The sequence below is a fragment of the Arabidopsis lyrata genome (assembly GCF_000004255.2).
Source record: "Arabidopsis lyrata subsp. lyrata unplaced genomic scaffold ARALYscaffold_8, whole genome shotgun sequence".
NCBI classification, from domain to species: Eukaryota; Viridiplantae; Streptophyta; class Magnoliopsida; order Brassicales; family Brassicaceae; genus Arabidopsis; species Arabidopsis lyrata.
In genome coordinates this window covers 4858314-4930402 of record NW_003302548.1, presented here as the reverse complement: position 1 = coordinate 4930402, position 72089 = coordinate 4858314, and the positions used below count along the sequence as shown (strand labels likewise).

General features: G+C 34.5%; 5 protein-coding genes, 1 long non-coding RNA gene and 1 pseudogene across 9 annotated transcripts; 5 read left to right on the top strand and 2 right to left on the bottom strand.

Annotated features, from left to right (window-relative positions):
• The first annotated feature begins 12679 nt into the window (after positions 1-12679).
• LOC9301536 lies at positions 12680-13318 on the top strand. The gene has a single exon (XM_002865416.2). The coding sequence runs from the start codon at positions 12863-12865 to the stop codon at positions 13079-13081; it is 219 nt and encodes a 72-aa protein (XP_002865462.1). The 5' UTR covers positions 12680-12862; the 3' UTR covers positions 13082-13318.
• A 2345-nt stretch (positions 13319-15663) lies between these two features.
• LOC9301535 lies at positions 15664-16164 on the top strand. Its single transcript, XM_002865415.2, has one exon. It carries the CDS (start codon positions 15862-15864, stop codon positions 16084-16086), a length of 225 nt encoding a protein of 74 aa, XP_002865461.1. The 5' UTR covers positions 15664-15861; the 3' UTR covers positions 16087-16164.
• An 86-nt stretch (positions 16165-16250) lies between these two features.
• On the top strand, positions 16251-17202 carry LOC9301534. The gene has a single exon (XM_021015569.1). The coding sequence runs from the start codon at positions 16645-16647 to the stop codon at positions 16879-16881; it is 237 nt and encodes a 78-aa protein (XP_020871228.1). The 5' UTR covers positions 16251-16644; the 3' UTR covers positions 16882-17202.
• Positions 17203-18152, top strand: LOC9299773 (annotated as a pseudogene).
• Positions 18153-23228: 5076 nt separating this feature from the next.
• Positions 23229-24021, bottom strand: LOC9299772 (WPP domain-containing protein 1). Its single transcript, XM_021021843.1, has one exon. It carries the CDS (start codon positions 23900-23902, stop codon positions 23405-23407), a length of 498 nt encoding a protein of 165 aa, XP_020877502.1. The 5' UTR covers positions 23903-24021; the 3' UTR covers positions 23229-23404.
• Positions 24022-27910: 3889 nt separating this feature from the next.
• Positions 27911-30262, bottom strand: LOC9299771. Of its 4 annotated transcripts, none has more exons than XR_002330073.1 (3): positions 30106-30262; positions 28477-30005; positions 27911-28265 (listed from the first exon to the last, which is right to left on the bottom strand). It is a non-coding gene; the product is annotated as an uncharacterized LOC9299771 (long non-coding RNA). The 4 variants fall into 4 exon arrangements; XR_002330075.1 differs by lacking the exon at positions 30106-30262 and having other exon boundaries at positions 28477-28716; positions 28782-30099; XR_002330074.1 differs by lacking the exon at positions 30106-30262 and having other exon boundaries at positions 28477-29363; positions 29481-30099.
• A 32503-nt stretch (positions 30263-62765) lies between these two features.
• LOC9299768 (mediator of RNA polymerase II transcription subunit 29) lies at positions 62766-63485 on the top strand. The gene has a single exon (XM_002865410.2). It carries the CDS (start codon positions 62766-62768, stop codon positions 63483-63485), a length of 720 nt encoding a protein of 239 aa, XP_002865456.1.
• Positions 63486-72089: the final 8604 nt, after the last annotated feature.

Genomic DNA, 72089 nt, shown 5'->3' with positions numbered 1-72089 from the left:
CTTGGTTTAATTTAGTTAAACCATGATTTAATTAAACCAGATACTAACTAAATCATTCTTTGGTTTAATTAATCACTCCACCAGTTTAGTAAACCATTTGGAATTGAACCGATTCCACTCCAGTTTTCTATTTCATTCTCTTTAGAACACGGGTGTTACACACTTCATATGAGAAACCATGGTGTAAAGAATTTCAATAGGAACTCCTTTTTCATTTTTCCTAAGATGTGATTAGATTTGATGGGATGCACTTCTACCATTGCAAAGCTTTGTTTCCCAAATAGAACGAGAAAAAATTCAGTTTGATGACGTCTTCAAGAACTCAATTCATCCAATGAATTCTTCATGGGCATAGCAAATAACTTGGAGTTTTACACCATGTTAATCAAGCTTCAATTTATTTCAAAATATAATTGTTGTACGGGATTGGAGGTGGTTGATTTTTTGCTCTTGTTACATGGTTATGAGCTTATCAAACACCCCTACCACGCTTGGCTTTGGTGCATATGAACTGGTACATTCGCCCATTGCACACTAACTCCATGTTGGTTTCCTTGATTATTCATATCCAACATTCCTATATGTTCTCGTTTCTCGCTTTTCCTTCTTTCTTTAATTTGTTTTTCTCCCTCTCAATTCTTCGAATATTCGGGATGTGTTCAAGAAGTTTTTTTGTTTTACTTCTTCTGGTCATAGACTTAAGGAGCCGCAAAGAAAACAAAACAACACTAAACAAGTTAGTAACTAAAACAAAAGAAAACCCTAGCTAGTCTTACATAGCTTAACAAATTAATGGTTTTTTGTATTTTTCCAATTAACAACGTCAAAAACTTCACGTGGCCAAGTTTTTAACTCACTCACAACCACAAAACCTATTGGTATGTCATGTATTACTAGGCTATTATGAGAAAATCAGAAAATATAAGGTAAGAAGCTAATAAAGGTTTTGGACACAAAATACATACAACTAAAAGCATAAACTATACAAAGCAAAGAAAATAAAACACAAGCAAACAAGTGAAGTAAATAATGTAACGTCCCGACCGCCATCTCTTTTAATGGACCCCACGTCCTCTCTCAGGCCCGCGGACCCACCACTTTCGACGGCCGGTCCGCTACGTCCGGGAGACTATAAAGACTTGTTTACCAACCCTACAAATCACCACATGATATTTCTCTGTGTTTTGTCCTCACTCTCACAGTTCTGACAATCACTTCCCGGAAGGTCACCCATCCTGAAATTGCTCCATCTCAAAAATCCTTAACTGTGGAGTTCTCTCAGGACAGTTGACCGAAAAGATAAGTACACTTTGGTGACATAGGCGGCCAAATCAATTCTTTTAAACCTCTCCGCATGCACCACCATATTCCTGAAACCGGGGTATTACAAATAAAGGCTAAAAAAAACCGACAAAGGATAGCAAATACAAGACATCAATATAGAAAGAGGTATGTATATCATCGGTTTTATTTTTTGATAAACCCTATCGCCTGATCCGGTAGAAACGCACCGAAGTGCTTCAGAGTGGACTTCTTCCCAAAAGGCCACCACACTGTCTAACCCGAATTTGGAATGATTTCCGACTAATGACAGGGGTAGCCATATCGCTTGTTACTGGACTACCAGGTCAACTGCTTGGACCTTTGGCCCAAACCCAGACTCCCATACAGATGTGTTTTTTGTTTGCAGCGTGAATCGAACATGGGTTAGTTCCTTCAGACCTTTCTCCAATTCTCAACTACCACTAGATCACAGATGTGTGGGCTGTATATCATAGTTAAGCATTTCAATTAGGGAGTATTACCAATTGGTTCAAGAAGCTAGAACAAACAATAAATTAAACAAAATCTCTCATATTCTACTAATCCCTTTCTTGATTCCTAATTAGATTTGTTCATGCATTCCGTTTAGAAATCAACAACAATAAGATCAAACCCAATAGAGTAACCACCCTAATTACATCAACGCTACTTGGCTACCATGTGAAAAGCTCATTTAAAGTTTGTCTAGATATTTCATCGAATACGTTATGGATATGAAATCTTCGTGATCTATAGATGTAATATAAGCAAGCCTAATCTAAAATTAAGATAACCTCTAGATAACCAAGGTGTTCCTACACGGTGTAGGCTACACCTAACATGGGTACAAAAGAGACAAAAAGAGCACAAGAATTACCTAGGACACCTAAAATGCATATTGTGTGGTCTAGGATGATAGATCTTAAATGCAGGGTACAACTTACTAAATGTTTGTCCCTCTACCTTGGCAGGTATGGCATTATTTTTCAAAGCAACACTCTTCTAAGCTCGAACCTGAGGTAGCCTGAACCTTCATGTTTTTTTTTCCCGGATAGTCAAGTTCTTATTTCGCATCTCCAATATGGCGACAATCACAATGACTTAGTGGCTTTTCTCTATGACGTATAAATTTTATGTGTACAGTTTTCTTTTTTTTTTTTTTTTTTTTTTTTGAATGTAATGTTAAATTATATTCAAAAGAAAAATAAACGTTTGTACAGCAAGTGCAACAGTTTTTGAAAAATTGAAACTGAAAACATATGCATAAACGTTTGTACATGTGCAACAGTGTACAGTTTTCTTTGATTTCCTTTAATTACCTTCCTCGTTTACCCAATTTTCTGGTGAACTCTTTGGCAAAATCTGCCTTATTGTTTTAAATCATTTCATAGTATTAAATCATTTTTTCCAATGCGTCAAATCGTTCTTTTAGGCACTTGATATTTGAGGATTTGGTAGATTTTTATTCAAGGAAAAAGGTTTGAGAAATTTTAGTTTCGACGATACATATAGAGTAGAGCATGTTCGTGTGACGTATAGACGTGGTTGCGTAAATCATTATTCCTAACTTGTAGAAGACAAATATAGAACCGTTTTTAATTTTCTCTATTTTTTTTTGTTTAAAGGACAATATAGAACCAGTTTACGTAATTTAGTCTTCTCATATGCTTTCATCATCCAAGGAACTAATCAACGAAAGTCATAAGTTAAAAAATTGATCAATAGAGTATAGAGATAAAGAGGGAATATTTATATATAATTGAATAGAAAATCATGTACATCCGTCATCCCCCTTTCCACCTCAAGTACCATAATATAATAACAAAATAAAAAATAAAAATAAAATAAAGAAACGTTATAGAATTGTGTAGTTGTTTTGGTCACAAACAATATGTATTATATTTTATCATAAAGTCCACTTGGAATATATAGTTGTTAATTTGATCAGCAAAAGAATAGTTTCATATAATAGTAATCTTAGCTAAACTATTTGTTTGATAATGATAATGCTTCAATCCTCACAGTTCTCTGAATTTCCAATATATTGCATATATATAAGGATATATAATTGGGAGCGTCCAAGTGGTAACATGATCATCTTTTCTTTTGTGTTGAAATTGTTGGATCACGTTGATGCCCATATCTTATTATTTTTATTCATATGATCCAACAAATTGAAGATATGCCCATTAGCAGAGTTGCCGTGTTATATAGATCACAAACCATGTGCCACGAGTTGCTTTCAAGTTGCCATGATGTGGAGAAATAACATCTCATAAGGGTAAAATTAAGACCTAAGACTACTTTCTCAAATAAGAGATCGTGTGTAGCATTTTAGGGTCAAATTCCACAAATCTCTCGTGTTCACACAATAGAATAACAGGTTTTGAATTAAGCTAAACAGAAAATATTGTAAATTAAATAAAAGCACGCAAGTAAAATTGGGTTTTAATTCAGATGAGAAAAACGTCAGGCATAGGGATTTCTCAGGAAATAAACTAATAGTAAATCTAGCAAATTAATTAGGATTATTTAATGAACCATTCTAGAACTCAAAACACTAATGAATAGCTAACCACCTCTCGATGCGCTAACTAACTAATCTAATATCAGTAATTCCACCTCTCGATGCGAATTCCTAGATCTAGACTAGCATTAAACTCAAGTTTGATATGTTCACCTTAGTATATAGGCCGATTCTTATTACACACCTATTAACCAGGCTCATCTAAAGTAGTTCCAGTAACAGGTGCCCTCTCGGATCAAATACCTATTATCCTATGATCAAATTCTAGGTGATCAAGCTATAATTAGCATTAAAAACAACCTAGATGAAGAACTCTATAGATTAACCCTAACAGGTAATCGATTTACTAGTTCATCTAAATCCCTAATGAGAATCCCTAAACCTAACAAGCAAACTACTCAGACATGGAGATTGAAACAAACAACATGATTGAATAGAACTGCATTAAGAAAACAAAGAAGAGAATAGAGTTAAGAAAGATCTTCTTTGGAGGAGCTCTCTCCAATTATCTCCCAAAGGGTTCAAGCTCCCAAGAACAAAGTAAAAAATAAAGGTTTTTTCTAAACAATGACCTTAAAAATCTATATATATGTTCTTAAAACGTGTAGGGACTTCTTTGTAAATAGGAAAAACTTCTGGGACGATTATTGAAATCTTCATAACTTTAAAAACTCACGAAATTAAATTGCCGTCAGATCTTGGTGTCGACCAACACCAGGGGTGGTGTCGATCGACACTTGCACGTATTTTCGTCTCCGGATTGCTCGCGCAGCATAACTTTTCAGTTTTGCTCCAGAATGATCCATAATCTCCAAATTGGTCCCGAACGTGTAAAAACCTAAAAAGACTCAAAAAGACTCTAGAAATAACAAAAAGACTCTAAAACAATACATATACCACGGTTAAAACCGGTAAAATCGGTGATATATCAACATCTATAATATGAATCCAAAATGAAATTTCTGAAGAGATTATGGACAGAATCCCTTAATTTAATTGCAAAAGCGATTATAAATGTAAAGCATAAAGATACGCCACAAGATTTAACGTATGTGTCGTCAAGTTGTTTTATTTAAAATAGGGTGAGCAAAAAACCTAAACAAAAAGTTCATTTCAAATTTGAACCGAACTTTTTTCTTTAATTCGAATGGTATATAAAAATTTAATACCGATCGAATTACTCTTACTTTACTTTCTCTATTCGATATTGCTTTTGAAACATATTGCATGGAGTTAACTCAGTTATTACACTTCCGATGAGTGGTATGTTTTTGCGTCGGAGTTAGAAGATTTCAGCTCATTAAAATCTTCTTTTTCTTCTTTTATTTTATGTTGTAATAATACGCTGACTGTCTTGCAGAAAAGACATGATCAAGTGTGTGACAACCCAACCTATCTTTTTTATAATTAATTTACTAATATTCCCATAAATATTAATTAATTTTCTCAATTAAAAATAATGCCAAAACCAACACAACTCATATCAAAAATCAAATTCAATTTATTAAAATTAACCAACATAAACCAACAAATTATCTAACAATTATAACAACTTCTAATCCAATATTCCATCATACTAAAAATAATAAAATAACACCAACAAGACCCTAGATCATCATCTCTTCCTTGCCATGATTCCACGTCACATTTTATCTTTACTTGCACAAAGAAAAGAGATGCATAAGTATTTCAATAATACTTAGTGAGACGATCTTCCCATCTACGAGCTATACACACAAACAACCAAGATCACAACCAAAAATCATAAAAAACAAACCAAACCAATGACAATCACCCATTGACACAACCATCTCAGGGATTCAATCCTGGATCCATCGAAAATCCAGCCTACACATCACAAGAAACAAATCAAACAATCTTAATCACTTAGATAAGTTCATGGTCACACACTCACCGTGAAACAAAAATGATTTTTGAATTTTTGAACCAAAAGCAACACTTCCACAACTAGCAGTGACTTCCCAGTCACCAATAGTAGCTCAACTCACCCTATAGCCAAGCACAAGAACCAAAAACAACATTTAACCTAAACTGTAAAATTTTGGAAAAATCACAGAATGCTCAGCCTGAAAGATGGGATCACAAAACGAAATCTAACCGTCTACTTTCAAATCATACCGTTTAAAACCTTCTCCTAGATGTCTGGAAGCTACCCACAAAATTTTGTGACGATTCGTCAGAAAGTTCACTCGTGATCTTCCTTTGAATACACTTTGGTCCAAATCGCGTCTGCAAAGTGTCACATCTAGTTATACGTCCTAGATATAATCCCAGAAAATGTCGTTACCATTGCCAAAGATTTGCTATGTCGAATCTCTTCTCTACCACAACGTGTTTGGTCTGTCTCTCTCTCCTTCCACCAAACTTCAACCTCTCCCTCTTCCTCACACTAACTCAGCTCTCTTTCTCTCTTTTTCTTCGCAGGTCACGACTATTGAAAAGAAGAGGAAGGTGGCGTCAAGGTTAAAGCCTAAAGGAGGAAGGGCGGCTTCTTGATTTAATTTGGTTAAACCATGTTTAATTAAACTAGAAAATAATAAACCACTCCTTGGTTTATTTAAAACATCAGCCTAGTAAACCAATTGGAATTGAACCGATTCTACTCCAGTTTCCGACATAAATTCAATTCTTTCATTCTTTTTGGAACACATGCGTTACAATGTGATTCTACCTTTTTCATATAAGCTCCTTAACACCAGATTGGTTTTGTTCTAAAAAAACCGCTCGTTTCTGTGGATGAATTTTTTTTTGTAAAAAAATGGATTTGGTTAATTCTGTTCAGCTGGAGCTTAGGGTTTTGTCTTGAGTATATTTGGACGGCTGCCGTGACAAAGAGAAGTTGCGCATCTATGGTATAGTTGAGAAAGAGGTACACATGCATGTATGGTGTTGCCCCACCAAATCAGATGAAGATCTACTAGTGGTATTCCTTTGGAGACTGCAGTCGTCAGAGAAGACGGTGATGCACCGGTGCTGCCGGGTGGTAGTCTAGAATGCTTGCTTGATACTGTTTCCAAAGTCCATCTAGAAATGAATGGTAGACATAGTTATGTTGTATATCATACGAAATTGTATTTGCAATCTTGTTCTACTGGAATTGATTTGTGGACTTGGTCATGGGGATGTAGGTTGTTAACCGAGCCCCGTTAACAAATATATGTGTCATCTTTACTTTATGCTCTTTACACTCGCTATACTCTCCCATCGTATAAACACATAGATCTAGCACACAGTTAGTAACTTCAATAAGATCTTGGAGCTTATTAACCTTCCAACCTTGCGACACATGATCAATAAGCTCATTAACAAATAAGTTGGGATCCATGTTAGCAAACTTACTCTTTGTTGGGTGAGCCGATACGGTCTGTATCTATGGAACGGACCATACTTGCTTGTCGAAATCTGAGCCAAAATTTTTCCTTCAAACCGACATAAAGAGTGGTCTAGCCGCGAGCATACTCTGCCATCCATAAGAGGGGAGGTAAGATGGCTTGACATATAGATGACTAAAATACCTGTAATATCGGCCCCTAAGTACACGATCCAACAAAGAGTTTGAAAAGTGTACTAATCTCCAAAGTTGCCTGGCGAGAATAGCTAAATTAAAGTCTTCGAAAGTTCTGAAACCCAATCCACCTTCCGAGAGCGGCTTACAAAGTTAATCCCAAGCAATCCAGTGAAGGCCCTTGCTCTCTTATTTGGTACTCCACCATAAATTAGAAATAACACTACTCAGCTTAAAGCGAATGTTCTTGGATAACAAGAAACACGACATTACATACGTTGGAAGGGCCTGAGCCACTGATTTTATAAGGATTTCCTTGCCTCCCTTTGAGAAAAACTTGGCCGACCAAGTATTTGTTCTACTCTTTACACGGTCTTGAACGAAGGAAAGGACCTAGGCTTTAGAACCATGGATCTTTTCTAGGAAACCTAAGTAAGTTCCCATTCCCCCTTCGGGTCGGACCTTGCTCTCAAACATGATAGAAAATTAGAAAATTTTATTTGTTGCCGTGACGCCTCGCCATATTGGCGGAAAATGGATATGATCTGAACTCTGTTGGCAATCTGCTTTTGCATAAAAAAGGCTACTACCTCCAATTAATAGGTGGGATACTGGGGGCGGGAGGGGAGGGGAGAGGGGGGGGGGGGGATGGGCGGCCCGGGAGAGGTGTAGACCTTGGATCTTACATGACCACTATGCCTGCTTTATCCTAGCAATAAAGGCCTCCGTACATAAGATGATAAGATAAGGGGATAAAGGATCCCCTTGTCTAATATCTCGAGGAGGGACAATGTTTCCTTTCGCCTCACCGTTTCTTAAACCATGGTAGGAGACTGTCTCAATGCAAGACATACACCACTGAATCCATCGTGGGGAAAAACCAAGCTTAACCAATAAAGCTCTAAGGAAAGACCATTCAACTCGTTCATAGATCTTGCTCATATCTGTTTTGATGGCCATAAACTTCTTTTGGCATGTAGGATTAGAGCGGAGGGCATGAAAAATTTCATGGGCTATGACTATGAGAAAGTTATTTGTGCTTAATTTTCTCGCCACAAAGGCGATTGAGTCTCCAAAATCAATTTCGGGAGTAGCCTCTTGAGTCGGTTTGAGAGCACTTTAGAAATTATCTTATAACCCACTTTGCACAAACTTATATGTCGGAAACCTAGCATATCATGTGACCTACCTTCTTTTGGCACTAGACAAATGTTGGTCTTCTTTAATCTTGGATCCAGTAATCATGTAGCAAAGAAGGTGTGAATCGTGGCAACTAAGTTCGAACTAATTATATGCCAGAATTTCTGGTATAAGATAGTTGTCATCCCGTCTGGTCTGGAGCCTTCGTAGGGTTCATCTCAAAAACTGCTTTCTTGACCTCTTCTAGTGAGACTTCTCTTGTTAAACAAGAGTTCATATCATTCGTGACAAGCTCGGGAATATCAAACCAAATTCATTAAAATTTAATAGTTTAACTATATCTTAATATACATATAATTGGTTTTTAAAGTTAGTGATTTGCATGATCAAACACGTGTCATTTCTATCAATCAGATTTTGACACGTGTAAAAAGAAAAAATTATATGATAAATTACAAATTTCTAAAAAAAAGAATTACATTACTTTTTTGAAAATGTATCAAAAAATTTTTTTTAATTAAATTAAATCCTAAAACTAAATAAAATTACAATTACTTTCGTTTTGAGAAGGTAAATAAAAATAAGATAGTAAATTATCGTAAAATGAAAAAGAATTATCAAAATTACTAGAAATATTGGTTTATTTATTTGAGTTTATTTATTCATTTAGGACTATGTGATATCCATATATATTTTTTTTCTTTCTGAAATACTTTTTTACTTCATTTTCTATTTTTTTGGTTGTCAATTATAATTGTAGTATTTTTAGGTTATTTATTTTAATTTCTATTTTCATCGTTGAATTATCGAAGATTTATATCTCATCATGTTTATAATTTTCTTTATTATGTTTTGTACTTTAGAGTATTTATTTTGATTTATACGTTCAGTTTTGAATTATATAAAATTTATCATTTATCACCGTGTTAATAATTTTAGATTGCAGCATATGTCATGATTTAATTTTATAAAAAAGTGATATAAAATAAAGTTTTATATAGTTTTTATATATATTTTTATTATCTTTTTCGTAGATTAAAATTAAAAAACAGCTTCCCCTACTCAAGAAATGAGTTTAAATATAAACTCAATCGTTTTTGTATATTTGTTTATTGAAATAGCCTTTTTTTCTCGATCCTTATTACAATTGTGCATCATTTGCTTTTCATTTTCTTTCATCTTAGTATCCTCTCTACCAAAAAGCCTATCTTAGTATCCTCTCTACCAAAAAGTACCTAAGATTATGAATAATTGTTTTTGATTTGAAATTCGTTCTTATTTTTGCGTGTTTATTGTTTTCAAAATGGTGTTTTTACCTAAAGGCTCATTCTATGTGTGTGAGTTCATTTGTTGTTCTTGGAGAAAATCGAAGCATGCTTGAAGTTTTATCCGACCCAAAAAAAATCAGAGATTTTTGTTTCCGCTTGAAGTTTGTGCCATTTAAGGTGCATTGTGTAAAATCTTTGGTATTAAAAAAGGTTGCATTCATGGAATTGCAAAAATTAAATGTGGAACAAATCTACTTTTACTTATTTGACTAGGAAGGAGAGATTTTTGCTCTCACAAGTTCTTGATTGATCTGTTTGTTTTAATTTGGTATCCATAGAATTTTTGTTTTATGTTCTTGACCCTTACAATAATAAGTTTCAGAAGCGAGAACAGTTGTTATTCCAAAACTATATATTATTGACAAACATTAATAATTTATTATACTATGACGAAAATCATATATTTACTTATATTTTTATTATTTTTAATATCATATAATTTTGACATTAATAATTTAGCATACTATGTATACCATGTTTACAAGTAAATATAAAACATAAGAGGTTTAGAAAAAAAACAAGTAAATGGTTAAACTGCATGTGATAAAAAATATTTAGAATATATAGTGTAGTTCAATGCTTGTAGGTGTGGTTACTTTTCTATTATGTTATTTATTAATATATTTTAACTTAAAATAACTATTTAAAAAAAGATTATCCATATTTTTTTTTGTGGTCAGAGGACTGTGTCGTTTGCTAAAAAATACTCTTCATTTCCAAATTGGATTTAAAGGCCGATTTTTAAAGATTTTTCAAAGTTCAAATTTCGTACTTTTGCAACAATCACTCAACCGGAGAACTGGAGTCTACATTAAGGACCGCTACAGATCTGTGACCAAAAAAACCCAGACTTCCCAAGCGACATGTTCTACTTCTAAGATCTGCCAAGTAACTTTCTTCCATCTTAAAACTAATGATATTTACCTACCTATCCTAGCAAATATTTTATAGACAAAGCACTCCTGCATTTTAGATCTCCTATTTAACTATGAAAATAGCGAAACATAATTTAACTTAAAAATATACAACTAACAGCTATGATTAATCTTGGGAGTACTAACAAAACTTTGGTTCAATCCGGTTAGTTAGATTTTGTTTTTATTTTCAAAACAAAACTGATTGGCTAAATCTAAGAGTACCGACTCATCGAATGAATTAATACATATATAAACTAAAACATGAAAGCTACTCTATGTCCAGTCATGTTGCCTTTTTTAACAAGAGCGTTAGAGATTTCTTGAGAATATCCTTATGATAGGTTATGGATTTCCATAACCTTTATGAAGAAGGAAGAATCCAAAAGTGGCTAAGTATCGAGAGAGAGACAAAGGCAGGGAGAGACTCTGTTTATAAGAGAAGATTTCTCATTTTATTAAGTATCAAAGTTATGTCGTTTAAAGCTTATGTTACCCTAAGTTAAGTTGTATTTAATCTTGGATCCCATCATATGGGTTCCTTATATTATAAAAGATCAATTAATCACATTTCTATATTTCTCTCATCTTCCTCTCCGCCATTAACGGCTCATAATCTCTCTTTCTCTCTTCTTTTTAGTTACGATTAATACTCGATAGGCTTCAAAGTTTATCACCTTATCTTGTCTTCCCAAGGTTATTTACCATTTTAATGATGATTTTCCATCCAATGACATATGTCGAATATGATATAACATATAGAAGATCCAGGAGCAAAGATTAGTTTCTAATTGATGAGTATTTCTCCCAATATTATATCGACGAATAAATTTAACCATCCAAAATTTCATCTAAATAGAATTATACAAGTATTAAATTATGTTCAAAATAAAAAATAAAAAGATAAAAAAATGTATTCAAAAATAGTTTCTTTTGTAATAGTTGTTTTTTTTTAAAACTCAAAATTTTAATAAAATTCTTTAATGAATTGTAATATAGCCGAATACTCAAAACATGACATATATATTTTTACCGCTATCGTAACATATATTCAGATACAACAAATATCCAGCTAACTCAGTGAATGAATACGAATCAAAGATATTACCGTCTTCTAAACAAATTAACAAATCATGGATATCTAAAACAACTATAGAATACCGCTCCACGCTTAGCTCTAATCAAAATCCATTTCATTGAAAAGACTTTTCAATAAAAACAAAAGCAAAAGTTGAAACATATATATTTGGTTAAGAAGAGTGTGAGTTGGTAGATGCTGTCGCGTCATCACTCGTCAGCAACTAAGGAGGTGAATCGGTCTGATGATGACTTCACAGCGTGTTAATGCAAACCGACTACGAAGAAAAATAAAAGTCAAAAGTTGACATTGTCACACTTAAGAAATATTGTTGTTTCTTCAATAAGTTACTACCCATTGGTCTCCTATACTAACCAATTAAATTAAATTCCACTTTTTACTACGTGTTTGCTAACCATTTTTCAACTCCTACTTCTTTAATTTCTCACAAGACTTTTTATGAAAGTCATAGAGACAGAGTTCAACAACATCCTTATGGAGATGAAGGTAGTTAGAGAAAGAGAAACTCATTCGATATTCACTTGTAATATGAATACATATCATTCGTTTTGTCTGGCTTATACTACTTCATCCGTTATTTTTTATTTACTGTTTTAGGAAAATATTGCACATAGATTAAAAAATTATATAATTTTTATTGATTTCTAAATTAAAACAGTATTCATTATCTATCCAAACTAATTCAACAAAATAATATACATAATATAAATCGTCAAAACCAATAAAAATACAAAAATTTGTATGAAAAACTAAAAACATCATCTAATTTATAACAAAATTTTCCTCCTAAAACATTAAATAAAAAAGAACATAAAGCGTATTTAATTAAAGGACTAAAGCATGAAGAATTTAATTAAATATGTAAAAACGCGATAAACATGATTAAAGGTCAAACATTTTCGGTAAAGAATTAATGCCCTTTGCTTATACACTCACACAAAAAACCATAAATATACAAGAAACTCACGAAGCCATATATTCCTTTTAATCACGAAGAGAAGGAGAACCGATAAAAAAGTTATTAAAATGGAGAACAAGAATGTGTTTGTGCTGTGTATGATCTTATTATTGGTGAGCTCATCGTTGATGTTTGAGAGAGGTCATTGCAGAGCTCTACGATCCAAACCGTTCAGAGATACCAACGACCATGATCAATCGTCGGCGACTATGAAGGTGAAGAACAGCTCGACAAGTTTTGCTTTCCCGTTAGCGTCTGGTTCGAGCAGGAGAGGACGTGGTCACTGATCAACAATCACTACTACTATTTTGATCTCGCCTAAGTGTTTTTTTTTTTTATATATATACAATTAGTTTTGTTAGATTATATAGCTTTTTAAAGGTGTAAATCTAAAGTTTTGTTTCAGCCAAAAAGTAAAAGGAAAGAATTATTCATTCAAGAAGATGTGACACGTCATATGAAGTTTTAATGCCTTTATCCATCCATTGCATGTAAATGTTTGATTGGAATCTATACTAATAAAAGTGGGAGTTTGAGGCTTCTCCTTTGTGTATACATTGGTAAATAAAAGAGGTGAAAAGGAAATGACAAAAGATCGAGAGAGAATGATACCTCAATGCAAATAATTGGACTAACTTCTTTTTGGTGTAATTTATTCATGCTAAAGTTTCAATATCCTCAACTATTAAATATTGAAAGATTTGAAAGTAAAAAAAAAAAGAACAGTTATGGGGATGGTCAAAAAGAGCAACAAGATCTACTGAAAGAGATAGAGTGGCATTCTAACAAAAAAGAAGAAGAAGAAGTTAAGGTGCAAGAAGCCAATGCAATTTTTGGTTTTGCCCGATTTTTCTGTTGTGCTTACATGTAACATTATAAAACAGTTATGTAGGTACTTCGAATATTTATGTATGTAATCACAATTAATATACTTTTAATGCCATTGGATCTACGGTTTTTTTTTGTCTTTTTGATTAGCTAAAGAAGAATGATATTACCAATCAAAGCCTGTGTTTAGAAAACAATAGCAAAAGTTGAAACATATTTGGTTAAGAGAGTGGTGATGCTGTCGCGTTCACGTCCACCAGTCGTCAGCGGCTATAATTTCACCGTTTTGATTTTTTCTCTTTTTGCGATCCTAACGTAGATGAATCGGCTCTGATGACTTCACAGTTCAGACCGTGTTAATTCGAACCGACTACGAAGGAAACAAAAGTCAAAAGAAGACAGCTCTCTAAGAAACCCATTGGTCTCCTACTGACCAATAAAACTCCACTTTTAACTACGTGTTTGCTAACTATTTTTAATTCTTCTTTTTATTTTTACTTTTCGTCCAACGATTTCATTTATATTTGAAACCTCAAATGAAGAGAATCCATCCAATACAACAATACACGAAAGATAAAGATAAAATATTGAAATTTTGTTTGATAGAAGGATCGGAAACTCCAAGAAATTTTCACTTAAGGGAATAAGATTTAGCATTGAAATCAAACTTCAAACAATCCAAAACCAACTCGTCATCATAAATAGCTTGCACGGTTAGCAAATTTACATCGAGGCAAAGCTATAACCACTCCAACATACTCTCCATTAAGGGCTTGACTGGTTTAAACGCAGCGGTTACAGTTGCGATTGTGGGAATTTGAGGAAGCGGACGGATGAAGTTTCAAGCGTTATTTAACGTTTTGACCGACTGGTTTAGCGGTTGAAAACGGGTGCGTTTGCGGGAGATTCACGACTGGTTGATCAGCAGATACTATAGCGGTTAAACCAAAATTTACCAAAAGAAATTTAATATATGATTATAAAAAAGTATAAACACCAAAAACTATAATTATGAAAAAGTATAAAAATTTTAAACACGATTAATGATTAAAAACCATAAATAGTTATTCAAATAAATTTTATATTGAAAACAAAAATAATTATTAATATTAGAAAATTAAAGTTAGATAATTATTATTTTTTTACAATTAACGTGAATATATATAAGACTTGATAATATATATTTTAATTTATTTATTTTTCTTTTTTTAAACCAACCGCAATCGCCCGCAACCGCAAACGCTTGCGGGAAGAAGCTTTTAAAATCCAGCGATTTCGAACGGTTTGAAGCGGTATGGAGCGGTTTATATGATTGGTACCAACCGCTAATAACCGTAACCGACCGCTAACAACCGCTAGGCGGATGCTAGCGGGAGAATCAAGCCCTAAGAAGATAATATTTAGACTCGGTCTCTACAAACCTACAAAAGGGAGATAAATTGTGAAAGGATATTGCCATAGAGGAAGAATAAAGGAAATTGATATGACTTGGTTAAATAAAATTTTGTTTTAAGGACAAAATTCTTAATAAAATATTCTTACAAAATGAAGTCTTTTTTTTTTGTTAATTACGAAATGGATGTTATTTTCAACCTTTTATGAAAGTCATAGAGACATGGTTCAACAACATCTCTTATGGAGAAGCAGGGAGTTGGAGAAACTCATCTGATATTCACTTGTAATATGAAATATTCATCAATTGTTTTGTCTGGCTTATATAAATAGTAAACGATTAAAAGCCTGACGAGTTTAACTAAACATGTAAAAATGCAATGTAGGAATGTGAGAGTCTCTTGTATTGCATAATAGATGTACAAAGGTATACAAATGCGGAAAATATAGGTACACACAAATCGTAGTATACTCTACAAAAACACAATGAAATAGTCTAACATACTTGGTCAAGAATTAATGCCCTTTGTTTAAACACACACACTATCTCCTAGATAAAAAAAAAAAAAATTCACGAAGCATTTTTTTTTTTTTTTTTTGATAAATTTGTAAATATCATTGAAAATGAAATGTTGAGGCTTTACACTATAGCTGGACCTAAAACTATACTATCTTGAAAAAATAAAATAAAAAACAAGATAGCATAAATAAATGAAAAAAAAGAAAATATCTCATTAGAGCCAAAGTTGCATCAGACTTGCAAACTTCTTCAGGGATCTTCTTCAGGGATCTCGAAGCATTCTTCTTAATCCCAAAGAGAAAGAAACCCAAAAAACAAGTTACAAAAATGGAGAAAAAGAATATGTTCGTGCTGTGTATGATCTTGTTATTGGTGGGCTCGTCGTTGATGTTTGAGAGAGTTGATTGCAGAGTAGTACGATCGGAGCCGTTCAGAGTTATCAACGGCCATGATCAATCGACGGCGACCAAGGTGAAGAGAAGCTCGTGCAGTCGACGTCCTTTGATGAGGATCTTAGCGTCAGGACCGGGCAGAAGAGGACGTGGTCACTGATCAACAACTACCACTTCTCCCGACGTGTGTGTTTTGTCTTTTGTTTTTTTTGGATTATTTAAATATGTGAATCGAATGTTTTTGTTTAAAAAAAAAATATCGAAGAAGAAGAAGATATTATTTTTTCAAGGAGTTTCTTAGTTTATCCATTGACTGTAAATGTTTATTGTTTTTTCTTCCAGTGGAATGGTAAAAATAGTAAAAATCTGTAAATGCATTTCGTATTTGTTTGGTAACTATTTGATTATTTTCAATTCCTACTTTTGATTTCTTACAAAACAAATGTTTTTTCAACCTTTTTAAGAAAGTCATAGAGACCGAGTTCACTAGTAATATGAAGAACACACATCAACTGTTTGATCTAGCTTATACTATATATTAAAACATTAAATATGAATAATTTAATTAAATACTACGTAAAAACGCGATAAGAAAGATGAATAGTCAAACATTCTCGGTCAAAAATTAATGCGCTTTGCTTTACACACGCAGACACAATCACATAAATATTCTTCTTAATCTCAAAGAGAAAGAGAATTAAAAACAAAAGTTATAACAATGGAGAACAAGAATGTCTTTGTGCTGTGTATGATCTTATTATTTGTGGGTTCGTCGTTAATGTTTGAAAGAGTTGATTGCAGAGTTCTACGATCAAAGCCATTTAGATATATCAACGTTAACGACCATGATCAATCCTCAGCGACCATGAAGGTGAAGAGCTCGAGCACTCCTTTGCCGAAGATTTATGCTTACCGGTTAGCGTCTGGTCCGAGTAAAAGAGGAAGTGGTCACTGATCAACAATTGCTACTTCTTCTTTTTTTTTTCCGATGTTTTCTTTTTCCTTTTTGTTAGATTATTTATAATGTGTAAATCGAAAGTTTTCTTGTTTTAGCCAAAGAAGTAAAAGAAGAGATTGATTATATCTCATTCTTTCAAGGAGATTTAACGTGTAACATTAAGTTCCTAGCTTTATCGGTCCAGTACATGTAAATGTGTGATATTTTCTTTCCAAATGAAATAGTAATGGTAAAATAATGTTAGTTTTAGAATTCAAAACTAGGCCGTTTTCTTAATCTTTAGACTTTGACGGCTCACGACTTAACGGTAGCTAAAATGCAAACCAAAAAATCAAAGGTGACACAACTAGTCGTGTTGTGAATGTCAATCATTCCTTTTTTTCTTTTACTTTTAAATTTTACTTTTGTGAGATTTTTTTCTTTTCACCACATATTTCTCAATATTTCAGCTATACATTTACCCTTTTTTTTTTGGTCAAGTTTACAAACACTATTGAAATTATCAATCTCATCACCGCAACATCGACGACTATCTCTCACAATTGTAACATAAATTTATAACTAATTCTCTCTTAAAAACTAATGACTTTAATAAACTTTTTATGAGAGTCATAGAGTTCAACAAACATATCTTGTGGCCGAAGCAAGTAGTTGGAGAAACTCGTTCGACTTGTAATATGAATACACGTCAATTATTTTGTCCGTCTTATATATAAATACTAAATAGTAAAAGATTGAAAACATGAAGACTTCAATTAAATATGTAAAAACGCGATACACAAAATCAAATAGTCAAACATTCTTGGTCAAGAAATAATGCCCTTCGCTTACACACGCACACACAATCGCATATATACAAAAAATCACGAAGCCAATCTTCTTAATCTCAAAGAAAAAAGAGAACAAGTATAAAGAGAGAGAAGAAGATCAGCTAGTAAAAGAAACAAAAAAAGTTATAAAAATGGAAAAGAAGAATGTGTTTGTGGTATTTCTGATCTTGTTTTTGGTGTTCTCGTCATTAATGTTTCAGAGAGTTGATGGCAGAGCCCTACGATTGAAGCCGTTCAGAGATATTAACGGACATGATCAATCTTCGGCGACCATGAAGGTGAAGAAGAACTCGAGTCAACGTCTTTTGGGGAAGAGCTTTGCTTACCGGTAGCGTCTGGACCGAGCAAAAGAGGACGTGGTCACTGATAATTACCACTTTTGGTCGATAGTTTTTTTTCGTTGTATTAGTTTTTTTTGTTTGTGTAAATCGAAAGAGTTTGTTTTCAATTCAAAAAAACAAATCGAAAGAGTTTGCTTCAGCCAGAAAAATAGAAAAGAAAACACAAAAATTATTCTTATGTAACGCGTAACAAGAAGTTCCTAGCAAAAAGAAAAAAAATATATATTTATGAGAAAAACAGCTTTATCCATCCATTATCGTATGTATACATTTGGATTTTTTTTCTACTAATAGTAAAGTAATGGTTATTGGATGGAGAAAACATTATGATTCGAATGAAAATGGATTTCCTAATTAGTTCGCATCATACCGGTAATATAGTGAATAAAAAGATGGACAATATATATACACAGGTAATCTATATATAATAGCAATCTAATAAATACCATTTGCACATCTGAATGGTTGCGTCTTTTTATCGCAACCTTTCGTTTAAATCGGTTATTTTTTTTACGGTTATTTTGGTTGCGTCTTTTTATCGCAATTTTCGTTTTAATCGGTTATTTTTTTACGGTTATGTCGTTTCCAATAAATACCATTTGCACATCTAAATGGTTGCGTCTTTTTATTGCAACATTTCGTTTAAATATTTATGTTTTTTTTAACAGTTCTAAACGGTTGTGTCTTTTTATCACAACTTTCCGATAAAATATTGACGGTTACTTTTTCGGTTGTGTTTTTCTCGCAGCTCTTCGTTAAAATATTGATGGTTAATTTTTTGGTAACGGTTATTTTTCGGTTATGTTATTGCAATTTTCCGTTAAAATATTGGCGGTTACTTTTTTCGTTTGACTTTTTTATCACAATTTTCCATTAAAATATTGACGATTATTTTTCTCGGTTGTGTCTTTTTATCGCAACTTTCCGTTAAAATATTAAAGGTTATTTTTCTCTGTTTTGTCTTTTTCAAAACTTTTCCGTTAAAATATTGACGGTTATTTTTCTCAGTTGTGTCTTTTATCGCAATTCTTCGCTAAAATATTGACGTTTACTTTTTTCGTTGGCGGTTATTTTTTCGGTTGTGTATTTTTTATCGTAACTTTCCGTTAAAATATTGATGGTTAGTTTTTACGTTTTTGTCTTTTTATCGCAACTTTTCGTTAAAATATTGATGGTTATTTTTTCTCGTTTGTGTCTTCTTGATCGCAAGTCTTTGTTAAAATAATTACGGTTATTTTTTCCGTTGACGGTTATTTTTTTGTTGTGTCTATTTATCGTAACTTTTCGTTAAAATATCGACGGTTATTTTTTTTGGTTGTGTCTTCTTGATCGCAACTCTTTGTTAAAATAATTATGGTTACTCTTTCCGTTGACGGTTATTTTTTTGTTGTGTCTTTTTATGGTAACTTTTCATTAAAATATTGACGGTTATTTTTTTTTGTGTCTTTCTACCGTATATTTCCGTTAAAATATTGACAGTTACTTTTTACGTTTGTGTATCTTTATCGCAACTTTTCGTTAATATATTGACGGTTATTTTTTTTCGGGTGTCTCTTTTTGATCGCAACTCTTCGTTAAAATAATTACAGTTATTTTCGTTGATAGTTATTTTTTTCGGTTGTGTCTTTTTATCTTAATTTTTCGTTAAAATATTGACGGTTATTTTTTTCGGTTGTGTCTTTTTATCGCAACTTTTCGTTAAAATATTGACGATCATTTTTTTTCTGTTGTATCTTTTTATTGCAACTTTCCGTTAAAAATATTGACGGTTATTTTTTCTTGGTTGTATCTTTTTATCGCAACTCTTCTTTAAAATATTGACAGTTAATTTTTTTCGTTGACGGCTATTTTTTGGTTGTGTCTTTTTATCGCAATTTTCAGTTAAAATATTGACGGTAACTTTTTTCGTTTGTGTCTTTTTATCGCAACTTTCTGGTAAAATATTGACGGTTATTTTTTCTAAGTTGTGTCTTTTTATTGCATATTTTCGTTAAATATTGACGGAAATATTTTTGGGACAGTTCTATTTGTTAAATTATAGTCATATTTTTTTTAGTTTACGGTTGTATCTTTATAGTTGCATCTATTCATTTAAAGTTACGTCTCTTCACTATATTTCATTGTATTTTTTCGTCACAACTTTTTGTATGAATAATTGTTTATTTAAGTATTTGTGACATTTGAACTCTATGTATTTGTCCTTCTTCCTAAGTAGTTCCCAAACTTTTGTTCTTTAACATAGATTATTTGTTTCATGATAAATCCAAAAAAAATCTGTAAAATGCCTCCAAGTTATTTATTCTCTAAACTATTTCTAAACTATTTCTAAACATACATAATCTTAATATTAAAAAAATTCTTCTCATTTGACTAACGTTTTTTGAAGTGATTATAAAAATGGAGAAGTTTTAATCAACTTTAAATATAAAATTCTAATGAAAATACCAACAATTTTTTTCTTAGAATTTGACGGATTATACAGTAACTTTTTTGTTATTTAACTATTTTATATGGTAACAATGATGCTTTCTATCTTAAAGCAATATATATGGGTTGTATACAACGAAATATTGATGTTGAGTTAGCACTATTACAAAGTCGGAATATGAGAAGACATCCTCATGTGACGCTTGTGATTGGGCGCTTTGAATGTGATAATCATTAAATAAACCGTTTCAAATAGTATAGTAATCCAGAAATCATCTCCATTATTAGGAAAAAAGCAATGGTTCCAATTCGTCACATGAATATTCAAGAGAGAAGTTTTATTACTCAGTTAATTTAAATATAAATAAATGAGATCTTGTAAATGTTTATTTGTTTGTTATAGATGTAATTTAAATCATCAAATTTTATATACTTTCGAATATATATAATAAAATAAATATTAATTTTATATTTAAAAGAACAATGGACAAACAAAAAACACCAATTCTCGAGCAAAGTTCTTAGTCACCTACAAGTCATGCTGAGTACAGACTCCATCTGAATTTTTGGGTTTTGACTGGCTAGAATTTTTCATCTCTATATTATAACTCTTTGTTATGTATTTTGTCACCTTTTTTTGGTCGAAAGTGAGATATATTTTGTCACTTATAAATAATTTTACATTCACAAAAAATGTTTCAAAAGTATTTTTAATCATAATTATTTTTTTTTCATTTTTATTCATAAATTTTTTAACATCTTTGGAAAATATTTACGTTAAAACATAGTTAATTTTATGTAATAATTCAAATTTTTGAATATATTATCATAATAATTTAATACATAAACACAATAAAATATATTTGTTGAAAATGAGTTCCCCCGCGATATCGCGGGGGTTCATAACCTAGTATAGTGAATAAAAAGATGGACAATATATATACACATTCACTCAAATATCATAGCAATGAACTAATTAGTGTATTGTTTCATAGTTTTTATAGTCTTGAGTTTTGAGCTATTTTATATATAAATATAAATTTCATTATGGAATGCGGGGGTTTGTTAGTTACCAAAATTTGAGCTTCACCAATGATAACGTCAAATTAGCATCAAGCTACTCTCTCAATAAAGAGATCACTATAATATTTAAAGGTCGAATTCCACAAAACTCTCACGAGTATACAATAGATCATTGGTTTTGAAATTAAACTAAACAGAAATTTATTGAAAATTAAAGTAGCAGAGAAATTAAAATCGGTTTAAATTCATATGGGATTAGAGTTTGGCTCAAGGAAATTCTTAGAAAATAATTCCAGGTTTGATTAGTTTACAAAAATCCATAATCCGTAATTTTGGCATCGAGCTACTAGGAACATCTCTTAGATCAAAATTGCATGATTGTTGACTGGCTTGCATATGATTAGGTTCCATCACGGTGTATAAGTTGAATCTTTCCATGTTTTCCCTTGAGTTACCTATTTGTTGGTTATTTGGAACTGTAAAAGTTACATGTTTGTCATCTTTTTAAAGGTTACATGTTTGTCCGGATACACATATTTCTTAAATCGGATATGGGTAAGAGTTTAGGAAAGCATTCCCATAGGATAGGGGGATTGGTTTGAACAAAATAAAAAGGATAGGATTCTTTTATTATCTTTCTAATAACTTTGAAAGAGTGAATTTTGTCTAGCTTAGAGTAAGTCTGGGAACCAAAAAATTATTACTCATAAGAATCAGGTCGGATAACGGATATTCCGTAATTCAAAAGTATCATTCCCATGCCCACACTTAGAAACTGGTACGAAAGTATTAGCTTGTGATCAACCAAAACCAAAATTCGGGATCACGTTTTTACAACGTAGAAGAAACTCTTGTATCAAAAGGAGGAACAATAAAGGAATATTTAGGTGACCCACTGCCCAAACATCGAGCTTGAACATTTTTCATTTCTTATAAAAAACAAAAAAAAAAAGTGGGGTTCAAAATCTAACTCTCAAATTCCAAGGCCCCAAAACCAATAAAGGTTAAAGACAAAGAAAGAGTCTTAGAGTCAGGACACATCAAAAGCAGATTTCTAGTTCCAAGAAAAAACTATTTGACAGCCCAATGAACATAAACAAGTTTAACGGCTATTAGACCATCCGGTCATGAACAAGTTTAACATGAATGGACACATCAAAGGCACATTAGTCATCACAACCATAATATTAACGCTATTTATCTCACAAAGACTGTCGTCTAGTTTCTCGATTCATGTGATCTCTAACGAATGTGTCAAAATGATGTGTTAACGAGTTAATAGCATGATTAAGAAAGCAATATCATTCATTCTTTTTTTTAGTTCAATACCATGATTCTATATTCAAGCCTCGAGCTAATTTCCATGGTTAGGAAAGCAAAATCATCCAATTAACGAGTTAATTACCATGATTAAGACAGAAAAATCTTCTAATCAACAAGTAAACTACCATGATTAAGCAAGCAAAATCATCCAATTAACGAGTTAATTAACATGTCTAAAACAGCAAAATCATCCAACTTTATTTTTTATTTTTTATTTTTTTGGTTTTATATATTCAAGCCTGAGCTAATTAATTACCATGTTAAAAAAAAAAGAAGCAAACTCGTGTTAAAAACTATGATTAAGATAGCAAAATCATCTAATTAACGAGTTTATTACCATGATTAAAGAAGTAAAACCATCCAATTTTTTTGTTTTGTTTTTGGTTTTCTATATTCAAGCTTCAAGCTAATTACCATGATTAAGAAAGCACAATCATCCAGAATCCAACATCAAAAGACTCAAAACCAAAGCGAACACAAATTCATATTAGTAAGAAATGCGAAATCAACAAGTCACACTACAAAGATAATAATCGTTTAAAAGATAATTAGAGAGATAAGAGAACAACACCATATTCAAGCCTCGTCAAGCTTTGGATTCGCATCATCGTCTTTAACATCTTCACTTGAATCTGGAGTTCCATCACCATCCTTTGGTGGAGGAGAAGCCACATTAGTCTTAGCTTTCACAGATTCAAGCATACGTTTACTAATCTCTTTAGAATAAGCTTTAAGAATCTCGATCCCGTCGTCATCACTAACAACGGCGGCGGAAGCGACGGCGTAAGCTTCGTCTTCGATTGATTTCGCGACGGAGGAAGCTTCTTCGGAATCGAGAGTTCCGAATCTCTTAGAGAGGATTGATTCGGTTGATAGTGTTTCGATCAGACGGTTAATGACGGCGTCGCGAGTTTTTTGAGTCGGTGGCCAGATTCGGAGCGAAATGGTTACTGGATTTGGATTCTTCTCCGTCTCCATTGTTGGTAATGTGGTGGAGGTTTCGGTTTCTGAGATCGCCGTAGGAGAAGTGGTGGTGGTGGTGGTGGTGATCGTCTCGGTCTCGGTTTCCGCCATTGTTGGTGACTTTTTTGAAGCTTTTTAGGGATTTTGAAATTTGTGGCAGTAATAATGTTTGTGGTGGGTTGATAAATGATAAGAGAGGTTTGGTACGATGTCGTTTAAAGAATTAGGTGGTACGTTACATTAACTTGTAATTGGGTGGTGTGTTTAAACAGAAATGGGAAGCTATCGTTCTTGGCGTGGTATATTTTTAAAAAGACTCGATGACCTGCACGTAGTGCGTAGTCCTGGGCATACGGTGTCTTCGGGTTAAACGGGTCGGGTTAAACGGGTCGGGTTAAAATTGATTTCGAATTTAGCCAAATTAATATTTTTCCGTTTTAATTCGGTTTAACTAAAATTTATTATGAGCTTAAAAGTAAAACCAGAAAAATGTGTAATCCAATACTCCCTCTATTTCACAAAGAGTGTCATTTTAGAGTTTGATTTTTGTTTCACAAAGAGTGTCATTCTACATTTTCAATGTGACTTTTACACAGAATTTCCTGATTTACCCTCAACTTAAAGATACTTTTCATTGAATTTAAATCATTAATCACTTATTAAATAAGTGCATATATGTATAATTCTAGATTTTTTTAATTTGTGTGAAATGTGTCAAAATGACACTCTTTGTGAAACGGAAAGAGTTTCATCCACCCAGCTGATGGTGCCGTCCAGCCAACCATCGCTTCCACTCTGCTCACCCGCGGATTGGCCTCTCTAATTTTCCGATTAGCTATGGTCACTTCCTTGGCTTTCTCCTTCACAAATCTTATCCTATCCCGACACTTACCATTTTTACCAAACACATTATCGCACCGCTATTTCCAAGCCCACCATACTCCCAATGCAAAGATCGTGGACCAAGTGCCCTCATATACCTCTCCATCATTACCTAAGTTCCCGTAAACCCATTCAAGTAAGGACTGATCAAAAAATCTATTTCTCCTCCGCTGGGGCACAATCCGGTGCCATATTCCTAGCATTCTGGGACAATCCCGGAGGATATGAATTATCGTCTCGCTACCACCCTTACAAACTGGACACACTTCCATATTAGAGAGATGTCTCCTAAACTGCTCAGCATTCATCATCAAGGCTTGATTTTCTACTAACCAAAGGAAAGTCCGTACTCTCTCCGTCGCTATCACTTTCCAAACCCGATCATAAAAAACCGCCACATTTGCTTTCGGACTCGCCTCTGTTGTCAACAAGGTGTGGGCTGATTTAACCAAGAATTCCCCATTCACGCTCCCTCCCCACACAATCCTGTCTCTAGCACCGGTTACATTAACCAACACGACCGAGAGCAGTTCCAGCCGTGTATTCTCAGTAACCCAACGGCGTGATTTTCTGCAGGTCCCATCCACTCCCATCTCGCCGTAGGTCCTTCCCCAACACTCTCTCAGCCTCCGGTGATAAAACCCCAACCTCCTCATCAGCCAACCGCTTATTAGCAAGCCACTTATCAGTCAAGAATCTTATTTGGTTCCCATCTCCCAATACCCAGCACATACCCGGCACCACCACCTCCTGCTTTCCCGAGATGATACTTCTCCAAGTCGGCGACCAAGTACTCCTCTTAACAAGCCATGTACCATCCCTTAAATCTCCCATCTTATACTTCTTCCGCAATTATTAATTTCACTTTTTATACTGTTGTTGGCTATGTAACTATTTTAAAATATATTTTATTGACTAATCATAAAATGAATATATAAAAGAAATCAAAATTTTGAAATTTGGTAAGTAAAGAAGCAAAAACAAAAAAAACACACACACACCATTCACTTATAACAGTAACTAGATTTTAACTCTCGGTACACCGCGAGACGACGATTTGTTTTCTAAAAGTAGTGATTTTAAAATTTAGTGATTATTTATTATATATAAAAGTTTGTAAATTGTATCATATTATAAGAAATATATATTTTATAGTTTATAATTTTTATTAAATAATAGTATACCGCGAGACATTTTTGGTTTTATATAATCTTATCTAAATCAGTCTGATTTGATGTGTCTAATATTGGTGGTGTTAAAAAATAATAAATTAAGGATTTAAACCGTGTTGAAGCGGTGGTTAATATTTTTTAAAATTTTTATTAATTATAAAATGTAAACTTTAACTCTCTTTTATAAACTCAAACCCATCCTACAAGATGAAAAGATAGGTGTGTATGATTGAGTATAAGAAAGCGAACTGCAACCCGGATAAAGATAGGTGCGGTAGCAGTTAAATAAAAAAATGACCAAAATAAATAAAAAATATTACAAAAAAAAGAAATAAAAACAACAATATATTATTATGATAATATTAGAAAAATTGAACATGCTTAATAATTAAAAGTTAAAACCATAAATAAAGTACTAAATAATTATTCAAAAATAAATAAATTTTGTAACAAAGGTTACTAATTCACTCCTAGGGGAATAACAACAGCCCATCCTGCCATATAAGAAAAATACTTGGGTTCACTCCTAGGGGAATAAAAAGATTCACCCCCTTTTTTAACCAATCAGAATAATAATAAAAAACAAATTCATTTAATTGTAAAATCTGATATGCCACCAAAACGAAGTTATATATCGGTTTGAGTTTATAAAAGAGAGTTAAAGTTTACATTTTATAATTAAGTAAGGTTAAATATTGTTTCGGTTCCATAAATGGGCTTAGATTTAAAATTAAACAAGGTTAAATATTGGTTTGAGTTTAGAAAGAACGGTTAGGGTTTAGATTTTACAATTAAACGAGGTTAAATGTCAGTTTGGGTTTACAAAAGAGGATTAGGGTTTAGATTTTAATTTTTAAACAAAATTATATATCGGTTTGAGTTTACAAAAGAGTGGTTAGGGTTTAGATTTTATAATTAAATGTTTAATTTTTTTTTTGTGGTGGACCCCTAAGGGTGAACATATAACACCCCGGTTTCAGGAATATGGTGGTGCATGCAGAAAGGTTTAAAAGAATTGATTTGGCCACCTATGTCACCAAAGTGCACTTATCTTTTCGGTTAACTGTCCTGTGAGAACTCCATAGTTAAGCATGCTTAGACTGGAGTAGTTTCAGGATGGGTGACCTTCCGGGAAGTGATTGTCGGAACTGTGTGAGTGAGGACCAAACACAGGAAAAGATCATGTAGTGATTTGTAGGCTCGGTAAACAAGTCTTTAAAGCCTCCCGGGCGTAGCGGACCGGCCATCGGATAGGGGTGGGCCCATGGGCCCGAGAGAGGACGTGGGGCCCACTAGTAGAGACGGTCGGGGCGTTACATGTGGTATCAGAGACGAACCTAGACGAGTGTGAAGTCAAGAAGGCTCACACCGTAGGGGGTGACGGTCTTGGTGCGCAACGAGGACGTTGCGATCTTTTAGTGGAAGTGAATTGTAATACCTTGGTTTCAGGAATATTGTGGTGAATGCAGAGAGGTTTAAGAGAATTGATTTGGCCACTTATGTCACCAAAGTGCACTTATCTTTTCGGTCAACTGTCTTGAGAGAACTCCATAGTTAAGCGTGCTTAGACTGGAGTAGTTTCAGGATGGGTGACCGTCCGAGAAGTGATTGTCGAAACTGTGTGAGTGAAGACAAAACACAGAGAAAGATCATGTGGTGATTTGTAGGCTCGGTAAACAAGTCTTTAAAACCTCCCGGACGTAGCAGACCGGCCATCGGATAGGGATGGGTCCATGGGCCCGAGAGAGGACGTGGGCCTAGTAGGGACAGTCGGGGCGTTACATAACATCTTTCATTCACCCCTTTTAATTAACCAATTAGAATTTGTCATGTCAGCTAATTAAATAAACTAGGGGTTATTCCGGGCTACGCCCGGACATAGATTTTGACAATTAAGATTTTTAAGTTGGTTTTGGAAGTGTATATAATAGATGTTTAATTTTGGTTTTCATATGTATATAAGTATTTTATTTTAATTCGTTTAAAATATATTAGAAAGAATATGATATCATGTCAAGAAGGAAGAATATGATTTATTTTACTTGTGATTTATACATCTATCATATCTAGGACATAGAAGCATGCTTGTGATTAACATAAAACTTGTTACATATGATTTTGACCAATTCCAATTGCTAGAATACGTGTATCACTAATATTTTAGAAAACGTTAACATGCAAACATTAAAATACTACTTATACCAACTTATGTCTACCATTTTAACATCACAGACAATCTCAGCATGTCTCCACTTCCATTTCATCCTCGAATCTTCTCTTCTCCTCCATTTTCACAGCGGAGCTCTCAAACTGAAACTTTTTTTATCATCCTTTCGTTGACCTTATACACCACCTCCGACCTTCCTCCTTCGTAGATATGCCCTGCTTCCATGCACATTTTGATGCAGGAGAAGACCCATCTATTCATATGCATTGTAAACATGGATCTCAGAAAACATTTTTCTCGAGGTGGTATCAAATATTTGATTCCAACAATCTATAGAACATGCAGCTGTCAGCTGATATTAATTATTGGTTGTGATCAAACTCAAAGCTTTTATGAACTCGATGAGAGAGCAATGATAAAATCAAATATACATTCTCATGGTGAAAGTGGGAAAGAAAGTTGACCTCACGAAGAGTTCTCTTTGCATTGAGCTGGACATCTGGTGATGAAATGTATCACCAATATTCTTTGGCACTACCTTTTTACTGCTCTTCAAGTTCATAGCCAGAATTAAAACATACTTTTCCCCTTCTATGTAACCATAGAAAACTCCTTCTCCAGTTCTTCATCCACATAATCCATCTTTAGACATCAGCTTTCAGCATGGAACCTAGCTCTGATAATGGTTCCTCCCTGTTAACACTCTGGAAGGGAAACCAAAAATGAATCAGGGAAAGCTAATTTAATTATTGTAGCTTGAGGTTTTAACCTTCATGACTTGAGTTGAATAAACCACGGTTTCTTGACCTATTTGCTTCCATTATTTCTTCTGCAGCAGTTCCTTCTTCCCCGGCCGCGACCATGGTTTTTTTTACACTTTGGAGATCGGAAACAACGTTTGGGTTTCTTGCACCCTTACCTAACTGAAATTTATTTATAATTTTTGGCTTTCCCTATGGTGAGATGATAAATGGTAAAAGTCGGAGCTTAAGGGGAAAACGAATGAAAATAGCTAGCATGTGAAGTTCAAAAGGCATAAGTAATAATCTAAATAATCTAGCATGTTTATGGTCATAATCCAAACTGGAAATTCGGCAATACGTAGACGCACTAACAACTAAATGTGAGTTAAATGGTCTGGCGGCCACCACTTTTTTTACCAATCTGTAAGGAATTTATATACATAGGCAAATCTCAAGTGTGTACAACTACATAGGGTATTTTGATTCAGAAGATATCTTCTACCAACTTAAATGAAACGTAAGAGCTAAAACAGAGTAAATGTGACCATCATAATAGTGGGTCCTTGTTTGTTAGAAATCATGTAGCGGTTTGTCAAGAGTTTTAAAGCCTGCATTTGTAATGTTTACATTAGTGCTGAACAAATGAAGCAAGTAACAAAATATCTGCCAAATCCAATCACACTGAAAGCAGAGAGGAAACAACAAAACAAAACAAAGGTACTTACCATGTCCATCTCTAGATTGCTGATCAACAACGCTTCAGGATGGTAAAAGACATTTGTCTTATTTACATTTGTGTACACGCTTTTCTTGTCGTCAGAGTAGAAGTCATTCAAAACTTGAAAGTTAGTGATCTCAAATTTGGTAAGTTCAGTAACAATCTCATACGTCACGGCTTTGAGTTACCACGTCCACGAATTTCTCTACTAAAATGTCAATAAGATTCGTCTTCTAGCCATAAAAATACTACATATTGGTCTGCTTTCACACTCATATACGAATTCACATTGCAACCTCTAATATTTTAAATCTCTGAGAATCACCAAAAAGACAAATCATTAAGAAAGTCAAAGATGATTAAATTACCAGCATGATACACTAATCGGACATGATTTCGAATTCTACAGAAAGCCACTCGAATTATTTGATCCCGGAATCCTCGACCCCGAGAATTCAAACTCAGGCGGAATTGAGAGAGATGCGTGATGGCCTGATGGGGTAAGATTTGTAGATCTCAATCTGGATGGAGACTTTAGCGGAGAAGATGAGAGAAAATGACGTTTCGATAAAGAATCTTAAGAAGGTTAATAGATGATATGTGAATAGCTTAAAGGTTATAAGATGCGTTACCAAAAACTTGAGAAGACTGGAAGAGCAATCGTTCAGGATGGGGTTGATCATTGTCTTATGCCACGTGGTCAAATTTTGAGTGCTTTGTTTTGAGGAAAAAGGGAGAGCTGGCATGGCATCTTCACATAGTGTTTAGGAAAAATCTGACGTGGACACTCTCAGAGGGCTCAAATAGTCCCTTTTATTAGTACTAGATGAATACCCACGCTATGCGTGGATTTGTTTTGAAAATTGTGAAGAAAAAATTATTGATTGTTCTTGCTAATTTATGTTTATTTTTTATTTGTTATTATGTAGTTAATAAAACTACTATCTTATGTAGTTACAATTTTTAAGATTAGATCTATTTTCTGATTTGAAATATAACCCAAAAAAAAAGACTTACTTGTCAGCTGAGACCTCTTGCTTGTTCCCGTAATATCCTTCATCGTCCTCATGGCTCTGCTAGTTGGTCAGAAGGTACTTTATCAGCTTTATCAATATCTATTATAGGTACATAGTTTTTTTATCCTTTTTGAATGGGATTCATTGAACTCTCTCATTTATATTTTCAAGGGATACAAAATTTCTAGCTGCAGAATACAGACCTAAAGCAGGAACGAAGAAGAACGAAAATGCTGAGAAGGCTTGTTTTGAAGTCATATGGAAGCCTTAAGCCGGATAGATTGGTAATCGTAAATGCGTTTCGTTGTTCAGAAGAAGGCTTGTTTTGTTGCTTGAGTATGTCGTACAGGTGATTCTTGTTTTTAGATCTGAATTACTTTTGCTTTGAATATTGATAGGAAAAGTTGAAAGGGAGTATAAAACGATACTCAAAAGGACGTTACAGAATATTTGTGTTTTGACAGTTGTTCCAAATAGCACCACCTCAGTGATAATTCAGGTGAGTAGCTATTCAATGTTGTGTATATCGATATTGTCAACTTGAGTTGTATCTGATGTTTTCATTTTGTAATTCCCGTGTAGGTTGTACATGATGGTGGTTCTGTATCGTTTTTATGTTCTTTGCACCTTGGTAAATATTTATTGATGCTGTCTGAAACACATATAATCCGTTATAAACAATGTCTGTTTGAGTATTTATAGAGTTTATAGTAGTGAAAGTTTGTAATCCCATAAGCTGAGAGTGTGAATATGTTTTTGTGTAACTTCTATCGTGGCCTCCATTCTGGCAGTTAGAAGGTAGAAAACGTTTGTTCTAAAGAAATATGATGTACAGAAAGGGAGACTATGAAGAATGGAATTTACGAAGTCGAGAAATTTGCCTTGAGATTCTTCTTCTTTCATATTGAACGATCGAGCAGAGAGTGAGAGAGATTTATTTTGTTAAAATCTTGTGGGGAATTAGAATATTTGTTGGGTTTAAAAGCATTAAGCCATCACTGAAATGGGCTCGACCCATTAATATTCCACTCTAATAGATTCTAAAACACATATGGCCCATCCGTCATGGGCTATTTGTTTACTCCATTTGACACTTATAATTAGAAGCTGATGTGTATTAATGAAATGTTTTTATTGGACGAATAAAAAGCTGATGTGTCATCTTCAGAAGAGCCAAAAATGCTGACGTGGCGGAAGGATGGAGAGAGATAGTCTCCTTTCATATATATGATTAAAACAATTAATATTATCTAAATTAATAAATAAATAAATTCATAAAAACCCCTAAATTGAATTATTTGTAAAATTTAAACTCTAATATTTTTTATAAACCCAAACCGACATATAATTTCACTAAATTGTAGAATCTAAACCCTAACCACTCTTTTATAAACCCAAACCGACATATAATTTTATTTAATTAAAAATCTAAACCTTAACTACTCTTATATAAACCCAGACCGACATATAATTTTGCTTAGTTATAAAATCTAAACTCTAAACCTCATTTATAAACCCAAATCGACATATAATTATGTTTAATTATAAAATCTAAACTCTAGTCCCTATTTTATACACCCAAACCAACATATGATTTGGTTTAATTGTAAAAGCTAAACCTTAATCCATACTAGGTTATTTAGCCGCGATACTCGCTGTTTGTTGCATACTATGTTATATGTTTGCTATTTATTTTACTTATTTTTTTGTTTGAATTTAAAATTTAAGAGAAAATAATTAAATAAATGACAGTAAATTCAAATTTGATTTTTTTCTATAAAATTTGAATTGTATTCATCTATATACAATGATATTTATGTTTATAAAAAAATAATTAACTATATTACTTCTTTTAATCAATACAATATTTGATGCCAATTAGAAATTTTAAGAGTGTTGATGATAAATTAATGATTATTGTAATATAATACGTATACATAAATAATACTTATTTTGTTAACATGTGAAAATATTAAACCCTACTATGAAAATTAAGTTAAATTGTTTTCAATATATAATTTATATTATAATAGTAAAGTTGATATTCTAAATTTATCCAATTTTAAAAGATATTGTTGCATTTTAAAGAATTTAAATATAATGGTAATACAAAAAATTTCCTATTATTTTCTACGTAATGCAAATATCCTAACCAAATGTTATACATATTGGGTTTGGGCTGAATTTTGAATTGAGTCTACCTTTATATTTTGATACAACTTGATCCGAAGTTGTTTATCTACTTAATGAAAATATTTAAAATCACATAAATGACGTAACAAATGTTGAACATCATTTTATTAGTTTATTCTCCGTTAATAAACTAACTATTTTATGTTGCTTGTAAAATCATAATTTTTTTGAGAAATGTATAACAAAATAATTTATTCCGTAATTTTTTAAAAAATTTAAGAAATAGATGTAGGAATGAAGATGAATTATATTGTAAGAGATAAGTGAAGAGAGATGAATTATTCATTTATACAATTCAATCGTGTGCTTCCACTACCACTTAACATTTACGTTGTTTCGAAGCATATTCAATTGTATTTTCCTTCTACTCATCATTAGTCTTCTTGATTTTCTTCTTAATCTCACTTCAAAAATATCAATTTTATTTTGAGTCAATCAAAATTCAGGTTTATATAGATTGATTGTTTTGGACAAAGAAAATCATCCTTAGTATATATTCTCTTGTTGCATTACAAAATTCGGGTTTCTTTACTCGCTCATTTTAAAAGACCTCTGAAATAGCACATACGATTGATTGTGAGTAAGGTTTCTTTGTTATATGTCATCTCCTCTTCACAGCCTCTTACAAAACTAACAAAAAAAATAATTATGAAAAAAGTATATATGATAGTTACTTTTTGATAGTTAGTGATATGTATTAAATTTGGGTTTTGATTTTATAAAAAAAGTATATATGGACATTTATCCATTAAAACATCCTTTATTTCTAATTTTCCCAAATTTATCAATATTATGAAATTTGGAATATGATAGTTAGTGATATGTGTATATTACTATTTATAGAAGATAACATATTTACGTTTTACAACTATTCAGTTTTAACAATTATGTTTAAATACAGAAGTCGAGGCTCTTCTCTGGGCGATGAAGTGTATGATTGGTGTAGATGATCAAGAGGTAGCGTTCTACAGACTGTTCTGATCTGGTGAAGATGGTACTTCTCTAACCGAATGGCCGGTATTTTTTGTATATTTGGAGGAATTCCAAAGCGACAAGAAAGAATTCTCATCCTTCTCTTTATCTTTAATTTCTCCTAATGCTAATGTAAAAGCGAATAATATGACACGAAAAATTTGTAAAGAACCGTTTCATATCACATATGTAAACAACATTCCCCAGCATTGGCTCTTTTGAGCTCTAATTAATTTCGGATGACAAAAAAGAAGAAGTTTAAATGCCAATTATAAGTAAGTTAATTGTATGTATATCATAAAAGTTATGTTACATTCCAAAGAATTCATTGTGTAGAATTCATTTTGTATTAATTGTATTTAAAGTATTGTTGCAATTTAGTGTGAGCATTAACAACATAACGATAATTATTAGTATGGAGGTTACAAAATATGAGAAAATACATAAAATATCATTATTATATCTTATTATAGAAAAATCTTTAATTACTACATGAAAATGATGTGGATGACATTTGTTTCAATATAAATGATTGAAATTTTTTTAAAAGGCTCTTAAGATTTATTATCTTGGATTTGCACATATTTTAGTTTTTTTTTTACTTTACTATTATTTATGTATGTAAACATCAATAAACATATGTTATCTATTATTTTTACAAAATAAATTGTTGATATAAACTCATAGATAATTTATTTGTTTGGTGATATAAACTCCCACATAATAGTTCAAATTCATATTATTTTGCAAGTGGCAAACTAAATTTAATTTTATTATAAAAATCATATGAACTTCAATCAAATTAAAATCATCAAAGATCTAAGGATAACATCTATCCTTTTTTCTTTTTAATTTCACTCATCAATTTAAATTCAAGTGCTAGATTTTATACTAATGGTTTTATCTTTTATAGGATTTAATAAAATGATTTTTGTTTTGATTATAGTTATTTTCTACTATATGTCACTCTATTTAAGTATGAGTGTAAGGTTTCATTCTAATTTTCTATTCTATCTAAATTTAATTTTCTTGAACCATATGATTTTGTTTTTTAATCTTAAGGACCAAATTTGTTTTAACGAAATTATTTTCAATTTTAAAAAAATACTGAAACCTCAAATTTTAAATAAAATAAACAGTATAATGATTTTTATATAATTATCTATTAGATCACAAAAAGTAAATATAATGATACATATATTAAAAATAAATTTCAAAATTTATTCAAGATAAGAAAAAAGTAAGAAATATATATTTAATAAATGTATTACAATAATTTATTTTATTTAATATTGCATAATTAAAAAAAAATACATGAATATATTAGAAAATAATCAAACATCTAAAGTAGATAATGGAAATAGATATTTTCAACTTTATTATCTTGTTGTGCTATGATTGGAATTGATATATTTAACTCTCTATCACCAATAAACCTGAAAATTTTGTAATAACCATCAAAACTTTTAGTATACATATGTAAATTTAAACTAAAAATATGAAAATAAGAAAATAAATAAGTATACTTTAGTATGGCTTTAGAAATATACAAAAATGAATAAAATGTTAGATATATATAATACTTTCTTAAATAAATTTAGAATCAAATTCTTGATTTTTAATCCATATAACAACATAAAAAATAGACACATAAATATAGTAGAAGAAGATGAGAGAATGATTACTTATAAGATGATTATCTAGAGGATGAGAGAATGAGAAATGAGTATTTATAGAATGAGAAGTGAGATATGTTACAATTAAAAAAAAAAATTATGGGAGTTACAATTCTAAACTATTGTGTGTTGAATAAAATTTATTGGAAAAATATAGTTAATGTATAATTTTAATGATTTTAGTTTTTATATTAAAGTGTGAGTTAAATATGTTTTATTTATGGTTTAATTATAAATAAAAAAAATTAAGTTACATTGCCAAATGGACCAATAAGAAGAGAGTGAAATCTTACTTTTATATGTATGATTTGTAAACCCAAACAAACATATAATTTTGTTTAATTGTAAATTTAAACCCTAATCATTTCTATAAACCCAAACTGACATATAATTTTGTTTAATTATAAAATATAAACCCTAATTCGCATTTATAAACCCAAATCGATATATAATTACCTTGTTTAATTTAAAGCATACAGACTTTGTTTCCTTCATATTTTTGTTTTGTTATTTTAATTTTGATTTATTTTAAAATATAGTATTACATGATATATTATTTTATTGGAAAATTCACCCCTAGGGGTGAACCCAAAAAAATTTCTTTCATCAATTGGGTAATATATCCGTTTTAAAAATTTAAGTGTTCGATTTTTTATAACCCGATTTAAAAATTTAAGTGTTCGGGTAATCTTATTTATTCGTTTGGTCGATTGTATAAACCGAGACATGCACATGGTGGTTCATGCGATTGGTTTATTCTCCTTGTTCAAGAAAACGTAGTTAGTCTCATTATCAAATACATTAACATTATTTACTCTAATGAGACTTATAGACTTTCGCTGATGTACCATGGTTTTACTATGTTGAAAATACTTCCAAATATTTTATGGTGGCATTGGATCGATTTATTATGGCAACATCAATTCGTGAGAAGACAATGGAGACTTGCTAAGGAACATAGAAATTCATTGCCGGAATCATCAAGTATATCGATTTCAAGAAGGCGACAAGATTTAGAATCATCTCCAACAACATTAAATCAACATTTCCTAATTAAAGTAATGCCAAAGGCATTTTGGAGTTTCAGCAGCAGCTGATAGCCAACAAAAAATGTGTGAAGGGGGGGACTTAACAGATTACATCTGTTTCCTAAAAGTCTAACAAAAGCTAGCCGGGTCACTTCCACTCCTTCATCGAAATTGTTTCAATTTCCTATATTTGCATACAACGGTTGTATTGGAATGTTTCTGTATTTTGTAAACACTTTTTGATATCAATATAATTGATTTGACGAAAAAAAAAAGTGTTCGGGTAATGTAAGTGTTCGGTTTTTTATAACCCGATTCAAAAAAATATATGGAATATCCGGTGTAAGAGTTTGAAGTAAATTTTTTACCGGATCGGATACCAAAAATCTCGGATAAATTTTTAATACATCCGGTACAAAATGTATTTCAAAATACTAATATAGATATCACTCATTGATCTTGAGTGGATAACGTTATAACGATGAGTTCACACGTAATACGTGGTGAACTACCTTATATCTTTCATTTATGATTTTTCTAAATAAAATAAAAATAGAAAATAGTTTGCAATTACTTATAAAATGGTGAACTACCTTATATCTTCCCTAATGTAAAAGATCTTTTAGGCAATTACTTATTGAAATTAAATTAAAATAATTTGTATCCCATAATCCTGATCATACTTAATGTAAAAGATCTTTTAGGCATAGAGTATTTATGTTTTTTTGTTTTGACATTAATTATAAAATCAGAAATATCCATATAATTACTTATCCAATAACAATTAACTATTGAAATTAAATTAAAATAATTTGTATTTCATATTCCTCATCATACTTAATGTAAAAGATCTTTTAGGCACAGACTATTTTTGATTTTGGTTTTTGACGTTAATTATATAATTAGAAATATTCATATAGCGATCTGTGATCCCTACAACAAAGTTAAGCATTCGTTCAAAATATTTTCGCATCTGAAGAAAGAGGTTTGGCATGAGAAGCTTGGAGCAACAAAGACTCCCATAAAGAGTCAAAAAAGAAAGTTGATGAAAATCCAAGAGAATCACGAGTTTGAGGAAGTTTTAAAAATGGGCTAAGACATATACAGTGAACACATTAAACTGAAGAAGAAGAATAAGAAGCTGGAGAGGATGAGAAGGCAGAATCAACCCAAAATCCCGGGTGAATGAGGAAAAAACGGAGCCGGGACGGAGGAGAGGGAGGAGAAAGAGCAGCAAGTGACGGAGGAGGAGTAGCCGATGATAGAGAAAAAGTAGCTGGTGACGGAAGAGGAGGAGGAGGAAGAAACCAAATAGTAAGAGAAAATAAAATTATGGATATAATATAAGTATGATTAGGTGATTTTAATGTTAGAGATAAATATAATCTTTATTTATAGAATATGTTTTAGTCGTTAAATGAAAATTTATGTAATGGTATCCACCGTAGTTAATTAATTAAAAAGAAATTAGGTTCTAAGAGTTCCCTTCTTCTTAGAAATCTCTCTCGTATATCATATGTATCAAATCTGCATAAATAAAACATATGAATGCCTCATTAACATGCCAAAATCTTCAATCTTCTACGAGTTAAAGTTTTCCTATTCAAGATACCAAAAAGACAGACAATCTCAATGAAAACGCCACATCAAGGATTTCCTAGGGCTGGGCATAAATACCTGTTACTTGCCTCGTACCCGTTACTTGTCCCGTACTTGTCGTTGGCAAGCCGGGTCACAAGTACTAAGAATTTATTACTTGCAAGTACAAGTCAAGTATCAAGTCTTAAAAAAAATTCATTACTCGGCTTGTTTGACCCGTTACTTGCTTCAAAATAGAAAAAAATTTAATTAGTTAATTTGAATTTATGTATTTATAGTTTATAACTTACCAAAACTAAAATCGAAAAAAAAAAAAAAGATTGGAACGTTGAATGTTTTGAGATTTGTATTGTATGAGATTGTTTTTATATTCAAGTATTTTAGGTCAAGTAGCAAGTATCTTACAAGTAACAAGCCGAATCAAGTTATTTGGCAAGTAACAAGGCGGGTCAAATTACTTGCAAGTAATTAGATTTTGGATGAGTACTTGGTAGAGCAAGTACTTGTTTCGGACAAGACAAGTATTAAGTTCGAAAATCTGTTACTTGAACAAGCTAAGACGGGTCACAAGTACTTGAAAGTTATCAAGTACATGCCTTGTGCCCAGCCGCAAGACAATTTATCATATCATTTGTATAAATAGAAAAGAAAGAGAGTGTCAAAAGTAAAGTTCATTTTATAGATCAGTTACAAGTTCATACTTGTTCATACTATCAAAACTTTAATCTTCGTTCTAGTATTTTGAATCATGTATTTCTATCCAGTTTAATAAATTTAATCATACAACTATTTCGTTACTCTACTATTTAAATATTTTCAAAGTTATATCTTTGTATAACAACAAAATTATAATTTTACGTGTGGTAGCAGAGCCATCAAATTTGTGCTTATTATATGATAATTGTTTATTTCTAATAGATTTACAAATATCCTCATTAAATCACCAAAATAACTGATATGATCATGGAAAGCAGCAAGAACAATCAAAGAAGAGGCATGGTACAACCAAACTATATCAAAGGCAAAATGGCGTCTTTACCATTCAAATATGATTTTTTAGGCTAATTTATGAAATTCTGAATAAGGAGAGCATTCAAAAATCTATATATGATGTTAACTATTAAATACATCCTACTTAGTTTATTACAAATTCAAGATATCCCAAAACAAATGTCTCAATTTTTTTTGGTTTATTAAATAAATATCTCATTTTTGTGGCTAGGAGGAATGACAAAAATGAAGATCAGAGTCATTTTGGAGGACGATAGAATATCAAGAGTTGAATTCTCATTTAACTTTCTATCTTTGGCTCCGAACGGAAAAAGCGTATTGGTCGGAGCGGATCAAGCGGGTCAGGTGTATCAAGCTGAATAAAAGCGGATCAAGCGGATCTGGCGGAACAAAAACGGATCAAACAAATTTGGCAGTCCAATATATGTGTGAATGGTAAAAGCGGATCAAATGATGCGGTATAATAAAATATTTTTAGATAAAATATTTATTTAATAATAACTACGTAGTATTATAAATTATGTTAAATATGTACTCATGATTATGAACAAAAATTAATTAAGAATCTATAAACATTTAATTTGTAAATCCATATAATTTATCTATAGTACTACTCCATCCGTTATTTTTTAGTTGATGTTTTAGGAAGAAAAACATTTGCTCTAAATTAGATGATGTTTAAAGTTTTTAATGCAATATTAATTAGTTTTTTTATTGGTTTTGATGATTTATATTTTGCAAATTATATTTTTACTGGTTGAATAGATAATAAATGATGTTTTAGTTTAGATATAAACAAAAATTAAATGTTTCCTTAATAGGCGCGCAAAAACTTTAAACATCAAGTTAAAATGAACGGATGGAGTAGTAATTTGAAAATAACATACATAAATGATATTAGTAAAACTATAAATTATGTGTTTTATAACTGCTTACTAAAATAATATATGTATAATATACATTACAAATTATTAGGTAGCGTACAAATATTATTGCGATAACTTAAAAACCATGAAAATAGTAAACAATAATATTATATATCTTTTTTTTTTGGTGTGTTATAATATTATATATCTTTATCATAATAAAATGATTTTTAGTTTTCGTGTATTTATGTCAATAGTAAGAAAAAAAAACAATAATTATAAAGGACAAATAAAACATTAATAAATAATATAATTAAAAGTTGTAACATAAAATTTGGGTAGTCCAAACAATATTTATGAATATATTGTAGCCCAGATAAAAATAGCATATTTATTTATATATTTTATATTTATAAAAAAATAATAAAAGAATATAATAAACTGAAATAAAAGAAAAGGCAGATCTCACACTAAGAGCATCTCCAACATACCCTTAACCTTCAAATTAGAAGGCTTTTTGAATTCCAACAGACCCTCACACCCTCATTTTTTGAGGGTTAGTCCATGTCAAATCAATCAAATTTACATCTTCATTTACTAACATTTCGAGACTCGCTTCTAATATTTGTAGTTTGAAACCTACAAAATACTGTGTACAATGGCTCCGACTGGTAACCATTAAAAGAACAAAAAGAAATTGAATAAAAAGAACAATGCGGAATGGAACAAACAATTTTTGAAGAACGAAAAGGAAAATATACTATTATGATGAATGGTAACCAAACAATAAAAATATCTTTAAAGATATATTAAATAGTAAATAAATCAAATTTCAATGAAAAATACTAAATATTTTTTATATTTATTTAATTTGAAACTAAAATTTGTGAAATAAATTTATATATATCATTTTAAATAATAATATTTAATATTAACATAAAATAAAATTGAAAGAGTAATTTAAAATTTATTATTCTTTTACAATATAAACAATTTTTAAATTTATTTTACTATTTATATAATTTTCAAATGAAGACTTAAGAGTAATGCAGCATGAAATTCTTATCAAAAACATTTTTTCTGTTAATATATTGTGAAGATATGAAAATTATTATATAATAAAATACAAATATTATTGATCAATATTATTTTTTATTTATTTTAAAATAGAAACGAATTTTAATATTTGTTCTTTTTTAGTTCTATTTTGTTCCTCATCAATTTTGGAGAGGAACATTTTTGTTCTAGTGTTCCTCTTTTGGTGAGAAATGTAGAGGAATGGTGTGGAAAAAATATTACTTGTAAATGCTAAAAATATTGAGGAACAAAGAAGAATATCACATTCCTTCTCATTCTTTTCCTACATTATGGTTACCAATTGAAGCCAATATATTATACCCGTGTACGTATAGGTTATGAGATTTTTTTTTTTTATAAGATATAATTGATTTGATGGCTGTGGGGGAGTGGGAGGTAGTAAATAAGTGTGCGAATTCTTTAATTATGAGTAAGTACGGGTCATATCAATCAAATATAAGGCATCATTTACTAACCTTTCGAAACTCGTTTCCCATTTTTCTAAGTAAATATTGCAATTATTTGTAAACATTCATAAGATTGAGTATTATATGGGAATTACTAGGAAACAAGCAAGTATATAGATAAAAAGACATTCATTACTGATAATCAAAGTACAAATTGCAAAGGCCACATATTATAATATAAAAACTTAGAAATTGAAAGCAATATTACGTAAAAAAAGTACTAGAGAATTTGGCTAATTCTTCTTGCACACCACCAGAGGTAACATACGTTGCAAAGATTCTTGAAAGGTCCAGATATGATGTAACACATCATCGCGCATGGAGGCGTTCGAATTCCACGACACTCAGGGTACGAAAAGGTTGCGCCATAAGTGCTATTTAAAGTAATTCCATTTCTTTATTTCTGCTAGCAACTCCTCACACATGTCTCGTGTTTCTAATGATTCCATAGCATAATGGTTGCTTGCGAACAACCGAAGGTACACACCACCCATGTGAGCATTGCCGTCACATATGCAAAGAATTGCCGTCACATATGCAAAGAATTGCCGTCACATATGTACTATTCACACCCTCAAAATCTCTCTCATATTTTATTTTAGTCATTCTATTTTATATATCTTACAACTAATTCAATTAAATTCAATTATTTCAGATATATTCATATAAATTCAAATACATTAAAATTAAAATATAAGATATATAATATTTAAAATAAATTTTATACAACAATAATATTACATGAACATTTTAACACAAATTTAAATTAATATTACGATAATAATTAAATACATAAACACACAAACAAATTAACACAAGGAAAAAGTACACGAACACATAATTAATACAAAAATTAAAATTCATAATACAATACTAATAGTCAGGTAAATTTGATCCCGAATCTCCTAGATCACCAAAATATTATCCATAAATATTTTGGGTAATCTGAGATTGTTGTTCTTGATTTCTTTTCTGTATGATATTTGCTTTTTTAGATCGTATAAAATCACGTGTATTAACATCATCAATATCGCTTAAACGTTTTAGCAATGTTTTGTTTCTTGCTCTATTTCTTTTAGAGCTAACTTTTTTGCTTGATTTTGCATACGTAATTGAGCCATCTCATAACCTTTGTTCCTAGTTGATGCACTTTCTCTCAATAAATCAAGAATCTTTTCATTTGATGAAACCAAAGTGTTAACGAAGGAATTATTACCTTCATCAATTTTTCTTTTTAGTTTTGCTTTCTTCGATCCAATAGGACGTTGAAATGAATTGGATCCACCATCATCACTGCTTAAATTGATTGAAAATGAAGATACTTTGGGAGATTGTGTTGTTGTGGAATCGACGGTATCGTTTCCGATATTGGAAATACCGATGTTTACATTGTCTGTAAACTTTGGAATACCCTTCAACAAAAACCACACATGATCAAATGTAAAACCTTTTTAAGTCTTGGCTCTTGTAATATTAGTTGCTTTTTTTTTTTCCATCTGCATGTGTATTTGGAAAGTAAGACTTTGTGGAATACAACTGCATATCTTATATAAATAGATTAAATAAATAACAACAAAACTTATTGAATATGTGTACTTACAATATCATGTTCGGACGCTCCACTTGGATGCATATTTTCCACTTGGATCACATAACTCTTCAATGTCTTAACAGCAAAAAGGATGGTACCCATCCTACCTTCTAGAGATCTGTCGCTTCTAATTTCCCAACTCTCATTTTTTTTTCATTGTAACTTTTTTGTATTTTCTTCCATAATTTTCTCAGAGCTTGGTTATTACTAACAATTGGATATTTTGAAACTTCTAAATATACATGACATAAAATCTTCTTGTTGACTGAATGATGTGCCGTTATTTGTTTTCCATTTTTTTTGTATAGAAAAGAAGAAGTTGGTCGAATTATGATTTTTATATTTGTTAAAATCTATTATTTATACACAATAATGAATGGATAAAAAATTTAATGGATGGCCAAAAATCAGTTTGTAAATTTTAATATCTAAAATTGTAGATATATTGGATAATATATCGTTATGATTTTAATCTAACGGTTGGTAAGTGGTGAAATCTAATGAATGGTGTCGATCAAATTTTAAAGATTTTCTTATCTTTTTAAATAGCAACATTTACATCTATAAAATACACATATGAATGGCGTAGACAAACATCACCACTTCCTTCCGTAATTATTAAAAATAAATTTTAATAATGGAGGTCCATCTTTTTCTCAAAAAATTTCTTCTTCTTCAAACTCTGATGAGTTTGATGAATGGTTGATGAATGATATTGCGCCAACTAAGAGAGAATACCAAATTGCTGTCAATTTGTTTGTCCACAATAACTTCTTTAATCACCAACTCACTCAAGAAGAAAATCACGTAAGTCATCAAGACTCTATTCCCAGTCATGCGATTATACACCGTGACAGAGAAAATGCTTATCGTAATTTATTTAATGATTACTTCTATGATAATGTTGATTATGGTGAAAGAAAATTTCATCGTTGATTTCAAATGTCACAAAAGTTATTTTTACACATTGTTGATGCTGTTAAACAACATGACAACTACTTCAATCAACGACGTAATGCATCGGGTAGATTGGGCTTATCAACCTTACAAAAAGCAACTGCCGCTATTCGGATTTTGGCAAATAGTATGCTAGCTGATGCCACAGACGAGTACATTAAAATTGAATGCATGAAGAGATTTTCTCGCGCAATTATAGCAGTGTTTTCGGAGTGGTATCTCAGGTCACCAACAAAAGAGGACGTTTCCAGACTTCTCAGCATCGGTCAACAACGTGAATTTCCTGGAATGTTGGGTAGTCTTGATTGTATGCATTGGAAGTGGAAAAATTGTCTAACTGCATTGACAGGACAATTTGCAGGTCGTAGCGGATCTCCGACGATCATTCTTGAAGCAGTTGCTAATTTTGGTATGCCAGGCACCAACAACGATATCAATGGTCTGAAGTCATCTAACTTATTCTCAAAGCTTGCTCAAGGTACTGCTCCACCAGCTAATTATATTATTCAAGAAAAAGAGTATAACATGGGTTATTATTTAGATGATGGTATTTATACGAAATGGTCAACTATTGTTCAAAGTATAAGCGATCCCCAAGGTCCGAAAAAAAATTGTTTGCAGCAAAAAAAGAAGCATGCCGAGTTGTTGAACGTGCGTTTGGAATCTTACAATCGTAATTTGCTATCATAGTAGGATCATCACGTTATTGGAATAAAGAAGTATTACATGATATAATGCCAGCTTGCATTATAATGCATAACATGATAATTGAGGATGAACGTGATATTAAGGCACCGATTAGAGATTCAAGATCGACGCCATCGACAACAGTGGAAATGGCAGTTAATAAAAATACACGATTTCAACAATTTTTATCTTGTAATCTACAAATAAAAAATAAAGAGATTTATTTATCACTTCGAAATGCTCTGATTGATCATTTATGAGAGCATTATAGAAATCTTTCTATTGAGTAATTTTGTATTTTTACATGTAATTTTATAAATCTTTTTATGTTTTATTATATTTTTATTATAATTTAATTATAGTTTTATATTATCATCTAAAATTTTGTTTTTCTAATATTATTCAACATAATTGTTTTTATAATGTATGTTTTATAACTATTTATGAAATTTTTATCACTATAACTGATTATTGTTAATACTGTTTTTGAAGTAGTGCAATGGTATGTTGAGTTATCTATTATTATAGATATAGAATACTATGAAAAATTATTTACTCTTTCAATATTCCAATTTACGCTCTACATCATCTTCTCTCTTCCACATAATAATTCAACGTACCATCAAATTTTACATTATACAACGGTTTTGTTTGTTTGATAAAATTCAACACTCTATCACACTATTTTTATTTTAATATTTTTATGATTTGTGATTACAAATTAATAATAATTAGTTATTAAATTCAAATTAAAATAATTTAAAGTTGATCATACTTAATATAAAGAAAAAATTTAAAATAAAAATTTAATAGTAAATGAAATTTATTAATTTTTTTGTTGAAAATATAAAAATAGATTATAGGAGAAAAAAAAAAACCAAATGAATAAACTGGAAGTAAGAAAAAAAGCTCGATTAGTGCGGCTGAGGATTGAACCATAGCCCATAGTTGCCATGAACATCAGCCAAAATGAGAAATTGCCACTAGACCAACCAACTAACTAAAGTTTAGTTCCAACTGCTAATTTAAAACTATACTTTTCTACACTTTGTGTCTTTGTGATAGGATTGGGTATAGTTGTGAACCTGTGATATATGAAGTGAACTTTTTTTTGTTAGGAAGAATTTATTAGAACAAAATAAATATTCTAGAAACGTTTGTAATTCTGGGTTCTTTAATATGAAACTAGTTTTCTATAAATTCGTCAGATAGTACATTTGCAGATAAAGCAGATCAAACTACAGTTTTGGAGTTATTTTAATTATTAGGTCTACTTTGTCTGGTTCAATGTTAGAGTAATGATGTTTTCTAAAGCTAGGTCTGTCAAGAAAACGAAGAGATAGAATGTTGAACTAAAGTCCGAATATTTGAAGGGACTATAGCATATGGTCCAACCCATTATTTAGGGATTATAGTATAGTTGTCTTCTTACAATAATTTAAAGAGAGAGAGAGTTAGTTGAAAAAAAGGTAGCTGTAAGTTTCAGAATTCCAGAAGTACAGTATACTATGGCTCATCAATACAAACTTTAATTTTTATAGGAAGTCAACAAAATTTAAATAATTTAAAATTAGGTTTTAGTTGGAAAAAAAATTCAGTTTAGAGGTTTTATATAGGAACGAAAAAAGTTGAAGGTTTTAGTTGGGAAAATGTTTCAATTTGGAGGTTTTTCTGGGATTTTCCCTAATGTAAAAGATCTTTTAGGCAATTACTTATTGAAATTAAATTAAAATATTTTGTACTCCCATAATCCCGATCATACTTAATGTAAAAGATCTTTTAGGCATCAAATATTTCTATATTTGGTTTTTGACATTAATTATAAAATCAGAAATATCCATATAATTACTTATTCAATAACAATTACTAATTGAAATTAAAATAAAATAATTTGTATCACATATTCTTGATCATACTTACTGTAAATGATCTTTTAAGCACCATATTTTTCTATTTTTAGTTTCTGATGTTAATTATAAAATCAGAAATATCCATATAATGGAATATCCGTGATCGCTACGACAAAGTTAAGCATTCTTTCAAGAAATTTTTGGATCTGAAGAAAAGCTTGGAACAATAAGGACTCCCATAAAGAGTCAAAAAAGAAAATTGATGAAAATCCGAGAGAATCACGAGTTTGAGCAAGCTTTAAAAATGGGTCAAGACATATACAATGGACACATTAAATTGAAGAAGAAGAAGAAGAAGCTGGAGAGGATGAGAAGGAAGAATCAACCCAAAATCCCGGTGAAAGAGGAAAAGGCGGAGCCGGGATGGAGGAGAGGGAGGAGAAGGAGCAGCAAGTGACGGAGGAGGAGTAGCCGGTGACAGAGAAAAAGTAGCCGGTGATGGAAGAGAAGGAGGAGGAAGAAACCAAAGAGCGAGAGAAAAGAAAATTATGGATATAAGTATGACTAGGTGATTTTAATGTTAAAGATAAATATAATCTTTAATTATAAAATATGTTTTAGTCGTTAAATGAAATCTATGTAATCGTGCCCACCTTAATTAATTATGAAAAAAATTGGCTTCTATGTTTTCCCCTTCTTCTTAGAAATCTCTCTCTATCTCTCTCGTATATCATGTATATCGATTCTGCATAAATAAAGCATATGAAGACCTCATTATCACGTAAGTTCGCCCTAATGGAGAGCAAAGGTATTGCGAGAGTACGGCGCCGCTAGTTTGAAGCTCTTCTCAGATCTATTCCGCCGGCGTTTTTTACTCTTTCCTTAACACTCGAGAGACCTATTAGAATGCTTTAACTTCTATTTTCGCCCCTTGAATTTAAATCAAAGATTTTTGCTCGGTGCTGTTTTCTCAAAAGCTCATCTTTTTGGTTCTGCCCAGCGCATCTCTGGCTCGTCGGCACTCGAGAGATAGAGTCTGTTTGTTGATCCTCATTCGCCACCGTGTTCCTGTGCTCCGTTCTTGCATCTTTCCCTTTATCTTTCCTGATCTTCATGAAACGAAGCTTGTTTCTCTTATACCAATCGGCTCTCTACTGGTGCGTTTCTCATTTGGTTAGTCTCTCGTAAGGATCCCCTTTTCATCGACACTCGAGAGACACAAAGCTTCTCTGTATTCCCACACCACTGTGGAGCCTTGATTTATTTTATTTCCTCTGTTTGCTATTTTTTTTTTAACAGATTCACTAGCAGTTGATCCTTGCCATTCAAAGCCTCTCATCCCATCAAGCCAGACACATAAGTCGGTCATCTTGCCTCCGGTTGACAACTCTCACCTAATGGAGAGGTTCAAAAATACCCTAATTGGTTTAACCTTCAATATAGAAGGGAGAAGCACTGAGTTACTTCTTGCGATGATGCCTAAGTCCCATATATGGGACGTGGAACGCAGAGTGAAGGGATTCGACTTTGGTAATGGTAAATTCTAGTTTGATTTTGACGATGAGGGAGATTTGAAGCTAGTTCTCAACAAGAGGCCATGTCATATCAACAAGTGGAGCATTGCTCTTGAAAAATGGATACCAAATGCTCGGAGCGACTTCCCGAATTGCATCACCTTGTGGGTACAAACAAAAGGACTTCCTAGATAATTCTGGTCGGAAGACGCGCTCAAGAGTCTAGGGAAATCATTGGGAGTGGTCATTAGTGTGGATGAAAAAATGGGGAAAATTCAATTCTCTGTGGACGTCACAAGACCACTAAGATTTGAAAAGAAAGCTATTGGCTCTAATGGTGAGGAACATATTGTCTCCTTCAAATATGAGAAGCTCAATAGGTATTGCTTTACTTGCAAGTTGATCTCTCATGAAGAGAGAAGATGTCCTCAACTTAAAGATTATGATAGATTTAGACTAAGAGCAGAAAGGGCAGCGTTGGCAAGGAAAGAAGCAGAGGAGGAGTAACTGTTCCAAGTGCCTCAATCAATTGACAGAAATCAGCCTCCTTCTGACTCTGCTCATTATTCCAGGGAAGACTGACGCTTGGACAGAACTCCATCCTCAGATATTCAGACAAACACGCGCCGTGAAGGAAATTATAGAGATAAGAGACAAGGATACTACCCTTCTAACGTTAGCAATATGAATGAGAGCAACAGGGCGTACCGTACGGACTGGACTGAGACCCATAAGAGTAATCCTCACCGTTATCAAACCTCTAATCGATATTCTTCTCGCCTTTCACCAACCTTCTACAAGGAAAAAAGAGATCACAAACCTGTGTAGCAATGGTTATAATCAAATAACACTGCTCACTATCCCCAAAATCGGGAGAACTTTAAGACTTACCATTCGGATTACAAAAAAGAAGCCATGATAGATCCTGGTTGCTATATTCTGCAAGGCACCAAGAGGGGGATTATAGAGGCAGTAAGATACAACGCCGTTTTCATGAAGTCGTTACACTCTGGAAAGAAAGAGATCCCTAGATGATCGAAGAGATCCTTTTAAAAAAGTATCATGAGAATATATCTCAACTAGAAGAGATCTAAAGCGACAATACTCTCCTTTGCATAAAGGAAAAGGATTAGTAATGAAGAAAGATGGATCGAGAATGATAACTGCTTCTGACCTTGTTCGTAAAAGTGGTAATGGGAGGGTAATTTACAGAGAAAACGAGTCAAAGAAGATAGTGATAGTGAAACCAGTTAGGAAAATCCCAGCCTCATGGCGTCCGACGATCATGGACACACGTTTGTGCTTCTTCCCAGCCCAACCTTCATATTTTTTGCTATTTAACATAGAATTGCCTTTACGAGGCCTAATTGTATAATCCATTTATTTTAACACAGCAGAAGTCTTTCTACCCTTGGTCAATTCCAACCACTCGAGCTCCTTGTACTGGTTTGATGATCTTTGTCCCTTGGATTTAGATCGATCCTCTACTCGGTCAAGACATGCAATTTGTTTGCTAACCATTCTAAGTCTAACGATTGCATATTCCGTTATCCTAATTTCAACGGTCGATTCCCAAAAGTCTAGCTTAACTAATAACTTAGATTCGTTTACATACCTTGGCCAACAATCAGATTCGATTTCTCTTCGATCTGTCCGTTGATCCTTCTCTTAGCCCATTTATTGCTTTATTCCATTCATACAACGATTCTTAACCAATCATGTATTGATGGAACAATCTCTATCATTACTTAGCCATACATCCAACTAACCCCACTGGTCTAAGTTCCACGATAGAGATTGGGGATCGTACGTTTTCCTTGGTTCACGGTGGCTGAATCAAGATCTTGCCTCATTGGTCCATCCTTCCTCCAAACATAAGCCCCTTTGGTTTCATGGTGGACGATCAAGTCTTTGGCTTAGCGAACCATCTATGTTTCCGATCCGGTCGTTTAACACTACAATCGCCAAAGGTTTACTAACCGTTTACCCATCCGTTCCATGGTGGTCAGTAAAGCCTTTGGCTTATCGATCAATCCATGCGATTGGAACAATATCATTATCACACCCAAGGGTCAGTGGATTCATCCATCATAGCATCGTAGGCTAGCCCATGAAATCATTTGTCCATCGGCCTTTGGTTTGCGTGTGGATCCAACATCCGTTTTGTCCATCAATTCTTATTGTGGACTTTCTAGTTAGTTTTCCGTCGAGTCACCATTGGTCTTATCGGTCTCTGATCGGTTTCACCATTGGCCGCGGTGATGGATATATGAATGCGGCCGTAATATTGATCCTTGTGTGGAGAACCACATTCCTTACCCATTATTGGTGCTTTCTCCCTTTCCCAGTAAGATTGCATCTATGGGCGACCCTTGGGTGTGTTCGGTTGCACTTATCCTCGTGCTTCCTCAAACACCTTTCTCTTATACACATTCCCGATTAACTTTCCTATAACCCTATCATGCCATCGGTCTATCTTTGGATTCGTCAATACTTCCATATCGACAATCTAAGATTTACCAATCCCTTTCCTTTTTGTATCCTTCCCTCAACGATCTGATTTGTCGGACGATCCATAGATTCCATAATCGAGCTATCAATCTGAACCATCAATTGAATCGTGAAACTCCCCGGCGGTTACCATCGAATCGTCGATCAAGTAATCCGCCATGCTCCCTCAACAAGATCTCCGGTACGTACCATTGGTCATCCCGCCGCTCTGTATGATCGATCAATCCGCCAATCTAAACCTTGGGTTAAAGCATCGATCAGTCCGCATATACCATCTTATGGTCGAATAGTCGATTGCTCCGCCTGTAGCGACTCTGAACCGTGCTAGAAATAGCCCGACTAGAATCGTACATGTGACAAGTACCTTGCACGAGCGGATCAAGGTTTAAGCACCAAGCTCTCCCCCTGACCTGCCCCCGCTTAGTACCGTCCCTCCCAATCCCGATATCCGGCTTGCCAACCTTTTACAGGGAAAGGAAGTTATGCGGTTCGGACAGAACCTTATATCATCAAACCATCCCCATCGCACAAATAATCATATAAGGTTTCCGGAGATCCCATTTCACAATACATAATACACAATAGTAGCCTTTACATTTCTACCCAACAATCTACACCAAGATCCTATTGTCCTAACGACCCTCTACGGCTTTTCCCACTAGGGTTTCATGCAACAGAAATGGTATCATGAATACAAGTACTCAATGAGTTTGGCCCCTAATCTCGGAAGCTAAACAACCCAACACAAAATAATAAACGTTAATCAAGCAACAAGAAATAAGCAATCAATAGCATGTGATAATCAACAAGTAAATCAAATGCAACGGTTATCTAGTAGGATGAATGCACGGGTAAATGGTAACAACAAAATCCTATGGCCATGTGAACGATCCTTCCCATCAAATAAGTGAACAGTCCGTCTACAGCCACGAAGTCTATAGACGATGTACCACATGGGCCTTCCACGACGAGCAATCCCCGTTACCTAGCCAGGTAACTGTTCCGCCCTTGGGAGCCACCCAGTCTCTCCGAACCTCCAAAACAAACAGGGAAGCGCACTCGAACACCAAAAACTCTATATGCATGCAACTAAACTACGACGAAGCGTACTTAAAGCATCAAGCATACACGACGTGAATGATAATCCTTATCAATTCTACGATCAATCAACAACAACATCAACAAGCACTCAACCAACAAGCAAGCATACAAAGTAAATCATGTGCCACCACACATGCTTCGGAACTCACTGTGATTAAGCGGATCAGATGATTGTGATGACTTAGCGGAATAACAACTCTGATCGGAAACTTCTGGTTTGATACTTCGTCTAGAAATCCGTCGTCCACTTCTACCGTTAGCTTCAGGAGAGGTCGTCACTTCACCGGAGATTTCAGAGAGCTCTCTCTCACGATTTCTGTCTAGTCTTTTGGTAAGAATAACTTAAGCCCCAAAGCCTTGGCTCTATTTATAGAGGATGCGACTTGACGCATGACAGACACATGTCGCGTCTTGGGTGACTCAAACCCACAAAGGCACTCTTCCACCGATTGGGTTGGAGTTTGCGTTGCCCAACCCTATGGGAACACGCTTCCTTGTGATTGTGTCAAAGTTCGTGTCGCCCAGCTCATGGCCACACTCCTTCTCCACGATTGGTTCGATGTTCGTGCTTCCCAAGCTCATCATTACCTCGTTTTGTCCAAAAGAGGTAACTTGCTCCTTTGGTTATACTTTTCCTCAACGATTAGCTCAGAACTGCAATCATTGCCTCGATTTCGCCCAAAGAAGGTAACTTATACCATAGGCAATATCTTTCTTTTGATTGGACCAGATAAATAATCATTGCCTTGGTTTTGTCAAAAAGGGTGGAGTTTCTCTCTCCGACAAATGATTACTTTTCTGACGCATTTGCCTCGATTCTCGGAATTTATGCCTTCAAATCTTTCTCTAGATTCGACTATCCCAAGAATCATCTATGCCACATGCTAAGACGTCCTTAGCCATGGTACGCCCACACGGCATGGTAAAGGCGTAGTCCGGTACCACGATGTCCGGACATGATCCAAAACTAACTTAGCCAAGTAAAAAGATTTTACTTAGCATATTCGTTTATAATTCTTTTTCCTGAGTCCTTATAACCTCTTTTAAATCCTCAATTCGTCGCACACGGTGAATCGTTTACCAGACGATCAAAAACGAGTTTCTTTCTATCAAAACTCATCTCTTCGAGAGATATTAACTATGTCTCGTTAAAAAGTCCTAACTTACGTCCAAGTTCTTCGAACACAAGAGACTTTCACTTTTGCTCGACTCTGACACTTGGTTCAGGACGCGATCCGTCCGTATAAATTTTATGCCCGAGACCGGGTCACTACATTCACCCCCTTTCATTGGAATTCGTCCCGAATTCTCCACGAGATAAATCGTCGGCGTTCTTCACTTGGTTAGAACTTTCTTTGAAATTCTTTATCGTCGAGCTTCTCGGTTGTATTAGTACTTAAGCTTTCCGGCTTGAACATCCCGGAGATCTACGGAACTTCGGTATCAGATTCTCAATCCATTCTGATTCCTCACAAATTCCCCATCCATGCGAGTGTATAACTTCTACTTGAAACCCAAATGAAGTTCTCAACACTCTCGGCCTTTAGCTCGTGGATTGGAATATTCACTCAAGACTTCCGTTCCTTAGTCTTAAATAAAACCCAACAATCCAAGCCCTTCCCTTATGTAGTGATCCTAGAATTTATGATCAACTACACGGGAACAATTCTCCCTTCGGAGATTCAGCACTCCAATCTTGAACATCTTCTCCTTCTCGATTGAACTTAGCGTGAGCATGACAAGGAAAGTCCGCGATCCTTCCTCTTGATCCGGTTTCTTTCATTCCTCCACGCCATCTTACACTTGTTCATCCAATTCACAAGAGTTCCTTTACTTGAGACTTAAACAACATAACTACTTAGTTATCTCACATAGATAGACTAAATTCAAACACTTCAAAAATTTCCGTATTTTTGAAAGTTCCCCTCAGAATAACCATCCTTGTTCCCAAGATGATCAAAAAACTCATCACAAAAATCTCTTTATGTACTTTCTTGTACACTCAAGCATCACAATATTTTTCCGCATCAAATAATCACAATTCCGTTTCTTATCACAAAACACAAGGTATCCAATGACAAGACTTTGTTTTCCTCATAAACATATCTTTCATTCATACCGTTCTTACAAAAAACGGGTTTACACATACCCTTTCTTATAAAATTCGAGTTTTCACATACCCTTTCATTACAACCGCGGATTATGACTGCTAAACACTTACTCATACGCTCCGCCAAACCGGTTACAAGCCAAAAAAGAGAAACAACTAAATGCAAATGATGCTAATATGCAACACGAAATCATACAATGGGTTATAGCCCTTACTTACCTCGCATGGACTTAACTGTTGAAAGTTTAGGGAAAATCCTAGTAGGTACTAAGGTTTCCCTTCAACTTCCTCGCGGACGCACTTGGACTTGGGCTTGACGGACCAGGATTCTCAGGATACTTTCTGGAACAAATGCTCGCATAGTGACCCTCATTACCACACTCGAAATAGACAACGTACGGGCGCGCATAGGGGTGATAGTGATGAACATAAGGACAAGTTCTCGGATAATGGCCATCTTGGCCGCTAGTGAAACAGAAAGGAGTCACCCTCCAGGGTTCAAACATAAGTCCATCTTCGCGTTCCATGGTTGGCACGAAGGTTCCATCGGCGGATCTAATCACTCTTTCCCTCCACACAGGTGTTCCTTCGGGAGGTCGGAGCGGTTCAACACCAAGGGTTCCAGCAGCTATCATATTCTGCATCATAGCATCCAAGGAACTCGAACCAAGAGTTAGCTCGTGAAGCTTTTCGTTCGGAGGAAACAACACTCCAAGTTGTTCAACACGCAGAGGAGTAGCTAACAAAGTCTCGCAATTAGTCGTTACGTCTGGCACTTCTTGATGGCCAACAAGGTTCTCAAGATTCGCATGGAACGACTCAACACCTTCTTCACCATGATAACCAGGATACCAAGTTCGGGTCGCAAACGTTCTTGGCAGGGTAGACAGTCTAGGCGATTCAGCCTTCATGAAGTTAGGGATTCCCGATTCTTCAGCATCGCTAACTCATCATCTGAAGATAGCTCAATAAAATCCGGAGACGGCGGACCAGGCGGTGTAGCGAACACTTCACTCGGTGGCACCATGTTGTAAGCTAAAACTTGCCTTGGAATCCCATATTCCGTCGGCAAAAACACCACGCAGTCTGAACATTGCGAATTAGTTTCCTCCGATGATACGTCGGAGAAAGCAAAATCTGGCTCAAGAGACAACGAGCCGAACGATCAACTGTCCGGCGACGGCGGGTGAGAATTTGCATGAACTGCGGCTGTCCCGAATCGTCTGAAGTCAACTTGTACAAGACCCCATCTGGTCCTTCCCACATAGGTGCGTCCATATCTTCGAGAGATATCCAGTCACCATCTGCTCCTCAGACTCCTCAAACTCGTCCTAAAATTCCTCCATAGAATCTTCAGAAAGTACGACAAAATCCGAGATTGGAACACTTCCAAGGTTTCCTCCCAAATCCATTAGAGGCACAACTTCGTCAGACTCCACACTCGTCTCGACGATATCCTCAAACTTCTCAGGATCTTACGATGGATCTGACTCGAATGAACTATCCGAACCTACCATCTCCCTCGTAGAAATGGATTCACCGAAGTCAACGAAGGGCTCGTAGCCATGAAGGACTCCAATTCTGATCCTTCTAACATCTGTCTCACTTGTTCCGACAGAATCACAGAATCGTTAGAACTATCACCACTATTCTTGTACATGTTGCTTTGTCCAGCGTTTGACGAAAAATCCCATAGTCGTCCGCCCAAAAGTCTAGTATGTTGCGAAGGCATCTGCATCACCAAAACAAAGTTAGTCCTAAAAATTCCCATCTACCTAGACACCACGTCGAGACAACTTTGTTTATCCTAAGGTAGAAATGCGACTCAATTTTAACTCGATAAAACATTTGAAAAGCGGGATGGTTCCCGAGCATCTGTAACCATGCTCTGATACCACCTAACACTTTAGCGACCCTGAACTATGCTAGAAATAGCCCGGCTAGAATCGTACAGGTGACAAGTACCTTGCACGAGCGGATCAAGGTTTAAGCACCAAGCTCTCCCCCTGACCTGCCTGTGCTTAGTACCGTCCCTCCCAATCCCGATATCCGGTTTACCAACCTTTTACCGGGAAAGGAAGTTATGTGGTTGGGACAGTACCTTATATCATCAAACCATCCTAATTTTGAGAAAACATTTTTATACATAGTATAATATGATACAAATCGCACAACCAATCATATAAGGTTTCCGGATATCCCATTTCACAATACATAATACACAATAGTAGCCTTTACATTTCTACCCAATAATCAACACCAAGATCCTATTGTTCCAACGACCCTCTACGGCTTTTCCCCCTAGGGTTTCCTACAAAAAAAATGGTGGAATCATGAATACAAGTACTCAATGAGTTCGGCGCCTAATCTCGGAAGCTAAACAACCCAACCCAAAACAATAAACTTTAGTCAAGAAACAAGCAACAAGCAATCAATAGCAGGCGATAATCAACAAGTAAATCAAATGCAACGGTTATGTAGTAGGATGAATGCACGGGTAAATAATAACAACAAAATCCTATGGCCATGTGAACGATCCTTCCCATCAAACAAGTGAACAGTCCGTCTATAGCCAAGAATTCTATAGACGATGTACCACATGGGCCTTCCACGACGGGCAATCCCCGTTACCTCGTCAGGTAACTGTTCCGCCCTTGGGAGCAACCCAGTCTCTCCGAACCCCCAAAACAAAAAGGGAAGCGCACTCGAATACCACAAACTCTATATGTATGCATCTAAGCTACGACGAAGCGTATTTAAAGCATCAAGCATACACAACGTGAATGATAATCTTTATCAATTCTACGATCAATCAACAACAATATCAACAAGCACTCAACCAACAAGCAAGCATACAAAGTAAATCATTTGCCACCACACATGCTTCAGAACTCACTGTGATTAAGCGGATCGGATGATTGTGATGTATTAGGAGAATCACAACTCTGATAGGGAACTTCTGGTTTAATACTTCGTCCAGAACTCCGTCGTCCACTTCTACCATTAGCTTCAGGAGAGGTCGTCACTTCACCGGAGATTTCAGAGAGCTCTCTTTCACGATTTCTCTCTAGTCTTTTGGTAAGAATGACTTAAGCCCCAAAGCTTTGGCTCTATATATAGAGGATGCGACTTGACGCATTACAAACACATGTCGCGTCTTGGGTGACTCGAACCCACAAAGGCACTCTTCCACCGATTGGGTTGGAGTTTGTGTTGCCCAACCCTATGGGAACACGCTTCCTTGTGATTGGGTCGAAGTTCGTGTCGCCCAGCTCATGGCAACACTCCTTCTCCACGATTGGTTCGATGTTCGTGCTTCCCAAGCTCATCATTACCTCGTTTTGTCCAAAAGAGGTAACTTGCTCCTTTGGTTATACCTTTCCTCAACGATTGGCTCAGAACTCCAATCATTGCCTCGATTTCGGCCAAAGAAGGTAAGTTATACCATAGGCAATATCTTTCTTTTGATTGGACCAGAGATATAATCATTGCCTTGGTTTCGTCAAAAAAGGTGGAGTTTCTCTCTCCGACAAATGATTACTTTTCTGACGCATTTGCCTCCATTCTCGGAATTTATGCCTTCAAATCTTTCTCTAGATTCAACCATCCCAAGAATCATCTATGCCATGGTACGCCCACACGGCATGGTAAAAGCGCAGTCCGGTTCCATGATGTCCGGGCATGACCCAAAACTAACTTAGCCAAGTAAAAGGATTTTACTTAGCATATTCGATTATAAGTCTTTTTCCCGAGTCCTTATAACCTCTTTTAAATCCTCAATTCGTCGCACACGATGAATCGTTCACCGGACGATCCAAAACGAGTTTCTTTCTATCAAAACTCATATCTTCGAGAGATATTAACTATTTCTTGTTAAAAGGTCCTAACTTACGTCCAAGTTCTTCGAACACAAGAGACTTTCACTTTTGCTCGACTCTGACACTTGGTTCAGGACGTGATCCGTCCGGACAAATTTTATGCCTGAGACCGGGTCACTACACCGCCCATCCAATTCGTTGGTCAAATTGTTGTTCCATCAATCCGATCCATCGATCAATACATCGATCCGATCATTCGGTCGATCGACAATCTTTACCATTGTTTCTTCACCCCATTGGATCGTTGATCATTCACCTTAATCTATTTATCCGGTCGTACGCCATTCCAGTTTTACTCCGATGCGGTCGTACGCCGATCCAGTTTGTTGACACGACGACCGATCCGCCTATCTCGGTCGGTCGATCCGTCGATCAGTCTGTGCGACGATCCATCCGATCAGTATTCTCGTCAGATTAGATCTGTCTGTCCGATGATCGGTCTGACCGTTCTGATCTGTGACGATCGGTCTGTTCGATCTGGTCCGTCTGTCTGACGATCAGTGTGTTCGATCCGATCCATCTCTACGACGATCGATCGCAACCATCCATCCATCCAATCCATTCCATCAAACTGTTTGATCGGGAGGTAGCATGCGCATCAGTTCGGTCGAGTCTCGGACTCCCGAGATACTCGCCGAGCCGCACCCTCTTTCCGACAAACAACTTGTGGTGTATTTTTGGATTTTGATTGCTCGAGTAATTACACGATATATCTAACTGTTAGTTAGAATATTCAAGTTCGATCCATAAGGACCAAAAATAAAGGATTTTCGAGACTCGTTCTTAGCTAAATCGAAAAATTGTTTTGTTTGGGATTTCAGATTGTAAAATAAAAATGCAAATAAATTAAGCAATTTAACTCTCTAGAGTTAAAAACATTGGACCATAGGGTATTTTAGAGATCAATGAATAATAGAAACATGAGACAAGGAATTCAACAATTAAGTATCGTTCTTGAACATGAACACATTTAGACGAATTCTCTTTCAAGATATTAATTACTAAATTTAACTAATCGACTACTAAACTTTCGCTTGTAATTTCCTAGCCAAATTCGCAATACCAAACAAGTTTATTAAGTTCACAATGCGTCCTAACATCAACTTTCATTGGCTAAGCATACAGTGCTCAATTCACATTGGTTCAGACATTCTATCGAATACTTTTGATGCATAGAAAAGCCTAGAATCTACAACAGGGTGATCAATCCTATTCTAGCTTTAAGAACATGTGAATCAAAGATCTTTTCTTTTTTTTTCTGTTTTTTTTTTTCGTCATGAATCAAAGAACTTAAAGAATAAGAACTCTTAATAACAATCAATCCATTAATCCATTGAATCTCCTAATTAGAACCCTAAACCAAATTGAAGGACCACTCACACATAAAAACAGAAACAAGACAAATAGATGTAAAGAAAAACATAGTTCAAATGAATAGAATTGAAATAGGGTTTAGAAATCTTCTCCAATTTGTCAAGAAGGATGAAGCTCTTATCCCCAAAGTGTTGCTTACGGAGGAGAAGTCTCAGAAAAATTGTAAAAGAAATGTGAATGAGAAAATCAGGTCTCTAGGATTTTTATACCCAATTATAGAAATAGGTAATAAAACTGGTTAATAAAAACCGGAACGGGGCATCAGGCAGTTGCCCGATGAAATTTTCTTGAAGCCATTTTCCAGCAGATTTGGGCAGGAAACTGGAATTGTGCATCAGGCAGTTGCTTGATGAAATTTGCCTGATGCTATTTTCCAGTAGAGTTTTCTTGAATCACCATATTCATATTTCTTCTCCTAACGTCCGTTTTTGATTAGAAAAGCCTCTAACTCCAGCATAGCTTTCTAAAACCTGTAGAAACTCGATAAAGGACTAAAATACTCTAAAAACATATTTTGACTCTATAAAAGATATGATCTAGGAAAGAAAACAATTATGCTCTTATCAACTGCCTACAAACCACTATCACAAAACTCATCAAACCGTCCTAGATTGTACTTCGCCATAACCGTAGCAACAAAATTAAGTCCGAGATCTAAAAGAACTTTCAGAGTCAGATAACTTAACTTTTTAAAATTCTTTAGCAGAGGCGTGTACTCTCACAAAGGGGGTATTGAACACGTTTTGGGCTTGGTAAATAGGGCTAATATTTGATGGCTCAAGTGTTTCGGGTTCTCAAATAGTGTAAAATGGATGCATGTCATTACGCAAAATCATAGTGAGACACATACCAACTAGGAGGTACATAGCTTCCCTTAAGCTCGGATCAAATTAACCAACACACTATCCCAATTAAATCAATGAGTACCCTTGATGCTTATCAATATAACTAATAATAACTCGACATTTCCATTTCCATTCATTATCCTTTTCCGTTTCTTCTATGTATTTCCTTTTTTGTTTTTTGTTTTAGAATGACAGGGGAGTGGAGTGGAACCGGTGTCTCACAAAATCTGCATCAAGAGAAACCACAAACGACAACAATATATGCCTTGGAATACAATCTCTAAACCATATTGGCTCAGTCTCATCACATATCAACAAACAGTAAACTACAACTCACTATCCTAAAAGAAGGGAAGCTATGTCGATCCGTATATTCCGTAGTTTTTGCACATGGATGCATATCATGATGATTATATAAGAATACATGAGGTTTCTAAAAATGAGTCTAGCCATTAATTCAGAGTTTCCAAAGAGTGGTAAAAATAATGCAAATAAAACTCTGAATGTATGATCCATTACATGATTCTCAAGCCCCTAAGTGACATAAATTAAGTCCAGATTTAGTTCAAGTATATAAGATAAAGCTCAATTCATCCAAATTTCAAAGAAATAGGGACTACTATAGAGTGATCTAGTGATGAATTTTCCTGAACTTCCAAGTTATTGAATAATGCTAAAATGGTCCCAAGGCAATAAAATCAAGCAAGGTGAAATTTCCTAAGAGGAGATCATAGTTCTCAAACAGATTTTGACTCAATAAAAGACACAATTTTTGACTCGATTTAACGAACTCGACGACACAAAACAAAACATCAAAATAAACAGCCAAATCAAACTCGATTAGTAGAAAAATGACAACCTCCCCCCCCCCGACTTGCTTCACACCGACTCGGTATGAAAACAATTCAAAGAAAAGATTTCATACACACTCAAAAGAAAGCAAAAGAAAATTATAAGTACATGGTGGGTTGCCTCCCACAAAGCGCTTATTTTATGTCACTAGCTTGACCGGATTCTCGTGGATTAATGGGTACGAGTGCGGGAATTTGTTCCGAAGCAAGGTCCCCAATCATTCAACTTCAGCTTCAGAACTTTACCAACCACACTTTTCACAGCTTTTCTACCATTCTCTTTCCATTCAGAAGTGAGAATGCTCCTAGCTTTGGAGAAAGGTTTCGAGGTCCCTTTACACTGCACCTTATACTCAATGGTGTTCCCGACACAACTCAGCGGTATCAAAGTTATATGACGATCTCCCTTGATCCTTTTCTACCTTACCGTATCCTTAGCAACAATCTTCTTTATTGGAATGTCACTGTCTCCATCCAGGACTTCCTTGACCTCATTCCATCCACTTCATTTCTTTACCGGCTTATCACCAAACTTATCACGTGTGTCAATAGAAAATGCATGACCGTCAATAGTGGGATTTTTCCTCGTCTCTCTCATGTCAAACTCTAAAGAGTAGTCTCCAATCTACATGTTGATCTTGCTTCTCCTCACATCAATTATGGCTCCTACGGTGTTCAAGAATGGGCTACCAAGAATGAGAGGGTCTTGTGGTTCCTTGTTACACTCCAGGACAGTGAAATCAGTTTGAATGTAGAAATTTCCCACTCGAACATGCATGTCCTCCGCCAAACCCACTGGGTATCGCACAGAGCGATCAGCTAGAATCAAGGAGATCCTTGATGGCTTGAAATCGGTGATGTCCAGATGCTTTGACACAGAAAGAGGCATCAAACTAACAGCAGCTCCGAAATCGCAAAGACATCTCTCAAATATGGACTTAACAATCAAGAAAGGCGAAACAAAACTCCCTGGATCATCAAGCTTCTCGAGAATAGTGACTGGAAGGATGGCACTGCAAGTGCTGACCATCTTTTTCCCTACTACCACCTCTACTACATCAGTGAGTTGTACCTTGCTTTGTTGTCTCTGAGACTCCTCCAGCTCAGCATACTCTTTACCCTTAGAGATTAACATAACTCCTTCCTCAATGCTCCTCTTGTTGGACAAGAAATCTTTCAGGTAATTTCTCTAGGTTAGAACATAGTGGACCAACTGTAAGAAAGGAAGCCTCACATACAATTGTTTCATAATCTCATCAAAGCGTGCATACTCTTTCTGTTCTGAATCTGTCTCTCACTGCCTGGAAATGGTAGCTTGGAAACATAAGTTGGCGGCTCTACATATAAAGGTTTATCAACCTTTGCAATCTTGTCCTCTACAGGTGTCTCATCAACAATAGCCTCAGCTTTCTCCTGTTTGATGACAACCTCTCTAGGCTCTTCCTACATCATAATTACATAACAATGGTCTTTTTCCTTGGATTCTACTTTCCCAGGATGAGCACCAGCTGGTCGCATAGGGCAGAAGCAATCTGAGGGACCTGACTCTCAAGAGTCTTGACATGTGAGGATAGCGTTGTAAACTTCCCATTGAGATCATTGTACATGTTATCCATCTTTACATTAATTTCAGCAGTATTCTTCTTTTGACCTTCAAGAATTTATTCACTACAAGAAAACATGAGATTAGCGACTTAATTCGGCGACTAATTTTGCAGTCGCTACATCTAGTGACCGTTTAGCTACGTTTTGGCGACTAAATATGAACCAAAATACGATAGTCGCTAATTAGTATCTAATATGAGACTGATTTATATTGTCGTTATATAGTCGCTAAATATGGCGACGGATTAGTTACCGAATATTTAGTCGCCAACTGGAGCGACTCAGTGGCTACGAATTAGCGACTGCGTAATTCTAGTTGGACATTCAAATTGGGCCCAAAAGCCCAACAACCCAGTAACGTTAGCCCATGAGCCCAAGTATGAACGTTTTCTACGTTCTCCCTTCGTAGAAAACCCTAATCCCGTTTTGCTCGCACCCAAATCAAACCCTAGATTCTCTCGATCTAGCGACGAACCCTGATTCTCGACCGAATTGTCTCTCGTATCTCTCTCGATGGCTCCGAAGAGAGGAAGAGGAAGAGGAGGAAGAGGAAGGGCTCCGAAGGTTTCCCCAAATCGACCTGTCGCCAATCGACCCACTGCTTCTGGGACGTCAAATCGAAGACCCAGTACTCTTCCTAGCCAGTATACCTTCACTCCGGCGAATCCTGAAGCCCCAGAGACTCAGCAAAGTCCGGTAAATCCTGTAGCCCTAGAGTCTCAGCCTCCGACTCATAGAGACTATCCTCCTCCGACGCAGCTGTTCCAGTCCGGCGATGATTCTCCTCGAGGCTCTGGGTCGCATCCATTTCGGGAATCTGGATCTACTCAAGTTCGAGGGTCTGGATCTGTTCAAGGACGAGGCTCTGTAGGATCTATTCATCGTCTAGCTTCTCGGTCGAATCAACCTCCTGCGCCGGTTCAACCTCCTGCGCCGGTTCAATCTCCAGCGTCGACTCAGCCTGCAGCGTCGAATCGACAAATACCATCTCGTCAACAAAGACCTTCTCCTCAACCTCGAGCCTCTGTATCGCATCATAGTTCTCAGGCTCAAAACTCACACGAGGAATCTGAAGATGAGGAAGCTGATGGTGAATCTGAAGAAGATGTGTTGAGGGATTCAACACTCCCAGAAGATGTCCTCGCGGATTTACATGCTTCACTTCTCATCCCAGGCCGTGAGAATTTCACCACCGTCATCTCTCCCAACCTCGAGCCTGGAACCACTTGGTAAACATTTTCAATTTTGATTGTATATAGGTCTGATTGTATAGAGATTAGGTAAATAGGTTAGCTTGTATATAGGTTAGGTTTGTATTTGAGTAAAAAGTTAGAGTCTGCTTGTATATAGATTAGGTGTGTATTTGAGTTTAGAGTTAGAGTCTTTGATACTTATGTAGAGTCTTCTTATTGGTCTACATGTTTTGGTCTTATGGTCTGCATGTTTTGGTCTTATGGTCTGTTAGGTTTGCTTGTTAAGAGTTAGTTTATATATTGGTCTGCTTGTATATAGATTAGGTTTGTATTTGAGTTACAAGTTAGAGTCTGCTTATAGTCTGTTAGTATATAGATTATGTTTGTATTGGTCTGCTTGTATAGTTTGAGTTAGAGTCTGTTAGTATATAGATTATGTTTTGTATTGGTCTGCTTGTATAGTTTGAGTTAGAGTCTGTTAGTATTAGCTTTATTGGTCTGCTTGTATAACTTAAGTAGAGTCTGCTTGTATAATTTTAATTTTGATTGTATATAGGTCTGATTGATATAGATTAGGTAAATAGGTTAGCTTGGTAAACATTTTCAATACTTAAGTAGAGTCTTCTTATTGGTCTGCATGTTTTGGTCTTATAGTCTGTTAGGTTTGCTTGTATATAGGTCTGCTTGTTAAGAGTTAGTTTATATATTGGTCTGCTTGTATAGTTTGAGTTAGAGTCTGTTAGTATATAGTATTAGCTTTATTGGTCTGCTTGTATAACTTAAGTAGAGTCTGGTTGTATAATTTGAGTTTGAGTATGTTTGTATTTGATTAGGTCTACTTGTTTATAGATTATGGATGGTATCAAAGCTAACTGGTTTATTTGATTGTAGGTTTGGTAAGGACAATGGAAAGCTAACCCGGAAGATCACTAAATGTTTCACAAACAAGTTTGATGGGCCATATTACAATTGGAGCTGTGTTCCTACTGGTAGAAGAGAAAGATACTTCCTCGAATTCGCGGTAAAATTCTGTCTCCTCTTATACTTATGTAATTACACTTTTGTTTTGTTTTTTGATCACTAACACCAAACTCTACTCTTGTTTTGTAGAAACTACACACCTGGCATCCCTCAGTGACAGGTGTTGTTGAAGCTAAATTCTACAAGATTTGTCAGGTGCGGATGAAAGACATGGTTAGCAAGGCATGTTCAAAACGAGAGAGGCCAAATTGGATCGAGAAAAAACTTTGGATAGAGATGTGTGCCTATTGGGACACTGAAGAAGCATTAGCAAAGAGTTCAACCACATCAGCAGCTAGGATGTCTGACCGTAATGGTCTTGGTCCTCACAAGCATGTTGCTGGTCCAAAGTCGTTTTTACAAATAGAGCAAGAGATGGTACATTCTGACCTATTTACTTTGTTTTAGTTTTAGATTACTTAGACCTATATATTTACTTTGTTCAGGAAGTTGAATTGGGAAGACCTCCTACTATTGGTGAAGTTTTCATCAGGACTCATACCAAGAAGGATGGGACTTTTGTGGATAGGAAGGCGCAGGAAGTCCATGAAACATATCTCAAGAACAAGGCAGCTAAGTTGGCTGCCCTTCAAGAGAATGATGAACAAGCAGATGGGACTTCGCGACGATCTGAGCTATCTCAAGAGGAGGATGATGAGATCTTCCTTCAGGTAAATAGTCTGTTATTTATGGTTGCTTTTGTTATGCAGTCTAACTGTGTAATACTCTTTCTTTTGGTATGCAGTCTACTATCACAAACGACAGAGGAGAATACTTTGGTGTTGGCAGCCTCGGGGTTTACATCAACGGGAAGCGCAAGTACCCAGGAAGCAGTTCTTCTTTCACAACACTCCAATCACAGCTTGAGGATGCTAACCGGAAGATAGAGGAACAAGCAGCGCTCCAAGCAGAACGTGAAGCAGAGGCTTTGCGGGTCGCAGCTGAGCAAGCAGCTGAGATCAAGCATTTGGCGATGGTGAAGAAGTATTTGAGCGAGACTGACCCAAAGTTTATGGACTTCCTCAAGTCTCAATCTGCTGCCACTGATACCACTACTGCTGCCACGACTGCTGCCACTGCTGCTGCCACGACTGCTGCCACTGCTGCTGCCACGACTGCTGCTGCCACGACTGCTGCTAGTACTGCTGCTATTCCTACTGCTCAACAACCATAGGTCCCTCCTTCTCTAAACTTTCCCTCCTCTGAACTTGAAAACATTTGTGTTGCTTTGAAAACTTGTGTAAGTTGTTTGGTTACTTGAACTTGGTTCTTATGTTTATAATGTATGTTTATGTTGTGTTTTATTTTACAATGTTCTTATGTTTTAAATAGAAGTCTTTTTGCTTATAAATTGGTAATAACAATCAAATTAGCAACAATTTATTCTTCCAAAATTAGCATTCTAAGTCGATAATAATCAGTCGCAAAGTAGTATCAATTCAGTTACCAAAACATTTAGAAATAGTCGCCATGTAGTGACATATCAGTCGCTAGATTTGTCACAAAACAGTCGCAAAAGAGTCGCAAACTTAGCGACTGTATGACGACTGAATAGCGACTGCAAATAATGGTCGCCTATTAGTCGCCAAATAGCGACTGTTATGCGACATATTAATTTAGCGACGCAAGGTTCAGCGACTACGTGTTTTAGTCGCCAAACAGTCGTAATTATGTATTTAGCGACGATTTTGTTACTATTAGTGTAGTCGCTAAATCCATGTTTTCTTGTAGTGATTGCATCATTAATTTCATCTCAGTATCCCCTGATGTAGACGCATGAGTGGTACCTGCAAGGGGTTGGAATTATCCCTGGTAACTCCCCTTAGTCTGAAAACCGTGATTAGGTTGAAATTGTTGACCTTGTGACCCTTCCTGAGTTGGATACACCCGATCCTGAGGATTCAGAACATTGGTACTCATGTAGGAAAGTTTGGGATGGTTCATGTAGTTCTAATTGAACCCTCTATTTTGATAGTTCCCATACCCATTCACAAAGTTCAACTCCGCCTGTAGATCTTCAGAACCGTCTCCGCTGAACTCTTGATGCAATAGACCTTTACCCGAATCCTCGCAGTAGTTGACAGTCCTTTGACCCCTCTTTAAAAGCTGCTCTACCTAAGCTGTCAACTCAGTAATATGTTTTGATTCTCATCCTCCACCTCTATTCGACCTATCGTAGTCAAAATTGTGGTTACTGTTGCTGGCTGCAAGATTCTCAATAAGCTCTGTAGCTTCCTCCTCATTCTTGGTCATGAAATCCCCATTACTATCAGTGTCTAATGCCATCTTGTGGTACTTATCGACTCCCCTATAGAAAGTTTTGATCAAAGTGGCATATGGAAACCCGTTGTTGGTGTCGGATCCCGCAATTCGGGTCTGACCCGTAATGATGGCAGATCCATGAAACGGAGTGGGCCGACAGCGCGGCCCAGAAGACAAAAAGAATGGCCCATTAAGCTCCAGCCCAGCTCAAGTGAAACGTCGGGATCTCGCGAAGTAAATGAAAGGCAGGTCACACGGAATTTGAGAGATTAAGAAGATTCAAAACGGATATAATAATGGAGGCGAGATCCGCAGCTTGATTGACGACTTCAGTTTTGAATCGTGTAATTATAAATAGAGGTCTAGGATCGTTGTAATGGGGGACCGAAATTGAGAACTATAAGCGAATACATACATTTTTATTCTTTGGCATTATTTTTACGATTGTTATTCGAATTATCAAGGCTAGACGACCCGAAACGAATTACGAAATCTGTATTGCGGATTCCGACATCCACACCCGTGATGAGGGCATTCCCAGTAGTAGTAGTCTTTGAACCATTCCCAAGCTTCATGGAACGATTCTGTATCGGTCTGCTGAAAAGAAGAGATCTTATTCCTCAGAATGGCTATCCTGGACTAAGTAAAATAATGTGACAGAAATGCAGCTTTGTAATCCTCCCAGCTTCTCAAATTATGGGAGTTCAAAGACTTCAACCAGCGATGGGCTTTGTCAGCCAAAGAGAATGAGAAAAGTCTGCATTTGATGACATCATCAGGTACTCCATTCATTCTTGTTGTACTGCATATGCCTCGAAGTTATCCAAATGGTAGACTAGATTCTCTAAGGAGAGACCGTGGAACTGATTCTGCTTCACCAGAGATAGCAGTCCTGTCTTGATCTCAAAATCAGTTATATTGATTGGCTGTTGTTGGTTTCTGTCTCGGAAGTACACAACATTAGGAGCATCTTGATCTCTTAGAGTTTGTCGAGCAGGCGCCGACCTAGCATTCGCTGTTGCTAAACGAGCGGCATTAGTAGCAGCCACATGTCCCGCAGTAGGAGGGTTAATGTTTCCAAGAAGTGGGGGATCCCGAAAAACTCCTTGATGATCTCCACCAAGTGGGAGTCTATCTTCATTCAGAAGGTTTCCTATAGCATTGTGTTTAGCCATTTCAGCTTCTCTTTACTCAGCTAACTTCTTCTTTTTCTTATTTGCTCTTTCAAACTTTCCGATATCCTCTTGGTAATCCACTAGATGTGACGAGCCTTGGTTGTGGGTCATATACCTATAAACAACAAAGAGAAAACGAAAACGAAAACTAGTAACAGAAAATAAAAATACTAAAGACTAAAAACTAATCCTAAATCCTTAGGTAACGCAATTGGTCTCCGGCAACGGCGCCAATTTGATTACTCGAGTAATTATCCGATATATCTAACCATTTGTAGAATATTCGAGGTCGATCCACAAAGACCAAAGATACTCTAAGGATTTTCGAGACTCGTTCTTAGCTAAAGCGAATAGTTGTTTTGTTTGGCTTTTCAGATTGTAAAATAAAAATGCAAATAAATTAAGCGATTTAACTTTCAAGATTTAAAGACATTGGGTCATAAGGTATTTCAGAGATCAATGAACAATGGAAACATGAGACAAGTAATTCAACAATTAAGTACCGTTCTTGAACATGAACACATTTAGACTAATTCTCTTTCAAGATATTAATCACTAAATTTAACTACTCGACTACTAAACTTTCGCTTGCAATTTCCTTTTCAAATGCATTACCAAACAAGTTCATTAAGTTCACAATGCGTCCTAACGTCAACTTTCATTGGCTAAGCATACATTGCTCAATTCACATTGGTTCAGACATTCTATCGAACATTTTTGATGTATAGAAAAACCTAGAATCTACAACAGGGTGATCAATCCTATTCTAGCTTTAAGAACATGTGAATCAAAGAACTTAAAGAATAAGAACTCCTAATAACAATCAATCCATTAATCCATTGAATCTCCTAATTAGAACCCTAAAACCCAATTAAAAGACTACTCACGCATAACAATAGAAACAAGACAAATAGATGTAAAGGAAAACATAGTTCAATTGAATAGAAATGAAATAGGGTTTAGAAATCTTCTCAAATTTGTCAAGAAGGATGAATCTCTAACCTCCAAAGTGTTGCTTACGGAGGAGAAGTCTCAGAAAAATTGCAGAAAGAAACGTTAATGAGAAAATTATGTCTCTGGGTTTTTATACCCAATTACAGAAAATAGGAAATAAAACTGGTTAAAGAAAACCAGAACTGGGCATCTGGCAGTTGCCCGATGAAATTTGCATGATGCCATTTTCCAGCAGATTTGGCCAGGACACTGGAATTGTGCATCAGGCAGTTGCCTGATGCCATTTTCCAGCAGAGTTTTCTTGAATCACCATATTCCCACTTCTTCTCCTAACGTCCGTTTTTGATACGAAAAGCCTCCAATTCCAGCATTGCTTTCTAAAACCTGTAGAGACTCGACAAAGGACTAAAATACTCTAAAAACACACTTTGACTCTATAGAAGATATGATCTAGGAAAGAAAATAAAGACTCAAAACCGATAATAACACAACATATCAGTCTCATTTTGGATTGTGATGGTCTTTCGGTCTCGGCCAAGACTATGCCATTCCCAATCTTTCCATGATCGCAAGATTATCCTGAAAGAATCTAAGTCATCTACCATTTCATGACTTAAACATTTCTTTCGTTCATTGGGTTAACTTATTCATACGTCTTTCTCGACCATGATCTAGTTTTCCCTAAAATAAAATTAGGCCCTTTAGGATCGCAGGACGCGGGTGTTACAACAACGTCTCCTTCTCTGAACAGTAAAAAAAGACTACTCTCCATTAAGAAGACCATCAAAGGAAAGAATTGAATTTCCAAAGGCCTCTGCTTCAAAAGCTTCTCACCGGAGACGACGAGCGGAATCCAAGAATTAAGTGGCCAAAGCTTCCCTAGAGCTTCCTGGGGCGGCATCAAAAAAGAGGAACATCTTAATCAACGGTTCGACAAAAAAAAAGATCGGAACCAAAAAGACAGACTGCACGGTCCCGAATTGGGGAACTTTCTTCAACACTCCCCCGCTCTGGGGTGCTACCTTCAGCAATAAACAAAAACACTAAGTCTATAACCCACCCAGTAAGGATATATGAAGATTATCGCCTGGAATTGTCAAGGAGTTGGAACATGCTTGATAATTCAGAGTTAAGATAAATGCGTAGAAATTTCTTCCCAAGATTTTTGTTTCATTCTGAAACGAAGAATGCACAAGCTGAGTTGGAAGAGAGACAAATGGAGTTAGGGTATGATAATCTTTTTACAATTGAGCCAGATGGTTGTAGTGGAGGCTTAGCTCTCTTTTACTCTAATGACTATCCAACTGTTATACTCCCTTCTAATGATCGAATTATTGATGTGGAAACTGTTATTGATGGTAACAAAGACTTACATATATTAGTGTTGTATGAGATGGTCCATGGCTTTTGATAGGGGACTTCAATGAACTAACTAGAAACCACGAAAAACAAGGGGGCAAGAAGAGCTCTGACAACTCATTCCTACCCTTTAACACTATGATTCACAATTGTGGCCTAATTGATTTTCAGTATAAGGGGAATCCATTCTCTTGGGTTGGTAGGAGGCGAAATGGGTTAATCAAATGTAGGCTGGATAGAGCTCTTAGAAACGAAGACTGGCACAACACTTTTTCCCACACTAATGTTGAGTACTTACGCCTCTGAAGATCAGATCATCGTCCCCTTATGGCAAATATTTTATTAAAAAAAAAGAAAATGAGGAGAAGATTCCAGTTCGATAAAAAATGGCTCGGAAAAGAGGGGCTTAAAGAAGCTATCCTCTCAGGATGGGAGAACCAGACGAGGAGTGAAACAACCCGACCCGTTTGTTTTATTATATATAATAACTACTATCCCCATACATATTAATTATTTCTCCACATCTCCGTTTACTTCGACAACTCACAAAAATCACTAAATCGATCAAATCATTATGGTTATTCTAATAAACTACCAAACTCATAAGTATTTTAAAAAAAATCTTAACTGATTCCAAACTAAAACTAAATTCAAAATTATAAAAATAAAAAACTTATACGTTGGTCTTTTTTTTGTAATTTATTATTCAACAATGGGAACAGATCATGATAGAGAAGACTTTATGAGGGATCAAAAACATGAGCCAGAGCAACAAATACTTCAATCATATTTTTCAAACGTAAAAAACAAAAGCCTCTATTCTAGTTAGAGTTTTTGGATTTGGAAATAGAAAATCATACTTTTTTAATTATGTAATTTTATTTTGTTTTATTTTATAATAAAGGGGATATTTGGTTTTAAATTTTCTAGAAAATCATACTTTTTTAATTATGTAATTTTATTTTGTTTTATTTTATAATTAAGGGGATATTTGGTTTTAAATTTTCCTAAAAATCCATTCCACCAAACTTATCTAGATAAAGTATAGATGAACAAAGATTTTTTAAAAGATCCTGTATATCCATTTTCCCCATTTAAAGAAATTAGAAAGTTCTTTTAAAAATATAGTTAAGGTTATGAAAAAAAAATGGATCATGTCAAAAAGATCTGTATCCCATATACATGATCATAACTAATGCAGAATATTTTTAGGCACAAAATATTTCCGTTTTTTGTTTTTGATATTAATTTTAAAATCAGAAATATCCACATAGTGTTTCACAACTAATAGATATCTAAAAGATTATGTTAAGGTAAAATTATAATTCTTGTATCATCTTTGTTTGTGTTTTTTTTTTTTTCCAATCATCATATAATACTTAAAGTTAATAAAAATCTAGACTTTTTTGTCATATATTGTGATTCAAATTTTTTTAAAACGGATAAATTCATAATCAATAAAGAAGTGTATTCAACATCCTACATTGGCCAAATATTTTAGATAATGATTCAGAGCCATATTATATATAAGACAAAAATGAATCCAAATCCAAATCCGAATCCAAATCCGGATCTAATAAATTTGAAATTTTTGAAAAAAAATTTAATATTATTATCGTATATTTAGACATAAAAAATTTTGTATGTCATGGTACGGGTTATATGGCGAACGTATTTAGATCAATATTATTATAAATTTAAAATATCATTAACTCGGCATTACAACACGGGTTAAATCGTCATTTTATTATTTTGTCAACACCATTAATATTATAATATTAGACATATCATAATGAAGTTAATTTATTTAAAATTGTAGGGAAAAGATTGATTCATAGTATATATTCACATTATAAATTATACCGCAAATTAAA

Excerpts from the sequence above, each read along its gene's own strand:
- LOC9301536 (XM_002865416.2), top strand. The coding sequence starts at position 12,863 with ATGGAGAACAAGAATGTGTTTGTGCTGTGTATGATCTTATTATTGGTG.
- LOC9301535 (XM_002865415.2), top strand. The coding sequence starts at position 15,862 with ATGGAGAAAAAGAATATGTTCGTGCTGTGTATGATCTTGTTATTGGTG.
- LOC9301534 (XM_021015569.1), top strand. The coding sequence starts at position 16,645 with ATGGAGAACAAGAATGTCTTTGTGCTGTGTATGATCTTATTATTTGTG.
- LOC9299772 (XM_021021843.1), bottom strand. The coding sequence starts at position 23,902 with ATGGCGGAAACCGAGACCGAGACGATCACCACCACCACCACCACCACT.
- LOC9299768 (XM_002865410.2), top strand. The coding sequence starts at position 62,766 with ATGGCTCCGAAGAGAGGAAGAGGAAGAGGAGGAAGAGGAAGGGCTCCG.